The sequence below is a fragment of the Chamaea fasciata genome, unplaced genomic scaffold (assembly GCF_029207755.1).
Source record: "Chamaea fasciata isolate MVZ Bird 193981 ecotype frontalis unplaced genomic scaffold, bChaFas1.0.hap1 SCAF_44, whole genome shotgun sequence".
In the NCBI taxonomy this organism is placed as follows: domain Eukaryota; kingdom Metazoa; phylum Chordata; class Aves; order Passeriformes; family Sylviidae; genus Chamaea; species Chamaea fasciata.
This window is the reverse complement of record NW_027094129.1, coordinates 825,231-896,099: the sequence shown is the minus strand read 5'-3', so window position 1 is coordinate 896,099 and position 70,869 is coordinate 825,231. Positions and strand designations below refer to the sequence as shown.

Sequence of the window (70,869 nt, the reverse complement as noted above, 5' to 3'; positions counted from 1 at the left end):
CTAAACACGGCAGCTCAAAGCCCATTTTCCAGCTGTCACTGGCTGAGGGGAATGGCTAGGTCTGGCAGGACTGCAGCACTCAGCATCCTCAGCCACCGACAGCAAGAGCTAGCTGCTCAGAAACTTGCAGCTCTGCCTCGCACTAAAGACAGCACCCTCCAGAAGAGGCACTTACTGGCTGGGAAAGTTCCGGCTGTGGTGTGACCACAGCTGGAGCCTTGTGGTCATTTGGCTCCTCTTCGGCTTCTTGTCCAGGAGCAGAGGAAACCGGAGGGGAGTCTGTTCTTCCTTCAGTGATCTGTGGACAGACAGGAGCGTGAGACACAGGCTCATTTAGAACCTTCCTTCTCTTCAGCTCTAGAACCAGCTCTACTAAGCACAAATCATCAACTTGGAGAGCAAGGGGATTCTAAGTCACTCAGACTAAATTCTAATGGGCTGATTCAACTGGGCACTGCAAATTGCTCTGAATTAGACAATCCCCCCTGGCTACTATCAGGAAGCAACGTTCTCTCAGCAAAACTGGGCTTTTAGTTCTTTTAAAGCTCTGGAATGGAAAATTAGGAAATAGGCAGTGATGCCTCTGCTCTTGCTGCTGTAGACATGGAAATGGATTTTCTTGCAGCCTACTCAGCTGGCCCTCTACACTCTACTGCCACAGGCCAAGCTCACAGCTTGCTGCACGATTCTTAAACACCAGGAACATCAAATGTTCTTTCCTTACTCACCTCGGGATCAGCACCTCTGAATACCCGGCTCAGGTGACCTGCAGTGGGCAAGGGAAAATGAAGCAGATGCTTTGAGAAAACTGGAGACAACCACAGCATTTTTAGAAGATTTTCCAAGAAGGCCTCCCAGTCTACATTTTCAAAGTTGTCCTGCTTGACCCAGCAAATAGAGTAAATGACAGACTCTGCTGACACAGACTCTCCCACGGAGGGAACGCAACCCCTGCAGGTTCCCTTGCAAATGCTGCCCGCACAGCCCTGGCTACACACAGCCCCTTTTGAGCTGAACGTGTTGACAGCACCTTTACCCAAGTGGCATCCAAAAGGTCTTTCTGTTTCCAAATTAACTCAGTCCCCAAGAAAGAGCAGGAAGACATACAAAAGGCAGGTTAGGTGACACTCAGGGAAAACCTCTACTTACCTGCCAGGTGAGTCAGGAAATAGCAGGAATAAGTAACTCCATAAACAGTGAAAACTGCAGCGGCGAGTTGCCCAATCATTGTGGCAACTGCTGTGCAAGTTTGCCAACTGTTCTCTAACACTATCAAAAAGCAAGTCTCCTGTCAGTGTGCACGTGCCCACTGACAGACGCCTCAAGGTGCAGGACGCTCCTGCACTGAGCAAGCTCAAGAGCTGCTCTGACACCCCTGAGGCCTTCCGGGCACCAAGGCAACCTTGCGATGTCACCATGACCACGTGGCAACCGTGCCCTGACATCACAAAGCAAACGCTCTGCCTTGATCTGTGAGTTGATACAGATGGAGAGACTGATGTTTGTGTAGGCCTAGGCTGCATTTTTACCTTTTCCCCCCCTCAGCTGCCTGTTTCAGCTCTTGTTTCTCCCCCTGTGCCCCCTGTGTCCCCTGTGGCTGTGCTGGGTCCGAGCTGGCGGCCGGGCCGGGCGGAGCAGCAGTTCCAGCCCCGGCTGTCCCTGGAGCGCTGGGAGCTGCCGGTGGCCCCAGGCACTGTCCCCTGAGCCAGTGCCATCTGCTGTCCTTGTCCAGGGGTGCTGCTCTGCAGGGGAGGAAGCAAGAACAGAGTGAAAGGCTTTGAAGATGGGGCGTTGGGAATCCCTCTGCTTAGATTTTTGTTTAAAGATATACGGACTGTAGCATAGAGAGGAATAATTACATGGATATTTAGATATGCGGGTTGCTTATTGTATAGGAATATATCTGTATATATCTTGGTATATTTATAAATGTATTCTCCCTATATATGTGTCTGTATATATGCATATATCTTTGTAATAACACATGTATATGTGGATGTAAGTATATGTATATGTAAGTATGCTGTTCGATGTGTGTTTTAATTCTATTTCCTATGAATACAGTTGTGTAGGTATTTCTGTTTATGCAGTTGGAGTTATATGGCTCTTTAAATAGGTATATTGGTATTCCTAGATGTAAATATATCTAGTTTTCTATTTACATCTGTGTATTGATTTCTGTTTTTTGAGGTGGCTGTATCTGGGTGTATCTTTCTATTTAAACATGTATGGAGATGTATAGTTGTGTCATTGTATCGATTGAGATCTTTGTAGACGACTGTTTAGATAGAAATACTGATATTTTTGTATTCCTAGATGGGCTTTAGGCTTGCAGTAATATGTAATAAATTAAGTTGCTAAACACCTAATTGATCTTTATGTCTAGTGAGTGGTTGTAGATGTTGGCAATAAATTAAGTTTTCTTAACTGAAGTGGATATTTCTATATTTTTACATAGCATTGTTGTAAAAATCTAATTAATTCCTTTTTTAAGACTCAAATTGACATCAACATAGTTCTGTATTGTCAGCGCAGGTGTAGCAATTTGTAATAAATGACATTTTCCATGTGAAATCAGTTCTAGTGTATTTGTTGATCAGCAGCGCAGCTGTAGGAATCTGCAAGAAATTACATTTGTCAACTGCGATGGGTGTTTTGTGATTTGTGCTGTCCAGAGCAATGAGCAGTTTTATATACTGGAGGATTTTGGCCATGGAAATCTCCATCCATGCCCAGCACATGCCCCACTTGCACTCAGGCTGGGCAAGGCAGGTGCAGATTTGGGATGGCAGCAGAGCCACACCTTGGCTGAGAACTCGCTACAAAGGCTGCTGAGAAAACTCCGGGATTCCACGGAGCATCCAGCTCCAACCAGAGGAACCCAGGGAGGACAAATCCACCTGCCATGCCACGGGCAGCTCTTCAGGAAGTGCTCCAAGTGTCCCTCTGAAAGTCATCCTGGAGCCCAGGAGCCAACAGGGATCCTGAGCCAGCTCCGCTGCCTTTGGCAGCACTTTGCAAATGAGCTGCAGCAAGGGGGAGGCCGCAGGGGCTGTGAGTGCTGCAGGCTGGGGATGAAGGAAGGGCCATGGACACCTGTGCTGACATGACCCAGAATCCACAAGGATTCTGGGGGAGAACTGGCAAGCAACAAGTTCCCACAGCCACGACAGTGATGGAAGCCCTTGCTGTGAAGTTCCCTGGAGGAACTCCCAGGGGAGTTGCTGCTATAAGAACTAGTACCAGAAGGCACAAATGTAGGAACACTAGGAGATGGCCTCTAGGACCCACAGGCAATAGCTTAGGAAAAGATCAACTCTATATTTGATATATTCTGTTGATTATAGCATACAAAAATATATAATATGCAGCATTATATGTTATAAATTACATGTATGATACATATAAATACGTACCGTTGAGTGCAATTTCATAAATATTTTCATTTCATATAGATTTGATATATTCTTCCCACTTGGGGGAGTGAAGATGTACTGCTGTTGAGAACCTTCTGCCCACACAGCAGCCAGCCCACAGGGCTGTGCGTGCACACCCACCCACCGTCCTTGTTCTTCTCGGCATCTTGGGGCTGCTGTTGGCACAGAACTGGCATGAACTGAACTCGACACACCTGTCCATGTCCAGCCTGTCATCAACGCTGATGTGGCAGGGCACAACACACAGCTCTCAAATCACTCACATTATCATACATGCTTTCATTCCTGCTGGGGAATGGGGAACTTAGAAACATCAAAGACACAGAAAAGAGGTGGAAAAAGTTGGGATCATTGGTACACTGCTGGTATCCTCATGGAGGAATATTTGTTGGGTTTTTTAAGGTGATAACTTTCCAAAACCTAGCAAAGCTGCTCAGCATCGGTCACCCAGTTGTGAATGGTTTTCTTGGCTTGGCAAAACTGCAGTGTTAACTGCGGACTCCGTCCTTGGTTCAAACCACCTGCCCTGACCTGCAGACAAAAGCACCAGCACCAGCAGAAGCTACATCAGCCACTTTTCTCAAAAAGCTCTCTTCAATATGCCAGAGGAAAGGAAAACATGTCAGACACTGTGGACTAATGACAAGACTCTGAGCAACAGTTAAAAAGCCAAGGGCCGCAGCATTCTGGGACACCCCTCGTGCTCCAAGGCAGCCAGGCCGCCCTGGCTGCCCAGGACCCTGCGCTCCACGGGCTCTGCAGAGCTGCACAGCGGGGAGGCAGCCTCGGGCACCTCAGGCCCTGGGCACCAGTGGCCTTCTTGGTCTGGACGGCTGCCTCTGGGCAAATGCAGCCTGCTGGCCCTCTGCTCTTGGCCCTAGCCCGGCCTTGCAGGGCTAATCCTGCTCCCGCTCTGAAACGTGCTCAAGAGGGACTCATTTGTTTCCAGCTTTCCAGGGCATTGATTTGCACCACAAAATACTGAAGGACTAAGGCCTGAACAACAGGCCCTGAGCTAAATCTGCCCTCTGGATGACCCTTCCAACCAAACTTTCAATGGATCTGCTCCTTAACCAAGTGTTACTATCATTAGGATCTATGCATTCATTCATTGGTGAAACACGTCTTTACCTTTCAGCATGAAGAAACCAGACAAGGCCACATCTGGCCTTGCTTCCTCCTTGAGCCCTGGACAGGCTCAGGGAGAAAACCAAGAGGAGAAGGAAATCAGATCTCCTGCCCCAGAAGGTCTGTCAGATTGCTCGTTCACCACTGTCAAAGCTGGGCTACTCTCACAGTGCAGTCAGAAGCCTGGTGGCCAAGAAAGGGGGAGGCAGTGTAGGATTTCCTAGTTCCTCGCAGGGACTTTCCAGAGCTTTGCTGGGACAGCTTTCCCCACCTGATGAGTGGATCTGGATAAAGGATAAAGTAAAAAGGGTGTCTGCTGATGTATCATTCTTAACCACTAGACGCAACCTTTTGTACCAGTGATAAGGTGCATTGCTTACCTTCTTCTTTTCTGATTTGTCTTTGCACTCCTGCATGATAGTAAATGACACTGTTGCTTCAGCTGGTGTCTGTGTCTGTGTCTGTGACTCTCCCTGTTGCAGACAGGTAAAAAATGTTATTAAAGAAAGGTCTTATGGAATATGGATGAGGCCATGCTACTTTAGCTAAGCAGCTAGCAATAGCCTGCAAGCTCCCAGTTGAAAACTGTTTAGAGAAAGAGAAGTTTGTTCACACAACAGCCTATTCTTAGGGAGAAAAACAAGTGCATCTGCATAAATATTAGCTCTGTTCCATCAGAACCCACCAAGGAAAAATGGAAACAACCTGAAACTTAGCATATACACACAAATGACCTTCTGACCAATAAATGAGGCAGTAAGGAAACTACCCGCCAACGGGTGTGGTGCATGAGGTCCCTGAAAACTGGACAAAAGAAGCGATGTGAATAAAGAATTGGCTTTATCTGCATGAAGGATATGGAGTCTCGGCTGATTCATTACAACATCTCCCCACCACCAAAACAAACACACAGCCAGTTGAGCACAAGACCTGCCTCTCTGCCAGCCCATTTCTTGGAAAACACCCCTGATTGCCATCTCTGCAAGTGCAATCCCCACTTTCCAACTACCTTTTCTGCAGCCAGGCGAGAAAAGTAGTCGCTGTCAGCTCCGGACACCTCCAGACACCAACTGCTTTCAGCAGTCACAAGCCTGAAATATCAACTTCCTTACTGAACCAGCCCACTGGGAGCTCACACAGGGAGGCCTTTTGTCCAAGGATACCCACACTAGAGCTCAAGGCTGGAGCAGTTTGAAATGCAACACCTCCAGAGTTTAAACCTCCCTTTATCAAATGAGAACATACCAACCTGCCCCAAAGGGAAAGGAAAGAGAAGCTCTTCTCCCACAACAGCAAGCTCTGTGCTTCCTTTGGTTCCAGTGGAGAGTGGAGGCCATGGGCTACTCCTCACTTTGGGAAGGAACCTTGGGAAATGGCCTGACCTGGGAGACCAGCAGAGGGAAGTTCCCCAAAAGGTATGGAAAAGGATCTCTGCAGGGAAAAAGAAAAAAAAAAAAAAAAAAAAGGTCAATTGAAACTTTTCAAAAAGTTCTCAGACAGAAATTTCTGCCCCAACATGACAACCCCAAAGTCTCTGTGGTTTTTCAGGACACATCATTTTTGTCAGTCCCCCCAAGCACAATCAGCTCCCCAACAAGACTTCAAGACTAAAGGACAAACCTTTGCCCCTCACCTCTCCACACCAGCTCTAGGGAGTCTCTGTCTACTGCAAGATCTCCTTGGTCAGTCTGCATTGGCAAGAGCTGGCTGCAGGAGGCATTTGCATTGGAAATCTCCCCAGATGGGGGGAAAAACAGAAGAAGCGATTCCTGAGGAAAGAAAATGGCAACGTCATTTGGGAAAACACCGGCATGAGCTCCCTACAAGTGAAGGCCTTTCATCCCTTGCATAAAGCAACATCCATCCATGGGGCAGCACTAGCGTTTTGATGACAATGCTGACAAAATCACTGCCCCTTCCTGCTGCTGTTGCTGACAGCGAATCATGAGAAATGTTCCAACTCTGCAAAAAACAGGCAGAGATGGCGAGAATAAAACAGTTAGTCTGCTGAAAAGGTGGCCAAAAGAATGCTTTCTAATGTCCCCTTTTCATCCTTTCCCCAGCCAAGACAAAGCAATGGCCTTTTCCTCCGTCACCGACGGTGACCCAGGCACAGGATGCAGCGTGGGGACAGAGTCCACCACAGCTCCCAGAGCCCACCCTGCCCAGGGGCTTCCCGTGCCGAGCCGAACCGAGCCGAGCCGAGCCGAACCGAGCCGAACCGAGCCGAGCCGAGCCGAACCGAGCCGAGCCGAGCCGAGCCGAGCCGAGCTGAGCCGAGCCGAGCCGAGCCGAACCGAGCCGAGCCGAGCCGAGCTGAGCCGAGCCGCGGCCGTTGGTCTCTGGTCGTTGTGGCCACAGTTGGCGATGGACGCCATGCCGGAGCTGCCGCTGCCCGCCGGGCTCAGCGCCGGCACCTTCCCCGCCAAGCTGTGGCGCCTGGCAAACAGCCCCCGCGTCCGCTCCGTGCGCTGGGACAGCCAGGCGCGGGGGCTGCTCATCGACCGCTCCCTCTTGGAGCGGGAGCTGCTCGGCCCGGGCGGCTCCCAGGGGCCGGCCCCGCACACCTTCCGGGCCACGCAGTTTCGCAGCTTCCTGCGCCAGCTGAACCGCTACGGCTTCCGCAAGGGGCCGGGCTGGGTTGGCGCAGCCGCGCCGGGCGATGCCGGCGCCTGGCTCCACTACAGGAACCCCTGGTTTCACCGCGACCGCCCCGACCTCCTGCTCCGCATCAGGCGCCGGAGCGCGGCCAACAGGCAGCGGCCGGCGGCGGGGCGGGAGGGGCGCAGGCGCCCGCCCTGCGGCTTCAAGCCGCTGCCCAGGGAGCGGCCGCCGCTGCCGCCCGGGCGCCCGCCCCGCGGCTTCCTTCTGCTGCACAGGGAGCGGGTGCTGCCGGACGGCCGGGAGCTGCGCTGTCCCCGGCCCGGCCGCTTCCAGCAGCCGCCCAGGGAACGGCCGCCGCTCGCCTGGCGCCCGCCCTGCGGCTTCCACCTGCTGCCCAGGGAGCGGCCGGGGCCGGCCCGGCGGGAGGGGCCGAGCCGCTTCCAGGAGCTCTATGGGCAGCGGCCACTGCCCGCCCCGCGGGAGGTGCTGCGGATCCCGCCCTGCCACTTCCTCGGCTTCCACGGGGAGTGGCTGTGGCTGCACGGACAGGAAGGGGCCCCCAGCCGCTTCCTGGAGCTCTACGGGGGGCAGCTGCCCCCGCTCGACCGGGAGGTGCTCAGGATCCAGCCCTGCAGCTTCCAGCAGCTCCCCAGGGAGCAGCAGCCCCCAGCCTCCAACCCGCCAGGTAAGAAAAGAACTTTTGGCTGTTAGTGCCTCTTTGGTATTTGGTTGTTTTGTTTTCATGGTTTTCTCCTCTGTGCAGATCTTCAGGGCCGTGCTGAGGATCCCGTCTGAGCAGGGATGACATCACAAAGCCTTTTCCACCTGCCGCCATCACCTGGCCGTGGTCTCCCTGTTCCTCAGCACGGTCATGTTTGCTCACCTGAAGCCCCCCCAATCTCCTCCCCATCCCCGGATCTGGCCCTGTCAGTTCTGTTCTCGCTGGTGCCTCCAGCCGTGAACCTCCTCATCTACAGCCTGAGGAAGCAGGAGCTCGAGGCTGCAGTGTGGAAGACTGATGGCTGGATGGTTTCACAAACATTAAACTGCTGGCCAGTTTCTCAAAATCACTTGTCATAAAAGTCATTTTTGATACCTCTTGTTGCTTTACTTTGGAGGTTCTTTTCCTTTGTTCTACTTTTGTAATATTGTCCACAAAGCCGTGTCACTGTTTGTGCCATTTCTCATTTTGTTTGTCTCCACCTTCCCTGTGGCCACAGACTGTGTCAATGAGGGGCTGCACTCTTGGTGGCTTTAAAGGAACCCAAGGATCTGGCAGGCAAGTTTTCTGCAGAGATCCCCCTTTGGTTCTCTTCTCTGGATGAGAGCTGGGGGCAGATCAGTGCTGGCACAGCAGCTGTGCCCAGGAGCAGCAGCCCTTGGTGTTGGCAGCGCTGCTCCCGTGGCCCTGCCCCGCTGCCCTCCTGGCCCTGGTGTTGCTGTAGGGCCGGAGTGCTCTCGGCGCCGGGCACAGGGCTGGGGCTGGCAGTGCCGGGGCTGCAGCAGGGACAGGCCATGGGCTCCGCTGGGGCAGCGCTGACGCCTCAGGGCAGGGCCTCGCTGCTCCAGGCTCCTTGCCCAGGCTCTCTCCAGAACACGCCCAGGCCCAATGCTGTGCACGGAAAAGCCCCGTGAGCAGCCCCAGGGTGGCCGTGGGCAGGCTGGGGGCAAACAGCACGGCTGGGGCTCTGCAGGGTCCCTGGGGGAGACGGGAAGGAGCAGCAGAGCAGGGGCTGATCCATCCCCACTGTGCTGGACACCCCCGGGCAGCGTCCCAGAGCATCCTCATGCACCTGCCAACAACATCCCCCCTCTGCAGCCCTGGCCTCTCTCCCAGCTCACACGGGGGCCGCATCCTTGCAGGCACAGACACGGCAGCTCTGGCTCAGGAGCCCCTGTTTGCAGTGCCCAGAGCAGGCCTGAGCACCCCCATGGTGTTGGTGTGGGGAGATGAACCTGAGGGAGCACAAATGCCATCAGCCCCTGGGGCCAGGAAGGGCTGGGGGACAGGAGGGAAACCACTCAGTTCTGTCCTGGACTCTGAAGTCAGCCAGAAAGTTTGTTCCCATCAGCTGGGAGTTTCCTGTGCCACTGCAGATGTTGTTGCTCAGAGCCAAGCGCTGCCTGGCAGCCATCCCCAAATTGCCCTGAGCATTTCCTTTGCTTCACCCTGGCTTTCTTTTCCTGGTACAAATTTCTCCCTATTGCCCATCCCTGCTCTCTCCCCAGCAAACAGCCCATCCCTGGTTGCCCTTTCCTCTCTGGGCCCACTCCCCATTTCACTTCCTGAGTTGGCATCATGGGAACATCCCTTGGGGTGCAGGATCATCCTCCAAGTGCTTCAGGAATTGTCTGCAGGCTCCTGCAGTGCCTTGTGCTGCTCCCTTGCCAGAGGCACCACAGGCCAGGGGGGCACGTGTGGGCTGGTGTGTCTGGCTGTGGGGCTCCCTGTTCTGGGCCATGAGGAGGAGCTGCAGAGGCTCTGCAGGACTGACAGGATGGGCTCTGGGGCTGTGAGGAGAAGCTGAGGGACCTGGGCTGCTGCACCTTCTGGAGAGGAGGCCCAGGCCTCATCCTGCAACTGCTGCAAGGGTGGTTTCAGAGAATCACGGGATCCGCAAGGTTGGAAAAGACCTTGGACATCATCAAGTCCAACCTGTGCCCTGACACCACCTTGTCTCCCCTGAGCCTCGTCTTCTCCAGGATGAACAGCCCCAGATCCCTCAGCTGCTCCTCACAGGACTTGTGCTCCAGACCCCTCAGCACCCTTGTTGCCCTTCTCTGGACACGCTCCAGCCCCTCCATGTCCTTCCTAAATTGGGGGGCCCAGAACTGGGCGCAGCACTCGAGGTGCTGCCCAACCAGTGCCGAGCACAGGGGAAGAATCACTGCCCTGCTCCTGCTGGCCACACCATTCCTGATCCGTAGGAGTGCCAGGGGCTGGGTGAGGGAAATGGTGGGGAGGGGGTGGGACAAAGTCGGATTGATTGTGAGCCATGAAGGGTCTTGATTTTTCATATCTATTCAGACTGCATTAGAATGTGTTGGGGGTCAATATCATTTGGCCATTGCTGATATCAGTCTACAAACAGGATCATGAAACAGGTCAAAACAGTTCTCTCTGCCTTGTTTTCTATACATTATATTCACTTTGAATACACTTCTGAAATCTCTATAATTGACCACAGAAGAATTGAAAGCTTAAAATATTTCCAGGGGCTTTTCTTGTTTGAGCGTTTTGAACAAATATTGATGAGCCTTTCTCACTGAATTCCTGAACTGAAGAGCTCACGAAAGAAGAGGCCCCTGCAGTAGTAAAATTCATCATCAACCTGCAAGGGGCTGAAGATCCATCCTCATCAGAGCAGGAATGAACAGAAATGGGCACAGCTTTCTGGCTGCCCCAGCTTGGGGATGGGCCCTGGGCCTGGAGCAGGAGCAGCTCTGCAGGGCCCCAAGGCTGGCGCTGTTGTGCTGGCCTGGGCAGATGGGATGGCAGCAGGGGCTGCAGAGCTCTCAGGACCTCAGGGACAGGGGAGCAGGGCACACAGGAAGCCTCTTCTGCCTTGGCCCAGCACCTTCCCCATGGCTGGGGCTGAGTCCTCTCTGAGCTGCAGCTGCTGCTGTGCCCTTGCGAGGGGCTGAGGCCGTGGGGCCCCTGCCCAGAGCCGCCTGCCCTGAGCAGAGCTGTGGGGCCAGAGGTGGCTGGGCTGTGCTGGGGAGAGACCCCTGGTGCTGCAGAGAGCTCAGGGCAGCTGGCAGAGCTTGCAGGGAGCTGGGCTGGGCTGAGAGAGCCTGACCCAGAAACCATCAGTGTCCATCTCAGCCTGTGTGAGCGTGCAGGGGCAGGACTGAGGCCAGCCCTTGTGGGGCAGGGCCAGCGCCTGTGGAAGGCATTGAAAACAGGCAAGTGCCCCACAGAGGAGGCTGCTCTGTGCCCTTGGTGGCACGGACAGAGCAGGGAGGGGCCAGGACATTTGTCACCCATGCCAGCCTCTGTCCCCAGGCATTGCCAGCCCCGGCTGCTCAGCCCAGGTTTGCGGGGCAGTTTGGCTCTGGCCCAGCTCCATCCTCCCGTGGGGCTCAGGGCCTGTTCCTGGCCACGGCCAGCCCTGCCCGGCCTCTCTGCTGGCCCAGAGCCCGGCAGAGCCTGGGGCAGGGCTGTCTGTGCGGGCCCACAGGGGCCACGGGCTGTGCAGGAGCTGGCAGAGGCTGCCCAGCAGGGAGGCCATGGGGCACAGAGCCCCAAGGCTGCTGTGGGCACCACGGCACAGGGGCCGTTCCCCCCCGCAGTGCTCCTGTCCCGCGCGGGGGCTGTGGCACCGTGGCTGGCCCAGGGCGGCACAAAGGGGCCACGCGGCCGCTGCCGGGGCTGACAGCAAGGCCAGGCACACGCGAGGAATTGCTGGGCATCGCCTGCGCTGGGCAGGGCTGACTGTGCCAAAGGCCAGCTGCCCTTGGTGGCTGCAGGAAAAGTCCAGAGCCCAAAGAGCCTCCATGGCTGTGCTGGAGACCAGGGCTTGGGGAGGGAAAGGCAGGGCTGCTGCGGGATGGGCAGGGGATTGAATTCCAGCACTCATCCTGTTCTCTGATGATCCTGGCACCATGCTGGTCCCTGTTGCAGCCTGGAGCAGAGCAGATGTTTATGGGACAGGAGCCCTCTGGGGCTCTCCGGGACATGCACCTTGCAAGGTGCGCTGCTCCCGCTACAGCTGTTCTCTGAGAGATGCCAATCCCAGCTCGGCACCTCGGGGCACAAGTGGCACCGCCTGTTCATGCACACACAGCTGATGTCTGCCTGGAAAGGGGCACAGGTTTTTGTACTTGTGCATTTCATAATATACAAGCATATTTTTATTATCTGGGTCGTTTGAGTAGTTGAGGAAATGGCAAAGTTTTCCCGCCAGAAATTTCCTGGATCTACTATATTCTTCTACTGATGGCATAACAAGAAATACTGCTCTTCTCTAGTTGTGTCAAAAAGATTCCGTTTATTATTTTCTTCACCTATTCCTTCTGGTGTTTCTAGCTCTCCTGTTTCAATTGCCATGACTAAGGACATTTCTTTACTAGACCAGCTGGATCTATGTCCTTCCCGAGTCTCCCTGATTTCCTCCTCCAGACACTCTCTGGTCATTCAAGTGCCTCTCAACTGACTGGTTTCATGCTTTGATCTTCAGGGAGTTACCCAATCTCTCTGAAGTTCACAGAAGTATCGTATCAGTCAACATCTTAAGTGTGTTTGTATCTATCACAGAATTTCCTTTTCGTATGTCTTTGTCGAAAACTCTTCCTGCATGGAAAGCCCTTGGGGATGGTGGACATGTCAGATGCTGCTGGGACATCACAGAGAGCTGAGGGAAGAGCTGGGATGCTTATTAAACTGTATGGTGTTCAACTTCTGTTTGTTGGCAAGAAACCTTTCTGTGCCTCTGAGTCTCACCAGTCCCGGAGCCCCAAAGGACACAAACCTGGTGAGTTGTGGTTCCCACTCCGGTGGCACTTGCACCTTGGCTCTGCACAGGAGAGCTCTTCATCCACTTGTTCTCTTTTCCTTCCTCTAGGCATGGAGGGAGCTCCTGTCTTCAGCGTGTGCAAAAAACAAATCTGGCCAGAATCGGGGCAGGGAGGCTTTGGGGAGACCTTGGGATCTGTGCTGGGCACAGGAGGTCTTTTCCATTGGTCTGAGAGTGTCTGCTGTGGAAAGTGGATGTTAATACCCAGCAGAGAAATGACTTTTGCATTTTACGCAGCTGTGCCTTCCCCTGGGTTTGTGTGCTGACAAGAAATGAACATCCCTCTGTGTCTCAGGCAGCTCCTCCAAGGAAAGCAGGTGGGAATTGGAGCCAAGGAGCTGAAAGCTGCAGGTGCAGCCTGGGGTGGAAGGAGCTCAGATTTGCACAAGGCTGCTCTGAGTCCCAGGGCTTGGATGGGGGAAATGGTGGGGTGGGGGTAGGGACAGAGTCTGATTGATTGTCAGTCAGGAAGGGCCTTGATTTTCATAGCTATTCAAAGTGAATTAGAAGGTACTTGTGATTTATTAAAAAAATATGAATATCGAGCTAATACTGATATCCAACTGAGGGGGACAAAAACTTTCTAACAGTTTAAAGTTAGAAAGTGTATGTCTGTTGCAGCACCTGGCGGCATGCGGGGTGGCTCCCAAATACACACCGCAATTTACAGACAATCACAGAGTCCTTTTATTTACAAAGATGTTGAATACCCAAAACACAAATGCGTACTCAGAGCCCCCCCCCCCCCATCCCATTCTCCGCTTAGTATGGTAACTAGCCAAAAAACAATTAAGCATGCTAGTTTGGCCTTGGAAATGGGTCGGTGCTCCTTTTCAAGGGGAGGGGGGCTTAAAATAAGAAAGTAAGATGAGTCGTCCTTGCTCTGAACTTTCTACCTTTTCAATGCAAATGTGACAAATGAGCTCTGGTAGGACTCCCATTTCTCCAGGTGCATGACTTTCAATGGGTTTCTGAATAGGGAGTTTCTGTAATCGTCTTGTGCTCCTAAATCTATTTATCAGGTTCCCTGTTCTTCATTACAAACCCAGCTAAGCAAAACATAAAGTTGACAAGCAACCAGTTATTGAGGCCTGGGAAAGTTAATTCAAATCTGGTTTCCCTTAACTAACCACAAACTTTTAATTTTTAGCAAACTTTAATTAATTCCTACAAAGCTTATCTCTAACTAAAATCTTAACCTCTCTAAAATCCTTAATCCTTTAAAGTCTATGTCTCACTTGGATTCAATGCCAATTGGAGATTGCACATATCAGTGTATTAATAGGGAATAAAACCTCTAAACAGGACCATAAAAATCTTTTCTCAGTGTCCTTTAAAATATTATACATTCACTTGGAGGACAGTTCTAAAATCTGTCCAATTAACCAGAAAAATTTGAAAACTTAAATCAAATTATTCCCCGAGGCTTGGCCTGTTAACGTGTTCTGAATGTTGATGGAGCCCTGGGCCACTGAATTCCTGAACTGAAGAGCTGAAGGCTGAACAAGCCTCTGGAGAAGTCCAACCCAGCAGCAGCCTCCAAGTGTCTGAGGGAGGGTGTCACAGCTCCCACTGAGGCCACCCCTGCCCAGAGACCCTGGGGGAATGGGCAGACAAGGAGAGCGTCCCTGGGGCTGGGCAAGCAGAACTCAGAGGCACCAGCGGGTCCAGGTGGGAAACGGAGTGTGGGATGTGGCTGTGAAAGCCCTGCCTGGGCTGTGCCAAGCAGGACAGAGAAGCCCTGAGCCCCAACCCCCAAACAACTCTCTCCGTGAGACATTGCAAAGGAATTACAATTGTTTGTGTACTCTGAGTTGGAAACAATGGAGAAGTACCGACAAGAGATTCTCAGAAGCTTAAAACAACAAAACAGCCTTTACTGGCAGCTTTAGAAAATCAGAGAAACTTGAGCAAAAGCTTTACTATGACATTCAGTCAACAAAAAAACACTGCTCAAAGCGTTAACTTGGCCCATTCAACTTCACAAACTGGAAGCCTGCTCAATTTTAAGTTAAGCAAAATTTGCAAGAAGAGGGAATTAGAAGAGGAAGACACAGAAAGAGAGAAAGACAAATAAAATATAGAGAGATAGAGAGAAGAACACACCCTGCTACCAGCTCCTGGATTCCAGCAGTGTTCAGACAGAAATTCCAAGAGGAGCTAGGGTCAACGTGTGTGCTTGCCTTGTGGTCAGCCTAAAATACCCCTTGGTCTTCCTGGGCCACTCCCCCAGATGGGACTTTGGGTCATCTGGTCACTCAGGAGCTGGGCTGGGGGCTGCAGAGGTGGGTGTGGAGCATTGCCTTTGGTGTGCCAGGGATTGGCAGACACTGCTGGGCTGGGATAGAGGCTCTGGGGGATTTGGGTTACAGGGTCAAGTCAATGCTTTGAGAAGTGCTGGGGTTCAGGGCAGGGTAAGGCTGGCTCTGCCCCTTCCTCCCCCTCGCACGAAATGTTTCCAGCCAACAATCTCCTCCAGTCTCTCACAAGAGGCAATGTTGGAGGTGGAATCCCAGTTCTGGCCGTGGGCACCTGGACAAGAAGGACAGTTCTTTTCCGTAGGAAGGAAAGTACAGAGCCCCAGGGTTTGGAAGGCAGGTGAGAGCCTCACCTGGCCAAGGTCACCCAGACTTGTCATTAATGGCAGATTTTGTCTGGGAGCAGGCTTTGGATAGAGGGAATTTTTGGAGGTGGAATCCCAATCTCAGCCATGGGCACCTGGAGAAGCAGGACAGGGTTTTTTTCCCATTGGAAGGAAAGCACAAAGCCTTCCCTAGAGTTTTGGGGACAGATGGGAAGTGACCCTTGTGAAACCACTGCCAGCCAGACTTGTCCTGACAATATTCCTATGGGAACTATCCCTGGATATAAGGAAGTTTAGCAGTGAAATCTGAATTCTGGCCGTGGCTGGTGCATTTGCCAGCATTGCCATGGGTTAGCACAGGAGGGGGAGATTTCCCCTTTGAGAGAAGCTCGTATTTCAGTTTTTGCATTCAGGCAGCTCCAGATCCCTCAGCTTTGGTTGCACGGCAGCTGGAAATGCAAGCGCAGGAGCTCTCTTTGGGCCCAGCCACAGCAGGTGACAGCAAGGACAGGGCCCTGGCAGTGTGACATGTGCAGAGAGCGCCTTCAGCAAACGCTGGGGGCTGGAACTCTGTGCAGAAAAGGCCCCGGGGGGTCTCTGCACCCAGGCTAAAGGAACAAAGTTCCATTTCTGGCCTGGCTGGGGAGCACCACAATGGTGCCTTTTCAGGGCAAGCTTCCATTGCCGGCTGTTCTCTGAGCCCCAGAGGGGATTCCGGGGGGCCAAGGGGCTGAGAGAGGGACTGTGCAGGAGCTGGGAACAGTGAGAGAGCCCAGGCTCTGGATTTGTGTTTATTTTAGAACTTCCCGTGTGTCTAAAACATTCCTTGCATGGTTCTGCCTTGGGAAAGGGGAACTTCCTTGGTGGCACCTTGGGCTTGGCACACACCTGAGGATGGTATAAATGATCAGAGGCAATTTCCAAAATCAAAGATTTATTTAACAAATTTGAAAAGCAATTTCGGGAAACGCCACGATAAATCAGGACAACATCGATCGAATGTTGGGTGGACAACCCGGGAGCAGCAAAGGGTGCTTCTCCGGAGTACTGCCCACAAATTCGGGGTCTCAGGGGAGGTGTTTTATACCATTTTTCTACCCTGAGGCGAAAACAAGACGGTAACAAAGAACCCGAAGAACATGACATCATGTACATAACATAATCATTGAAATGTCTGGTGTCCGCAAGGGATATCTGAAAGAGTTTCCTGAGAAATTGAGAAGACGTCTGAATGAAAAGTCTCCGAATCTTCTGTCAGAAGGTTTCTGCCCAGATTGGTATCGGATCTCCTGATGAGCTGTGAAGATGTGGTCAGCCCATGCTTAATGGGCCGTTTCCCGGTTACCTCTCTGGCAGATGTCGAGGTAACACCTTTGGACTGTGAAAAGACTGCGGTATGCGAAGAGATGCCCTGGAACTCTTTCCAGGAATTCAGGGGTTTTTTACATTCCACTGCAAAGTTTTAATACACACAATTTTAATCCACGAATTTAATACTATGTATCCATTACAAGGAGATTGTCTGTTTTCCATGGGGAAGCTCAGGGGTTTTAGATTGCTAAACTAAAAGAAAGGAAACCCCTCGTTGCCTGAGTGCACCCAGTTCTCCGAGCAAAGCAGGTCCCACGTGAGCGAGGAGAGGCAGGATGGAGCTGGGGAATGTGGAGCAAGGTTGTCCACTGGGTCAGAGCTCAAGGCACAGCTTCTCTGAGCAGGCCAGACCTGCCTGCTTAGGAGAGTCCCTGGGTCAATATGAGTCACTGAATGCTGCAATCACCTCTGCTCTCAAGAGAAAAATACACCCTTGAAAACAGGAATGTGCGTTTATTAGAAGCCCTTTGAAATATTTCTCCGTAACTCTAGGAAAAAAGATCTCCCAATGAATTGCAACAGACCACGGGGAAATCAAGGGAGAGCTGAGAGATGAATTTCAAAGGAGGTAAGGATTTGAGAAAAGTTCATGTTTTAGCTAAAGATAAGCTTTGCCAGAATTAGTTAAAGTAGGTAGATAGATAAGCTGTGCTGGAAAGAATTAGAAGTTAATGGTTAGATGAAAGGATTGCGATCAAGGATAACGATCCTGGATCTAAATAACTAATTGCTTGTCATTTTTGTGTTTGTTTAGCTGTGTTTATAATGAGAAACAGAAGAAACTGATAAATAGATTTAGGAACACAGACCATTGTAAATCCTCGAGCATCCTAAAACCCATTCAACAGTCACGGAGAAAGGAAACAGGAGTTTGACCAGTTATCATTTATCTTGATATCCATTGAAAAGGTTGAAAGTTTACAATGAGGAAGACTCCACTTACTTCCTTTTTTTACGCCCCCTCCCCATATAAAGGACCACTGACCCAATTCAAAGAACAAACTACACACGCTTAATAGCTTTTTAGCTAATTATAATATGAAGCAGAGAATGAGAGGTTTTAGTGCTATAAATATGTATTGGTATTTTGGATATTCAACACTTTTGAAAAGAAAGAGATTTTGTAACTTGGCAGTGCATTTTAGGGAGTGATCGCACACAACTGCCTGGCGTTGCATTAAACATATACTTTCTAACTCTGAACTGTTAGAGAGTCTTCTGTCTGTCACAGTTGGGTATCGATAGTAGATCAATATCCATATTTTAATAAGTCAGCAGTGGCACAGGAAACTCCCAGCTGATGGGAACAAACTTTCTGGCTGACTTCAGAGGCCTCAACAAAGTTCAGTGGTTTTCTCTCCTGTCCCCCAGCCCTTCCTGGCCCCAGGGGCTGATGGCATTTGTGCTCCCTCAGGTTCATCTCCCCACACCAACACCATGGGGGTGCTCAGGCCTGCTCTGGGCACTGCAAACAGGGGCTCCTGAGCCAGAGCTGCCGTGTCTGTCCCTGCAAGGATGCGGCCCCCGTGTGAGCTGGGAGAGAGGCCAGGGCTGCAGAGGGGGGATGTTGTTGGCAGGTGCATGAGGACGCTCTGGGACGCTGCCCGGGGGTGTCCAGCACAGTGGGGATGGATCAGCCCCTGCTCTGCTGCTCCTTCCCGTCTCCCCCAGGGACCCTGCAGAGCCCCAGCCGGGCTGTTTGCCCCCAGCCTGCCCACGGCCACCCTGGGGCTGCTCACGGGGCTTTTCCGTGCACAGCATTGGGCCTGGGCGTGTTCTGGAGAGAGCCTGGGCAAGGAGCCTGGAGCAGCGAGGCCCTGCCCTGAGGCGTCAGCGCTGCCCCAGCGGAGCCCATGGCCTGTCCCTGCTGCAGCCCCGGCACTGCCAGCCCCAGCCCTGTGCCCGGCGCCGAGAGCACTCCGGCCCTACAGCAACACCAGGGCCAGGAGGGCAGCGGGGCAGGGCCACGGGAGCAGCGCTGCCAACACCAAGGGCTGCTGCTCCTGGGCACAGCTGCTGTGCCAGCACTGATCTGCCCCCAGCTCTCATCCAGAGAAGAGAACCAAAGGGGGATCTCTGCAGAAAACTTGCCTGCCAGATCCTTGGGTTCCTTTAAAGCCACCAGGAGTGCAGCCCCTCATTGACACAGTCTGTGGCCACAGGGAAGGTGGAGAGAAACAAAATGAGAAATGGCACAAACAGTGACACTGCTTTGTGGACAATATTACAAAAGTAAAACAAAGGAAAAGAACCTCCAAAGTAAAGCAACAAGAGGTATCAAAAATGACTTTTATGACAAGTGATTTTGAGAAACTGGCCAGCAGTTTAATGTTTGTGAAACCATCCAGCCATCAGTCTTCCACACTGCAGCCTCGAGCTCCTGCTTCCTCAGGCTGTAGATGAGGGGGTTCACGGCTGGAGGCACCAGCGAGAACAGAACTGACAGGGCCAGATCCAGGGATGGGGAGGAGATTGGGGGGGGCTTCCGATAGGCAAACATGGCAGTGCTGAGGAACAGGGAGAGCACGGCCCAGTAAGGGAGGCAGGTGGAGAAGGCTTTGTGCCGTCCCTGCTCAGAGGGGATCCTCAGCACAGCCCTGATGATCTGCACATAGGAGAAAACAATGAACACAAAACAACGTAATCCTAAAGAGTTGGGAAAACCAATGAACCCAAACTCCTTGAAGCAGTAGTTGGACTAGGAGAGCTTGAGGATCTGGTGAACCTCGTGGAAGAACTGGCCCAGGGCATTGCCATGGCACAGGGGCAGGGAAAATGCATTGGCCGTGTGCATGAGAGCATTGAGAAAGGCACTGGCCCAGGCAGATGCTGCCATGTGGGCACAAGCTCTGCTGCCCAGGAGGGTCCCGTAGTGCAGGGGTCTGCAGATGGACACAGAGCGGTCATAGCACATGTTGGTCAGGAGCAAATACTCTGCTGACATGAAGAACAGAAAGAAAAAGAGCTGTGCAGCACCTCCCGTGTAGGAGATGGTCCTGGTGTCCCAGAGGGAATTGTGCATGGCTTTGGGGACAGTGGTGCAGGCCGCTGAGGGCCAAGTTGAGCAGGAAGAAGAACATGGGGCTGTGCAGGTGGTGGCCGCAAGCTATGGCACTGATGACGAGGCCGTTGCCCCGGAGGGCAGCCAGGGAGATGCCCAGGAAGAGGCAGAAGTGCAGGAGCTGCAGCTGCCGCGTGTCTGCCAATGCCAGCAGGAGGGAAGCGGCTGATGGAGCTGCTGTTGGACATTTGCTGTGGCTGCACATGGGGACGTGTTCACGGATAAAGGATAGTGACAAGTCAGGACAGGCTGCTTTGAGCCAAACATGGGTCATTCCCTGTGGACTGTCCCACTGTGATTCACCCACCCTTGTTCCTGCTCTGGGAAAACCTTCACCCAGGTCCCTGCCTGAGCTCCAGTTGTGCTGTCTGAGTGTGCCAGGAGCAGCCAGGCCTGTGCATGGGGGCTCTCCAGGAGCTGTCCCTGCCCCGCTGCCCTGGGTTTTTGGCCATGTGGCAGAGGGACAAGCCTGGATATTCAGGATTTGTCAGTGGAATCACTCCTAATGCAGAAAGGCTTGTTGCCATCTTCACTCCCACTTCTAAAGGGCATGGAGAACAGGAAGGAATTATAGGCATTATTTTCCTGCCTACACATCATTCCTGGTATACTGAGGTCAGAAATCCCCAGCATTTCTGCTGCACCAGACCTTGCCCAGAGCAGAGGGATCCCTGAATGTCTCACCCTCTCCAAAGGTCTCTGGGCAAGGTCCTCAGCACCCCCTTCTGCCAAGGACACTCACAGCTCCCTTGGCAAACCCAACAGCATTTCCTCAGCTGTGGCATCTCTGCACTTCCCCGTGGCACTTTCAGGGAACTGCCAGAGGCTCTGGCACAGATCTGCAGGCAGGAGGGCAGCTCAGAGCTTGGAAGGACGCAGCAAGGAGATCCCCGGGTGTGCCCATGATGGGATCTCAGGGAGGGGGCTCAGCTCATTCCCCTTTCCCATGGACTGCTTTGCCCGCAGCCACACAGGTCACAGGGAAGCTCGGACACCCCATTCCCATGGACACAGCTGCCTGGCAAGAATCCCAAGGGCAGTGCCTGGCTCAGCTGCTGCAAATGCCAGAGCCTCCCTGAGAGCACCAGATGACAGTGACAGTATCAGGGGAGGGCAGAACCAAGAGAAGATGTTGTGGGGCTGTGCCTGGGAGGGCAGGGCAGACACAGCCAGGCACTCAGGACAGTGTTCCCGTGCCCAGCTGTGCACAGCACCTCCCACACACCCACAGTGCCCTCCTGCCCCCAGCACTGCTCTGTTCAGCCCCCTCTCCTTCCCTGAGCCTCTCCCTGGGCCTGGACATTTCCCTCCTGAGAGGAGCCTTGTCCCTGCCAGTGCTCACAGAGCCCATGCCACCCTCTGCGCCCTGGGCCCAGCCCTACAGAAACCTGCCTGTCTGCAGGGCCCGGCCTGGGGCAGGGTCTGTCTGCAGCTGGGCAAGGGCAGCTCAGGAGAGCCCTGCTGGGCCCTGCAAAGGGGATGCTGCTGCTGCTGCTGAGGGCTGAGGAGTGGCTGAAGGCCCTTTAGGAGGCTCCCAGCAGAGAGACTGACCACCCAAAGTTACAAACCAGGAGTCTCTGTAAATGATTAAACATGACTCTGATGATCCTAGGTGTCCCTTTCAACTCAGAATGTTCTGTGCTTCTGTGATTACAATTCCTGTTCTGCTTCACTCATCCTCTTTTGCCTATAATCAGAAGAGAAAAAAACCCCTTGCAACAGCGTTACAACAGTGAAGTAAAAACCAGACCTTTCTTGGAAACTTCCAGGTGTCTCAGTGGGAATGAGGAACACCCAGCCCCTGATTTCAACAATTGATTAGAGGTTGATTAATTAGGATATTTAACAGAAACATCGAATAGGAAATTCAGTATCCACAGCTACAAACCCCTGGGTCAACCCATTGGAGTAGGTCCAAGGGCTTCTTTGTGCCACTTTTTTTTCTGACTGCTCACACTCTGGTTTAAAAACAAAATGTTCATCTTGTAGGTCCACTTCCTGACAATAAGACTGGGCAGTATTTCAGGAATATATTTTGAAGCTTATTGTTCTAAAATCTAAGATAAAGGGTAGGAAATGTTGTAGAGTTAATGAAAGATTATAGTAATACAAGTATATAAAAGTAGTTGAATAGAGTCATAGTAGTTGAATAGAGTTGATTAAAGATAATAGTTTTATAACTACATAATAGTAGTTGACAGAGCTACGAATAAATGAAAAATGCATCAAAAGCAAAAATGTTTTTGTCATCACCCCAACTTTCCCATCCTTCTCCAAGCAGGAAATTGAAAACACTCTCAGGAAAGCTCCTGGTCTTTGCAGCAATACCAGGCTTAGCTTCCTTTGGCAAGTGTCCTCCGGAGCTGTGCCCAGGCTGGTCTGGAGCTGGAAGCAGCCCTGCCCCACACAGCCCCTCTCAGCAGCAGCACCTGCCCTGCTCAGGGTGGCTCCTTCCCCCCACAGCTTCTCCCCAGCGCTGGCAGCAGCTCCCCGGGCCAGCTGAGAGCTGTCCCTGGCAGGCAGCAGAGTCCCTGGCCCAGCGCAGCGCCCTGGGCTGCAGGACCCTGCTCTGCTCGACAGCCCTGGGCACCCCTGGCTGCAGCCCCGGCTGCTCAGCCCTGCAGCAGAGCCCGGCAACAGGGAGCTGCCCTGTGCTGTGCCTCGGGTGCTGCAGCAGGGACACCCAGCCCTGCCCTGGGGCCACATGCCTGCTCTGCAGCCACGCTGAGAGTCCTCCTGGAAGGGCCTTAAAGCTGTGGGATGTGCCAGCTTCAGGAGATCCCTGCAGGAGCTGCAGCTTCTCTTCCCCCAGCCTGGGAGTGACTCTTCCTAACGCTGCGAGGATTTGTCCCCCAGTGAGCCCTCAGTGAGCTCTGCTCTGTGCTGCCAGCCCAGGCTGAGTTGAAGCCCTCTGTGCCTGTGTGCTGTGCCCGGGGTGGCTGCAGGCAGTGCCCCAGCCCTGCTGGGCTGGGCACAGGAGCTGCTCCTGGGCAGAGCTGTCTCTCTGCAGCGCTGCCCTTGCCAGGAGCTGCCTCTGTGCCAGGAGCCCGGCCCAGCTCAGCAGCACAGACACGGCACAAGGGCTTGAGTGACCCTCTCCAGGCTTGTGCTGAGGCCCTGAACATCAGTCCCTGAGAGGGAGCTGGAGAAACCTCTCAAGAATTCAAAGTCAGAATCCAGCTCCAAAGTTTCTTGAAGTTTTACTGGGTCCCGCTGAGGGACACGACAGAGAAAGTGTCCCCAGGCCCCAGCCAGAGCAGAGAAGTGCAGGCAGTGATGACACGTGGGGACAAAGAGGAGCCAAGTCTTGGTGCCCTGGGCCACAGCAGCCTCTGTGCCACCAAGGGCCGTGAGGAGTCACCTTGTCCTGAGGCCCTGGGGCCTCCTGGCACAGCCCCGGCAAGGCTGGGCACTGTCAGCCCCTTGTCCTGCCCTCGGCATCCCCCTCCCATCCCAGTGGCCTCAAGGATGTGCTGGAAGGAGTCCCTGGGGAGCCTTGGTCAGGAATGGCCCTGGGGGCTCCTTAATGCTCCCAGGGACTGCAGGCTTTTCAAAGGACTTAGGGCTTTGCTTTTGCCTTGGAGTCTCAGAGAGGTTTGTGCAATCACGGCCTCCAGTTATCTGCTTTAATTAGTCCCTTGAGAGGCTTTGTCAGTAATGACACTCAGTGCACTCATTAATGCTTCAAAGCACTTCAGGTTTTTAAAGGTACTTGATGCTTCCCTTTTAAAACTGACTTTGTGAAAGGTTTGTGCCATTGTTGCCCAAATTATCTACTTTAACAAGTCCTTTGAGATTCTCAATCAGTAAAAGCACTCAGTGGGGCTCATCAGTAATTCCGGCTACTCAAGGTTTATTCAAGGACTTTTTTTTGACACTGAGTCTGAGAGGTTTGTGCACTCGTGGCCTCCAATTATTTGCTCTAATCAGTCCCTTGAGATTTTTACTCAGTAACAACACTCGGTGGAGCTCATTCATGCTTCAAGGTAATCGGGGTCATTTAAGCACTTCTTTTTGCCACTGAGTCTCTGAGAGGTTTGTGCAATCATGGCCCCAATTATCTGCTTTAAGGAGTCCCTTGAGAGCTGTGCATTGACACTCAGTGGGGCTCATTAATGCTTTGAGATACTCAGGGTGTTTAAGGTACTTTGGGTTTTTCCTTCCCACACTGAGTCTCTGAGAGGTTTTGGTGCAATCCTGGCCTCCAGTTCTCTCCTCCAAGGACTCCATGAGGAACCTGTGTTGGGGATGGACCACAGGGTGACCCTTTAATGCTTCCAGACACTTTGGGTTTTTCCTCTGACTTTGACTCCTGGAAAGGTTTGTGCAATCTCTTCTCAGGCCCTGAGGTTCCAGGGCTCAGCACCAAATGCATCACTGGGCTCATTAGGAGAAAGCAAGTCCTGACAAACCACGGCTGTGCCTTGATTTCCTTCTGGCCTGGTGCAGTTCCTTAGGAAGTCTTTTTTCCTAGAGTTATGGAGAAATATTTCAAAGAGCGTTGAAGGAATCAACACTCTTCTTTTCAAAGGGGGTATTTTTCTCTTGAGAGCAGAGGTCATTGCAGCATTCAAGTGACTGATACTGATCCAGGGTCTCTCCTAAGGAAGTCTGGCCTGGTCAGAGGAGCTGTGCCTTGAGGTCTGATCCACTTTGGACAACCATGCTCCACATTCCCTAACCCCATCCTGCCTCTCCTCACTCACCTGGGACCTGCTTTGCTCAGAGAACTGGGTTCACTCAGACAAAGAGAGGTTTTCTTCCTTTCTTAGCAATCAAAACCTCCTAAGTTCCAAACAATCTCCTCAATTTGTGGCAAGCCCAAGGTGTCACCAAGGAGGTTCCCCTTCCCCAAGGCAGAACCATGCAAGGAATGTTTTAGACACCAACGAAGATGTACGATAAACAAAAATTTAGAGTCGGCTGGAGGCAGAATTAGACCAACTCCTCAAGGACAGACAAGCTTTGAACTCCTTGCAAGTCAAAGCTCCAGGTGGGTTGTTGGGAGGTGTGTGAGTGAGGCAAGAGTGAGGGCAAGGGAAATGCAGAGAGCCCTGGAAGTGCTTCTGTGCACACAGGCTGTGGGGAAGGGCGCTGCAGCCCAGGCCTGGGCCAGGAGGGAGGCTGGATCATCATCCCAAGCTGCCCGGGGCCATGGCAAGGGGCTGTGGCCACGGACACTGGCCTGAGCCCAGTGCCTGGGCCCCTTGCCCAGGGCTGGTGTCAGTGGCCAGAGCCAGAGGGGATCCCTTGCTGGGGGCTGTGCCACGGCCACCTGCCCTGTGCCGCGCCGGCTGCTCAGGCGCCGCGGAACCAGCAGCAAACGCCGCTGCCAGGGCCAAAGGCAGCTCAGCCAGGCAGAAAGGGGCAGTGCTGGGCACTGGTTCCATGGCAACCCTCACTGGGACAGCACACCTGGGTCACCTGTCCCGGCAACTGCCACGGAAACCTGGCTCATTGGGAATGCAATGGTGGACAAAGGTTTTAGGAGGGCCTGTCCCAATAGGACAAAGGGTGCTGGTTTTAAACTGAAGGAAGGGAGGTTCAGATGCAGAGAGATAAGGAAGAAATTTTTGAGCATGAGGCTGGTGATCCACCAGGACAGGCTTTCCCAGAGAGCTGGTCAATGCCCCCTCCCTGGAAACATTCAGGTCCAGCTGGGACAGGGCTCTGAACAACCCGATCTGGTGAAAGATGTCCCTGCTCATCGCAGGCGTTTGGATGAGATGAGCACTGCAGAGCTCTTCCCATCCCAACCATTCCAGGATTGCATGGGGAGAAGGGGCTGCTGGCTGGACTCCATCCACTCCCTTGACTCCTCCTTGTCTCTGCTGGAGCCCACATCCAGCAGCCAAAGCCAGCCCCTTCTCTGGCCTTTCCCCCCCTGCCCCAGGGGCTGCCAGAGCCAGGGAGGCGCAGGTGACCTTGAGGCTTTGCAGGGCTCAGGCACAGCGGCTGTGCCAGAGTCAGGGCTGAGGTGTCACTCTGCGGGCTGGGGCAGAGCCCGGGCAGAAATGAGCCCTGAAGCAGCAGCTGTGCAGTGGGGGCCAGCAGACCGGGCTGCCAAGGGAGGCTTCTGGCCATGGCCTGGAAGCAGCTGCTGCTGCCAAGGTGCCTTTGGTGCCTCAGGCTCTCCCTGGCACAGCTCCCAGCACGGCACTCTGCACTTGTGCCCGAGCCCTTCGTTGTGTTGGCTTGGCCTGGGGCTTTTCCTGCAGCGGGACCTGCCCTGGTCATGGCACAGGAAAGGCAGTTCCTCATGGAGCAGGAGGCTCTGCCTGGAATGGGCTCAAACAAGTCCAACAAGGCCCTGTTTACTTCAAAATTGCTTCCTAGAGCACTATATTCTATATAATTGTTACAGCTCCTATACTGTGGAGTAAATAACTCTCTTTTCTCTATTTGCTCTGTTGTGTAAATAAATCTTTCTGTCTAATCCTGATCAGAATCAATCATAGCTGCATTTATGGAAATATATCTGGTATTGGATCGGTAATCCTGGGGGACAAATTGCATTGCAGTTCAATTCCACCTGTCCAGTCTTTTACACGTAAACCTTTGACAAAGTCTGGGACTAGGATTGGATCCAGCCACTCCCAGTCTCCTCTCTTAGATGGAATTTGAAAAGTCAGGCATCCTGGAGGGGTTTGAGGATCCATGGTGTCTGTTGGGTGTCATTTCTCCACCTCATGACTCAGCAGGAGTTTCTCCAGTGAAGAAATGAAGCTTTTGCCTGAAGCTCCCACTCTGCCCATGACAGGAAGCTGTCAGAGTCTGTCCAAGGATGTGATATGCCTCACGACTGTCTCCAATGATTGAGAACTGAGACCCCAGGCTCTGAAAGCAGCCCCTGGCCTGGCTGAGGTGGAACGCTTGCCAAGTCTCGGAGGACTGGTATGCATCTCCATGAGAACGGAGTGCAAGAACAATGGAACTGGTCACAGTGGACTGAGCCAAGGCTGCCTGTCCAAACTGGGCTGTCCGTACTGGAGGTACGGTTTGCAGCTTGTTCCTGAGCACTCAGCCTTTACACAGCTGGTTCCTGCTTTGGCTCTGTGCCCCTTGCTTTGCTTCCCGCCTTGACCAACCTATAGAACCTCTGGAGACCCCCGCTCACTTTTGTGATCACCCCACTGGAGAAGATCGCGTCTATAGGCATCGTTAGGCGTCGAAGACTCGACCCTCCACGTTCATAGCTATAATCCCCTTCCCCTCTTTCTCTCTCTTTCTTACTATTTTTTATTTCTCTCCCCACTATGGCATTTGTTGGCACTAAATAAAGGTGCATTTTTGATGGAGTAAACTGAGTTGTTCCCTGCTGTGTCTTTTGCGCTCTGAGATCCCTAAAACAAGCCATCAGGTTCCCTGCGTATATTTGTGGACCCTGACATGAAATGGGCGTCACGGTCAGGATCTTGATGGACAGAGGGGTTGCGGGTTTTGTATAGCTTGTAACAGGGGAAGGACCCTCGTCTCAGCCGCACCTAGCACGCCACTTGGGTGAGCGCTGTTAGAAAGCAAGGGGGGCGAGGGAAAATTCCCGCAAACTGTATACACCCAGGCGTATAGCACTCCCTGTCATCAGGATTTCACAAAAGGATCTCATTGTGCAAAAGATGGGACTGTAGTTAGTTTTTGTGTGTTTTGGGCTGCTTGGTGTAGTTGAGGAGACAACTCTTTGGAACTAAGGTGAACCTCCCAGGCAGTTTTGGTCTCCTCGCCCATTCCAGGGAAGCAAAGGGAAACACAGTTTTAGCTGTGCCTTTGGTGTAACTTGAAGCGTACCTCCCTGAGAGTGGTTTTGGTCCCTGCCCAAAATGAGTGAAAAAGATAAGAATGCATTTTATGCTTTGCTAGCCAAACATGGTGCTAGACCTTCTCCAGACGGAGAAAGGTGGGCACAGAATAATTGGTTTAACTTTGAAAAGATTGTAGATAGAATATATTCTTTGCAACATGATGCTAGATACAAACTGGGCAGAAATAAAACCATTCTTTGCTCAGTTTTGGGGGCCTGTCTTTCGGCAGCCATAGAAACCCGTTTTGAACGGGTGAGTGAAGAAAAAGCAGTCATAGAATCCCTGCAGAATTTGGTGGAAGCTTTGCAAAAACAATTAGAACAGGAAAGAAATCAGAATTATTTGCTGCAGATTTCTCTTGCAGAAGAGCGAAGCAAAAATTTAAAATCTGCAGATTTACCCACAGAAATAGAAGGAAAGGAGACATACAAAATGAAACAAATATACCCTCAGAAAGAATTAGTCCACATGCAAAATTGTGGGGAGCACTGTTATTCCAACTTGAGACCTCTCATTAAAACAGAATATAATTATATAAATGAAGAGGATCATGATCCCCACATAACCACCAAAGAAATACCATACACAGCCACTGAATTAGCTAAATTAAAGAAAGAATACTCCCGCCTCCCTAGTGAATCGGAGATGGAGTATGTCTTCAGAGTTTCCCTCACAGGGGGCGACCAAATTAAATTAAGTGAACAGGAAGCAAGTGGCTACTGGGGACATGGAGTTTTCTTAACAACAGGAAACACACATGCTCCATGGTCCCTGACACAGCGTGCAGCTCACTGGGCAGGGGGGTTAAATCCCCTAGAGACGGGCGACCCTCTGGCAATAGTCGGTACCTCAGACCAACTCCTAGAAAACATACACAAAGCTGCATGCTTGCAAATGATACAGGAAAGAAAATTAATCTCTGGCTATGAGTCACCAATGCAACAGCCTGTCAAACCTGAGATTATGACCCCCTTCATTCGAGGTTTGCCAGAGTCTCTTAAACCAACAGCAATTTTTCTTCAAAAAACAATAGCATCTATCTCCTCGGTAGATAGACTTGAAAGATTTCTCGGACACACAAGAGATCAAACTGGTTCCACTGACTCCACTGACTCCTCACCTTTTACAACTCCTAGCACACAATCTAACAGCAGTTATAAACTTTGGACATGGAGTGAGGTAGCAGAGGAGTTAGTAAATTACAGTAGAAAATATGGACCAGTGAAGTACTCAGAGGACAAACCAGAAAAACCCAGAGGAGTCAGGCACATTGCTTCTCCTAATGAAAAACCAGAAAAGGGAAAACAAATTTCCAGCCGGCAGCAGCTGTGGTTGCTAGGGCTGAAAAGGGGAGTTCCACGAGAAGTGATGGATAAATTGCCGTATGATAAATTGGCTAAAATAATTTCCAATTGGCCCTGTCCCAAACCTATTGTGTGGGAATCATCCAACCAACAACCCAGTGCACCTCCTCTTCCACAAGCCTTGGGCAACCAGCCACAACATTCCCCAACACAGGTTTTAAGCAATGAGACACAGCATGCTCTCTCCCCGCTTCAGGGAAGTGAAACACACCAACCTCCTTTAAACTAGAAACTCCGTTTCTCGATAGTGAGCGAAGAAACGGAGACTGGATGTTTTTGAGGAAGCTCACAAAGGACCCGAGAACAGGGGACATATTGATTACAGCAATAGTTGGCCCCAAACAAATATTAATAACTTTTGTTGTGGACACAGGGGCCCAAATCAGTGCATTGAAAATCACACACGCCCAAAAGTGTGGGCTTGTTCCCAGCAAAAAACGATGTTGTGTTTTAAATGCCCTAGGAACTACAGAGTCTATGAGTATGGCTCTAGTAAAACTCACACTGCCCGGAGAAGACAACCCAATAGCTGTCCAAATGGTCATCGGAAACATTCCTGACAGTTTGTTAGGGATGGATATACTTGCTGGGAGACAATGGGAAGACTCAGAAGGCTTTCTCTGGTCTTTCGGAGCTCCCAGCCTTAACATCAGGCTGCTACAAACAGCTCCTTCCCTACCGTTCAGCAAAATCCCTTCTGTGAAACAATATCCTTTACCCTCTGGTGCTAAAGATGGCATCAAGCCAGTCATTCAGGAATTGAAAGATCAAGGAGTAATTGTTAACACTCACAGCCCTTTTAACTCACCAATCTGGCCAGTTAAAAAACCCAATGGAAAGTGGAGACTGACAGTTGATTACAGACGGCTTAATGCCAACAGAGACCCTCTTACAGCAGCGGTCCCAAATACAGCTGAATTAATAATATCAATTCAGGAGAAAAGCTCACTCTATTACGGCAACAATAGATGTTAAAGACATGTTTTTCATGATACCCATACAACAAGAAGATATGGACCGTTTTGCCTTTACATGGGAGGGACAGCAATATACCTTCACACATCTACCCCAAGGGTAGCGACACTCCCCCACTTTAGCCCACCATGCTTTAGCCCAAGAATTAGAAGAACTATCTAAACCTGACACTGTAGCTGTTTACCAATCCATAGATGATATTTTAGTGGGAGGGGAAGAAAAAGAAGTAGTGGAGGATGTCCAACAGAAAATAATTTCCCACTTAGAAAGCCTTGGTTTGCAGATCCCCTCAGAAAAATACAAAAACCTTCTCAAGAAGTGAAATTTTGAGGCATCTGGTGGAAAGGAGGTATGACATGCATCCCACCAGACACCCTAACTTCTTTAGATCAAATCAAGATGCCTGAACCTAGAAAAGAACTCCAACAAGCTCTAGGACTATTGGTATTTTGGAGAAAACACATTCCAGATTTTTCAATTATTGCCAGACCTCTTGATGATTTGTTGAGAAAGGGAGTAAAATGGGACTGGAGCCCTTCTCAGGAAGAAGCATTACAATTGTTGATTTTTGAAGCCACAGCTCATCAGGCCCTAGGCCCTATCCACCCAGCAGATCCTTTTCAGGTAGAATGGGGATTTGCTACCTCAGGATTGTCAGTACGTATATGGCAAAGGGGTCCTGAAGGCCCAATCAGACCTGTTAGCTTCTACTCCCGTGGCTTGAAAGATGCTGAAAAAAGATTTACAACTTGGGAGAAAGGCTTATTTGTTGTTACCCAAGCTCTCATAGAAGTAGAAAAGATCACAAGAAAACAACCAATTGTGTTGAGAGGTCCCTTTAGAGTCATTAAAATAGTGATCACAGGGACTCCACCTCCTGAAGGGGTAGCACAACGAGCCTCAGTAAGGAAATGGTATGCACAAATAGAGCATTCTAATAACATCTTTTCAATTACTGAAGGCGCTGTGAAAAATTTACCAATACAAGACACAGAGAATCTGAACAGCAGCCAAGACAAACCTGCCTCAGTTCTTAAAATAGCCCCTCCCTTCTCCCCTGAGCAAACAGCACATTCATGGTTTACTGAGGCCTCAGCTAAGCGTGAAGGAAAAGTGTGGAAATACAGAGCTGTAGCTTTGCACACTTCTTCTGCAGAGCGGATCATTACAGAAGGGGAAGGCAGTGCCCGAATTGGGGAACTTAGAGCTGTTTGGAGTGTTTTCCAGAGGGAGGCACAAAACACCTCTCTTGTCTGTATTTACACTGACTCCTATGCTGTATATAAGGGCTGCACTGAATGGCTGCCTTTCTGGCAACAGAATGATTGGGAAGTTAACAGAATTCCAGTGTGGCAGAAAGAAAAGTGGCAAGAAATTTTACAAATTGCAAGTCAAGGGAATTTTGCTGTAGGGTGGGTAGCCTCTCACCAGACAGATGATAATCCAGCAGGAGAATGGAATACAGAGCTGATGAATTAGCAAAATTAAGTCCTCTGAAAAAGGATGAAATCACTGAAGATTGGGAGCACTTATTAGAATGGCTGCATGTAAAACGACAACACACAGGTACAAAAGATTTATCCAAGGAAGCTCATGCCCGGGCTTGGCCCGTTACCAGAGAAATGTGTAACACCTGCATTTCAGCCTGTGAGCAGCGTCGCAAACGGCTAGAAAGACATCCTTTAGAGGATGACCCACTACACTTGAGGACAGGTAAAGGCTTATGGGATGCATGGCAGGTAGATTACATGGGTCCCTTTAAGCAATCAGGAGGTAAACATTTTGTGTTAGTGGGGGTTGAGATTACATCTGGATCAGTTCAAGCCGAGGCATTTAAAAGGGCTACAGGGGAAAACACTGTTAAAGCATTGCAGATATGGTTCGGGACTTTCCCAAAACCACAGGAAATTCAATCTGATAATGGGTCACACTTTACTGCTAAAGTAGTACAGGAATGGGCAAAAGGTGAAGGGATAAAATGGACTTTTCACACTCCTTATTACCCTCAAGCTAACGGAATTGTAGAAAGGACTAACGGTCTTTTAAAACGACTTCTGAAACCACAAGAGGGAGGCTGGGATGACCGGTTGCATAAAGCTGTGCAAAGTGAAAATGAAAGATGGGGGGTAAATGGGTGCCCCAAAATTACTGCTTTTTGCCCAAATCCTCTGAGCTTAATCTCCTCACAAAGAGGACCAAATGATCCCGAAACTCCAGTTCATGACCCGGGACACCCTGTTTTGGTAGACCTCCCTACGGTGGGAGAAGTACCACTTGTGTTGAAAACTTCTCTGAATAAAGTTGCGTGGATAGCATCTGATGCCTTAGGAAAAGAACATCGGATAAATACCCGCTGGATAATTCCATCGTTTTAATGTTCTGCCCTTAGGTGGCAGATTTTTCTGTGTTTTGCTATTGCAGGAGAACTCCGAGGGGACCCTTCAAGTGACATGAAAACAAAATAACCATGTTAACATTATTAATACTTCTCTGTATCCTGCCACACTCCCATGGCCAGGAGCCAGCTGAGTGGCCGTGGTCTGAAGCCACTGTTAGATATCCCAGTACTCAAGAATCACATCCCAGAAGTCGTCACCTGAACCTGGCAACCTCAGGGTATCATGGTGGTCCACGTGAGTGGGGATGGGATAAGAATGAACGGGTTACAACTCTAAATGGTACAGTTGGTTTGGGGATATTTTTGTGGGCGGATGTTGGGATCGGGATTGTGTGGGGCTGGGTGGGTGGGATGTGGTTTGATAGTAAATCAGACTTGGAGAGTTCTTGATCACATGGACTGGGATCACATGGACTGGGATTTCACAGGCTGGACCATCTGGATCAGAACCATAGAGACTGGGATCATCTGGACCGGGGTGGCCGCCTCGGAACGATGCGAACCGAGGCGGTCCCGCCCGGCCCAGGGCAACCTCCCCGTCCCTCCCAGTCCCGCCCGGCGGCGCGGCCAAAACTCCCCAGAACGAACGCGGCGGTCCCGGAGCGATCCTGGAGCCGATCCCGGAGCGATTCCGGGTCCGATCCCGGTCCCTGTTTCAGCCTCGGTCTCAGTCTCGGTCCCGGAGCGCTCCCGGTGCTGATTCCGGTCGCGGTGCCGATCTCGATCCCGGAGCGGTGCCAGTCTCGGTGCCAGTGCCGGTTCCACTTTCAGTCCTGGTCTCAGTCTCGGTGTCGGAGCGCTGCCGGTGCCGTTTTTGGTCCCGGAGTGCTCCCAGTGCCAATCCCAGTCTTGGGCCCGGAGCGGTGCCAGTCTCGGTGCTGGTTCCGGTGCCGGTCTCGGTCTCGGTCCCGGAGCGCTCCCGGTCTGGGTTCTGGCCGCAGTCCTGGAGCAGTCCTGGTGCCGGTGCCGGTTCCGAAGCGCTCCCGGCGCCGGTCCCAGTGTCGGTGTCGGTCTCAGTCTTGGTTCCGGTACCAGTTCTGGTGCCGGTTTCGGTGTCGGTCCCACAGTGCGGGTCCCGAAGCGGTGCCGGTCTCGGTTCCGGTGTCGGTCTCGGTCTCGGTGCCGGAGATTTTAGGGTCTTTTGGGTGATTTTAAGCCAAACCGGGCCCTTTTAGGACCGCGCGTTCCCTTGACCCCGCCCATTCCCCCTCAGAATTCCCGCCATTTCCTTGACCCCGCCCCTTTCCCCTCCCAGTTCCCGCCCCGTCTCTGACTCCGCCTCGTTCCATTCGTTCCCCGCCCTTTCATTGACCACGCCCCTTTTTCCATTGGGCCCCGCCTATCTGCTGGCGCGTTCCATCCAGCGCATGCGCAGATGACGCAGAAGTGGCTCTCCCGGGCGCCGCCATCTTTGTTCCCGGTCCCCCGAGCCGGCTCCGGCGTGTCCGAGACCTACGGTGGGGCAATGGGGGATCTATAGGGGATCTAGAGGGGATCTATAGGGGTCTGAGAGGACCTGGAAGTCTCCTTAGAGGATTTGGTGGGGGATCTGCAGGAGATTTGGGGCGGTCTGTAGGGGCTTTGGGGCGGTCTGGGGATCCCTAAAGGGGGCTGGGCGGGTCTCGGGGCTCTATCGGGGTCTGGGGCTCTGTAGAGGGTCCAGCGGGGTCCGTAAAGGGGCTCCGGGCGTCCCTAAATGGGGTCTGGGTGTCTGTGGGGGATTTGGGGGGTCTCTGTGGCGTTCTGGGGGGTTGGGGGGTCTGTAGGGGATCTCTAGGGGTCAGCGGGAGCCTGTAGCGGGTCCGGAGAGGTCTGGGGGTGTCTGTGGGTCCCTGTGGGGGATTTGGGGGGTCTGGGGGGGTCTGGAGGTCCCCAGGGGGGTCTGAGGGGATATGTAGGGGCTCGATAGAGGGTCCGGGGGCGCCTGGGGGACCCTATAGGGGATCTGGGGTTCTCTGCATGGGATGTGAGGGGGTCTGGGGGAGTCTTGGCATCTCCATAGTGGAGTTTTGGGGCCCATAAAGGAATTTTTGTGAATTTTTGGCTCTGTACAACTAATTCTTGGAAATTTGGGGTCCAAATTGGGCAATTTTGGGCGCTCTGTTGGGATTTTTATTTTGAATTTTGGGGCCTCTGTTAGGAATTTTGGGGAATTTTGGAGGAATTTTGGGTCCAAACGTAGGAACTTGTGGAATTTCCTGTCCAAGCGTGGGAATTTTGGGTAATTTTGGGTCCTAACTTGGGAATTTGGGGAATTCTTTTTCCTAGATATCCTCTTCAAGTTCTCGGTGAGTGGCAGCACGGCACGGGCAAGTCCTGCCTGCTGCACAACTTCATTGAGAGCAAGTGTAGGAATTTCTGTGAATTTTCAAGGATTTGGGCAGTTCTGGGGGGTCGTGGGATTTTTGGGAATTTTGGAGGGATTTTTTTTCATTTTGGGGGACGTCTTGTGTATTTTGAGGGGATTTTTGAGGTATTTTTAGGACTTTTGGGGTGGTGTTTTTGCATTTTTAGAGTGTTTTCTGTTGCTGTTTGCGGGCTTTGGGGAATATGTTGGGAATTTTGAGAAATCTGAGGAGTTGGGGGATTTTTAGATAATTTTGGAGAATTTTTGGGGAGTTTGGGGGGTTTTTAAAATATTTCTGGACATTTTTAGGATTTGGATTTTTTGGTTTTTTTCTTTTATCTTCTGGGTGATTTTTGTTGGTGTTTAGGGAAATTTTTGGACTTTTTTGGGAATTTGGGAAATTCTGGGTAGTCTGGGAAATTTTGGGAATATTACTGGAATTTTTGCAGGCATTTTCTGGGTTTTTTTCTTTTTTGAGCTATTTTGAGGCTTTTTTCAGTTTGTTTTTTTCTATAGTTTTCCTTTTGTATGCAATTTTGGGGGGATTTTTTTTTTTTCATTTTTTGGGAATTCTGTGTCTCCGGGCGCTCCCCCATCCTGCGGCATTTTGGGCAATTTTCTGTCACTCTTGGGTCATTTTTGGTCACGCTTTGGGTCATTTTTAGCCGTATTTTGTAATTTCAGTGGCGTTTCTAGTCAGTTTGGGGTCATTTGGGGGCCATTTTGTGGCCATGTTCTGTCACTTTTCGGGCATTTTTGGTCTCTTCAGGGGCGTTTCTGGTGCCGTTCGAGCCATTTTTTGCCGGTCTCAGTCCCGGTCTCCGGGCGGTGCCGGTCCCGGTGCCGGTCCCGGTGCCGCTCTTGGTCCCGGAGCGCTCCCGGCGCCAATCTCGTTCTCAGTCCCCGTCCCTGGGCGGTGCCAGTCTCGGGGCTGGTTCCGCTGCCGCTCTCGGTCCCGCTCTCGGTCCCAGTCCCGGAGATTTTAGGCGGGTTTGGGTAATTTTAGGCCAAACTGGGCAGGTTTAGGGTGGATTTTCGGCCCCTTTGGATGATTTTAGGCCAAATCTGGTGGGGTTTAGGGTGGGCTTTAGGTACATTTCATTGATTTTAAGCCAAACCAGGTCTTTTCAGGGTTGATTTTACGCCCTTTTTAGGAGTTTTAAGGGGATTTTTTGCCATTTTGTGTGGATTTAAACCAGTCTGGGCAATTTTAGACGACATTGGTTGGTTTTAGACCCCTTTAGATGATTTTATCCCCAACGGGCTGATTTTAGACCGAACCCTGTGGCTATAGGGTGGCTTTTAGTGCCCTTTGGGTGATTTTAGGCCACTTTGTGGGGATTGCAGGCCTCTTAGGGTGATTTGAGGCCAGACCTGATCCGTGTGAGGGTGGATTTTAGGCCCTTTTGGAGAAATTTAGGCGCATTTTGGTGATTTTAAGCGAACCCGGGTGGTTTTAGGACCGCGCGTCGCCTTCGCCCCGACTCTTTCCCCTCACGATTCCCGCCCTGTCCCTGACCCCGCCCCTTTCCCGTCCCAGTTCCCGCCCTTTCCTTGGCCCCGCCCTCCCAGGCCGGGCCCGGGCCCGGGGGAGGAGGAGGAGGGAGGGAGGAAGAGGCGCAGCGGCGGCAGGAGCGGGAGGAGAAGACGAGCGGAGGGAGCGGCGGCTCCAGCGCTCCCTGAACTGGCGGCACCGCCGGGATCATCGCCCCCATCCCGCAGGGGGCCGGGGAGGGGGAGCTCGCCCCAAATATCCCGGGGGTCCCTGGGTTTGGGGTTTGTTGGGGGGATGTTTGGAGCTCGCGGGGATCCAAAGCCGAGCAGCAGATGCCCCTCGGGGGGACATCGGGCACTCCCCGGGAGGTGTTTTTGGGGTGTCCCGGTGTCGGCAGAGCCCCGGCGGTGGCGGGGGGACACGGGGTTTGGGGAGCCCGGGAGAGCCGCCGCTTCCCTGAGCGGGAGCCCAGAGAGAGGAGAGCCCAGAACCGCAAAGCGGGGACCCTGAGAGGGGGGGGACCCCTGGGATTGCCGGGACCCCGTTAGGGGCTGGAGGGGCGGGATGGCCGGGAAGAGGGTTCAGGAGTCGCGGTGCTGGAAGTGGCTGCTCCCGGTGTAAGCCCAGTCACTCCCAGTATCCGTAGGTGGGGAGACAGAAGAGGGGGGAGCTTTAAGGGTTCCTGGGACTCGCCGCAGCCCGGGGAGGGCAGGCACCGAGCAGACGGCGGATCTCCTTCCCCTTCCCTGTGACACGGAGGCAAATCCCATCCTGTCCTTGTCCTTCCTCCCCCAGACAAGGAGCCGAGCATGGAGAGCAGGGAGGACAAATCCCCGCGGCAGAAGCTCGTGGCAGAGGCCGTTTTGAGCGGCTCCACGGTGCAGGAATGCAACGGAGAGGAAAAGGGCCGAAGGTCCCTGAGGAGGAGGGGCTGCAAACGCAGCTGGCGAGGATGTGAGGAGGAAAGAGCCAGGCCGGGCTGGGAAGGCGGCCGGAGATGGAGCCAGAGCTCAGAGCTGGTGGTCCATGAGCAGCTTCGTGATGGGGAGAAGCCCCACAAGTGCTCCGAGTGTGGGAAGAGCTTCAGCCAGGCCAACAGCCTGATCTGCCACCAAAGCATTCACACAGGTGAACGGCCCTACGAGTGTGGGGAATGTGGGAAGAGCTTCAGACAGAGAATCAACCTGATCCAGCACCAGAACATCCACACAGGGGAAAGGCCGTACAAGTGTGGGGAGTGTGGGAAGGGCTTCAGGGGCAGAGCCAACCTGAACTTCCACCAAAGGATCCACACTGGGGAGAAGCCCTACGAGTGTGGGGAATGTGGGATGAGCTTCAGCCAGAGGTCCAGCCTACTCCGCCACCAGATGTTCCACACAGGGGAACGACCCTACGAGTGTGGGGAATGTGGGAAGAGCTTCACAGAGAGAGCCACCCTGACTGAGCATCAGAACATCCACACTGGGGAAAGGCCGTACACGTGTGGGGAATGTGGGAAGGGCTTCAGGCAGAGAGCCAACCTGAGGCTACACCAAAAGATCCACACTGGGGAGAGGCCCTATGAGTGTAGGGAATGTGGGAAGAGTTTCATCCAGAGTTCAAGTCTGATCAGCCACCAAAGCATCCACACCGGAGAGAGACCCTATGAGTGTGGGGAATGTGGGAAGAGCTTCAGTCTGAGGTCCAGGCTGATCTTTCACCATAGAATCCACACTGGGAAAAGGCCCTACAAGTGTGGGGAATGTGGGATGAGCTTCAGGCGGAGCTCCCACCTGATCCTCCACCAAAGGACCCACACCGGGGAACGGCCCTACGAGTGTGGGGAATGTGGGAAGAGCTTCAGCCAGAAAATCAACCTGATCCAGCACCAGAACATCCACACTGGGGAAAGGCCGTACAAGTGTGGGGAATGTGGGAAGGGCTTCAGCCACAGAGCCAGCCTGAGCTTGCACCTAAAAATCCACACTGGGGAGAGGCCCTACAAGTGTTGCCAGTGTGGAAAGGGGTTTCGGGTCAGCAGCAAGCTCCTTGAACACCAGCAGACACACACAGAGGAGAGGCCCTTCCGCTGCCCTGACTGCGGGAAGGGCTTCAGGCACAACCCCAACCTCATCATCCACCGGCGCATCCACACTGGGGAGAGGCCCCAAGAGTGTCCCCAGTGTGGGAAGAGCTTCTCACAGAGCTCAGCCTTGACCCAACACCAACCAAGGCAGCATCAGGAAAGCCCTGCCAGTGCCCCCGGTGCAGAAAGAGCTTCGAGCTCTGCTCCAGCTCCAGCCCCCACTGGAGGAGCCACATTGGGCAGAGCCCCGGTGACCCACATTCCCTGTGTTCCGTGTTGGGAAGTCACCTTGCCGATTATCCTTTTGATTAGACCTTAATTATTTTCTCTTCTCCCTCTCTTTGTACTGCAAAAGCCAAGAGAGATTGTAGCCCTGCTTTCGTGCCTGAGATCTTTTGGTTTTGTGAAATTCTTTTCTCAGGGAATTTTCTGTAAACAAGAGGAGTGTTTTTCTAAAAAGCTGTAGCATTGTTTTTCATTCCTTTTCCTAAGAGAGACTTCTTCTTGATGTCCCTCTGGTCTGACCAGTGTGATTGATGAGGTTTGTCTTTTTGTCACCAATCAGATTGGTCTGTGTAAAATACTAAGGGAGACACATTCGAAAAACTAAAGGAGTCATTTTCAGCCTTGGGAAGCTCCGAGTCTCCCAGCTCGGTCCCGCCCAGTCCCGCCCGGAGGCGCGGCCAAAACTCCCCGGAGCGAGCGCGGCGGTCTCGGAGCGATTCCGGGTCCGATCCCCGTCCCGGTTTCGGGCTCGGTCTCAGTCTCGGTCTCGGATCAGCGCCAGTGTCGGTGCTGGTTCCGGTGCCGGTTTCGGTCTGTCCCGGAGCGCTGCCGGTCTCGGTTCTGGCCGCGGTCCTGGAGCCTTCCCGGTGCCGGTTCCGAAGCGCTCCCGGTGCCGGTCGCAGTGTCGGTCGTGGTCTCAGTCTTGGTTGGTCCCGGTACCAGTTCTGGTGCCGGTTTTGGTCTCGGTCTCGATGTCGGTCCCAGTGCCGGTGCCTGTGCGGGGCCGGTCTCAGTTGCGGTGACGGTCTCAGCCTTGGTGTTGCTGCGGGTTCCGGTGCTGATCTTGTCTCGGTCTTGGTCCCATTCCCGGAGATTTTTGGCCCATTTGGATGATTTGAAGCTAAACCTGGTGGATTTACGGTGGATTTTCGGCACAATTGGCGATTTTAGGCGAAACCGGGCGGTTTTAGGACCGCGCGTTCCCTTGACCCCGCCCCTTTCCCGTCCCAGTTCCCGCCCTTTCCTTGGCCCCGCCCTCACAGGCCGGGCCCGGGCCCGGGGGAGGAGGAGGAGGGAGGGAGGAAGAGGCGCAGCGGCGGCAGGAGCGGGAGGAGAAGACGAGCGGAGGGAGCGGCGGCTCCAGCGCTCCCTGAACTGGCGGCACCGCCGGGATCATCGCCCCCATCCCGCAGGGGGCCGGGGAGGGGGAGCTCGCCCCAAATATCCCGGGGGGTCCCTGGGTTTGGGGTTTGTTGGGGGGATGTTTGGAGCTCGCGGGGATCCAAAGCCGAGCAGCAGATGCCCCTCGGGGGGACATCGGGCGCTCCCCGGGAGGTATTTTTGGGGGGTCCCGGTGCCGGCAGTGGCTGCTCCCAGTATGAGCCCGGTCAGTCCCAGTATGAGCCCAGTCTGTGAAAAACAATGTTCACTTTCTATGTAAATTTTCAGAAACAGGTTTAATAGAAAATGAGTCAGTTAGGAGATTAAAAAAAAGCTAAGTACGTTTGGCCGGTTGGCTTGGCATTTAGCCAAGTCCACACTCTGCTGTATCAGAGTCATTCTTTAAATACCATTTCCATTGTATCAACCTGTTGAATGTTCATATTTTTCCATAAACTAGTTTCCATATTCCGGGAACTGTTTTGCATGGTCCCTCCTTGGGTCCGCTGTTTTAGGGCATGCGTGTTTCTTGGCTGTGTCTTCATTATCACCTCCAGCTTGGGCCTTGGTCCATACTTTCTTCAGATGGTAGATGCTGATAGTTGGTATCTCAATAGCAGAGTCTCCTTCACATGTTCACTAGATGTTATCCCGACCAAACAGACAGTTTAAGCATACTATATCATCTAGTACCTCTATGCCTAATTTTCTTTACTAATAGCAGAACTAAAAAAAACTTATATCATTACACAATATTCTTAACCATATAGAACACATCTTGCAAAAAGCCAAGTTTATAATATGCATTTATAACACCGGTCAGTCCCAGTATGAGCCCAGTGACTCCCAGTACCTGTAAGTGGGGAGACAGAAGAGGGGGGAGCTTTTTGGGTTCCTGGGACTCCCAGCAGCCCGGGGAGGGTGGGGACTGAATAGATGAGGGACCCCAATAAAAGTGTGACCCCCCAACAGCTGGGACAGGGGGGAACCAATTTGGGCCTTGGAGCTGCAGGTGGACACAGGCAGCTGCTTCTGCTCCCTCTGTGTCCCCGTGTTCAGCAGTGCTGCTCCATCAGTCTGTGCCCAGCAACGGGGAAAAGCCTCAGCCCTGCAGGGCCAGCGGGAAGGGAGCTGCTCCATACAGGAACAGGAAACAAAGGAAACACATTCTTTAGGATGTGTTTTCTGTTAAAAAAAAAAAAAAAAAAAAAAGAAAGAAAAAAAAAAAAGAAAAGAGAAAACCGGAAAAATTACAAAAGATAAAAACTGCCCAAAAACCGTGTAGTTAAAAGTCTTCCATAAGTGTGGATTAAAAAGGTGTAAGTGATGTTTTGAAATGAGAACTCAGTTGCTTTGTAAATGTGCTCGTGGCAAGGATTCATCAGCTGCATTCTTTTGCAGATTTTGGAATTATTTTCTAATATGAAGTAAATTTAAACTTAAAGCAATAGGAAATTGAAAGATGGATTGTGTACGACTGCATCTTGAGTGTAAAAATTTGGCAGTTTGAAACTTGGAGCAAAAGTGTTGCAAATGAAAGTTTTAAATCCCATTGGATTGTGTGACAGCAGTTTTTCCTATACTATGCGTAGCAGCCCAAGGATTTCATCAGTGGGGTGGTGGGTGCTTTTAGCTTTGTCCTGTGCCACTCTGGGATGTCATGAAACAGGACTTCACCTGCCACCAGCCCGCGTTTCCCTCTGCCACCCCAGCTCCGTGGACCTTGTGTCCCCCAAAGCAGACACAAAGTTTTCCTGCTGCTCTCCCTTTGCACAAATCCACAGAGAGCTGGGATTGTTCCAAGTCTTGTCTCTCCATTGTGCCATATTCCTAAAGAACCAGCAGCCCATCCCGATGAATACAGCGAGTTACACTGATGGTTGTCAGCTCCATTTCCTGCCTAGAAATCCTGAAACTGCTTCTAAATGCTGCTCTCCTCAGCTCTTAGACACCTACTCACACAAAGCTGGGAAAAAATCCCCTGGCTTCCGGCTTACAAGTGAGCCAAAGTTAGAGCTCTGTGGAAAATCTCTATCCATCCCTATCCTTTTAATACATCTGTATGTGGGGTGTGCATGGATGTGTCTTGTATAGAAAGGAAGGAGTGCACAAGCACCGTGCCTGACACTTTCCCTCTCTGTGTTCATTCCATACCCATGGGTACAAAGACATTATGGAAACCCTGGCGCAGACAGAGCCTTCTGTGCATGGATACAGAGACATCCAAGAGCCCCTTGGTCATCCTGCTGGAAGGACGACAAAAAGGGAGTGGGAACTCAGCAGTGAGGAGAGCTGAGGGCTGGAGAGCAGCTCTGAATGACACTAAAATGTCTCTGGGCCTCTGAGACATTACTACTCTTCAGCCAGTGACAGTCCCTAAGCCTGGGACTCAGTCTTCCTCATGCTGAGGGGCACCAAGGAAGGCAACAGTGTGATGGAGACTGGCATGGGCTGGGAACTCATTGGGGAAAAATAGAGAGCATTGTGAAGGAAAAGGCAGGTGGAGGACAGAACTGTTCAGAGAAGAGCTGAGCTACAGCTTGAGCAAGCTTAAAAATGTCATTTGGGGCCATCCCAGATTGATTTCATTTCAGAAGGTATTGAAGAAGTTTATTTTTTGGGCGGTATCATGTTTTCTCTTGGAGATGTACACTCTGCAAACTTGAGCCGCATTGCCAAAATGCTCAAGGCAAGTCTCTGCTGCAGGGCACACCATTTCTTCTTTGGCTGATCCCGGCCCAGTGCTGAGCCCAGCAGAGCCCTGGCAGAGCCCAGAGCAGCCTCAGCACCCGCAGAGCCCGGCTGCAAGGACAGAAACCAGAAACCGCCCGTCAGCTGAAGGCTCCTGTGCCCTTGTCCCAGCCGCCCGCGGTGCCCAGGCCACGCTGGCCGTGCTCAGGGCTGGGCCCAAAGCTGCCCATCATTGCTGGCAGGACGTGTGCCCAGCCTGCAGCCAGCCACGGCGCATCCAGCCCTCAGCAGCTGCCCAGAGCAAGATGCTCCTGTGCTGGCTGCCATCTCCCAAAAGCGCTTACCCCACCCGTGCCAAGAAGACGGGGACCCACCTCACGCCATCCGCCGCTGGAAGAAAAGCTGCTCCCAAACCACGTCCTCAGCCTTCTCCAAGGGCGCGGCCCATCCACGCCACAGCCGGTCCCAAGCACTTCCCAATCCAAACTGGACACCACCTAGAACACTTCCTTTAGAAAAACAAACAACCAATTAACAGACAATAAGGGGAAACAAGGGAAAAGGTAAAAGATGTGATCTCTGTCAGGGGCTTGAGGAAGGGCCAATTCTGACATGCTTGGGAAAAACCCACCCACCAGTGAGGGAAGCCCATGCTTTCACTCTTCCCCCCTACACTGCCCCCCAAAATAATGGTGATCCCAAAGCAAACAAGGGCAGTGGAGCAGCCCACGCCCTTCCTTGCCTGCCAAGCAAAGCAGCCCATGGACAGGCTCTGGAGTCCCACCTCTGCTCCCACCTTGGGGGTTTGTTTGTGTCGGGCTGGCTGCCCCAGCCCCAGCCCAGGGCACGGTGGGTGGTGGGGGCTGTTGGCAGGGCCAGGAGCCAACTCCCATTTCGTAACCACCCCAGCCTGTGCCCCCAGCCCTGCCAAAAAGCAGCTTGGCAGCCCACTGAACAATCAGTTGGACCTGCCCCAGCAAAGGGAGGAACCTGTGGTTCCTGGACAGGCCGTGCAATGCCCAAATCTGGGAGCATCCCCCTGTGCGTGGACTCATCTGCAAATTGGCTGTGGAGCCTGGCTTTGAAGAAGGTGCCAGAATCGAAGTCAGTCATCTTCACCTTTGTGGTGGCAAGGTCCCAGAAGAGGTTTTCATCCTTGATGTTGTCCTCGCTGTCTCCAGCAGCAGCAGCCGCACCTTGTCCAGCTTCTCCAGGGGCTCCTTCTCGTTCCCTGGGGGTGAGACCAGGCTCTCAGGGCTCTGCCCAGGGCCCCAGCTGTCAGTGAACCAGGACAAGCAAAACCAGCCTGGATGGCAGCCACCAGTGCTGGGCAGAGCAGCTCGGCTCCAGCACGAGGGCTGCCTGTGCCCATCCCATGAGCCCTGTGCAGTGACACAGGCAGGACAAAAAGTCTGGCTTGCTCTGCTTCTGATCGCCAAGGCATGTGTGCAGCTGGAACTTACCAGGGCCCTGCATCAAAGTGTGCCTGTGGCTCTCTCCCTTCTTCTATGGCAGATGAGTATCCTGCATCCAAGGATCACAGAACAGGTCTTCTAATGAGGGCCTGTCCAAGGAGTGCACTGATAAACACCACCTGATCAGATCTTGGCAATCTGGGGAGAGAAACCAGAAGCCGCCAGTCAGTTGGAGAAAGCTCCTGTCCCACTATTCCCATGCCCAGGCCATGCTGCATGTGCTCAGAGCTGGGCCTAAACTTTCCCACCAATTCCCTGTTTTGGAGGAGATCAGGAGAGCAGGACATGTGCCACCTCCTCAGCAGCTGCCAAAGCAGGATGCTCACAAGCCAACTGCTGTTTCCCAGCACTGGTATTCCCCCTGTGCCCAGAGATGAGCATCCACCTTGAGAGAGCCGTTGTGGCAGGGAGAGCTGATGGTCCCAGCTGATCTTCTGACCCCTCCTGAAAGGGTGTTCTCCACAGACCATCTGGTGCAGCAGGATGCCCAGGGACCAGATGGTAGCTGGCTCGCCATAGTACCAGCCACAGTGGGTCCATTCCGGGGGGCTGTAGGATGGTGTTCCTATGGAATACAGATGGAGTTCATCAGGGGGATGCTGCTGCTCCCAGAGCCTGGCCCCAGCATCCCTGGGCATGCGGGGGCTGCACCAGTGGCACGTGGGGTGACCTGCTGCTCTCTCACCAGCACCAGTGACTTGTTTACAAACTCAGGGTTGGAAAAAAAGCTACTAGTGTCAGAAGGGGGCAGCGGAAGCCGTGGCAAGGCCTGACCATGACATCCAAAGGAAAAACCCACTCGGCGCCAGGGAAAAACCATGCCCTCATCCTCCCTGCCTGCATTGCCCCAAAAAACATTATGAATCCAGGGCAAATAAGGCAGGCAGAGCAGCCCAAGCCCATTCTTGCCTGCACACCAAACTGGCTGCTGCACTGCTTCTAGCCCCCGCTTCTCTGCTACTCTCACCCACAGGTGTTTTTGTCGAGCTGCCTGCCCCAACCCCAGCGCCAGTCCTGGGCAGAGTGGCTGGCAAAGGCTGCCAGCAGGGCTGGAAGCTGGCCCCCCACGCACCCTTGCTCAAAAGCCACTTGGCTGAAGACTCAGTGCCGTGTCTGGCAGCAAAAGGGAGAGTCCCTGCTGCCACACCCAGGCTGGGCCATGAGATGCTGGGACCGGGAGCACACTCCTGCGTGGGCTCACCTGCAAATTGAGTGTATGCTGTCTTTTGCAGGTAGGTGCCACAGCCAAAGTCAATCAATTTGGCCTGCCCGGTAGCCAGGTCAACCAAGATGTTCTGGGGTTTGATGTCCCTGTGCAGGACCCCGCAGCTGGTGCAGTGCCGCACAGCTTCCAGGACCTGGCGGAACAGCTCCCGCGCCACCTCCTCGGACAGGAACCTCCGTGCCCGAATGAAATGCTGGAGGTCCTGACACCGCTCCGGGCGCTCCAGCACCATCACGATGTTGTTGGAGAGCTCCACCCACTCCAGCAGCTGGACCACACCAGGGAAGCCAGTGGAGACCCTGTCCAGCAGCACGATCTCCAGCGGTGCGCTGGTGCCGTTGGGCTGTGGGAGGACCACGATGCCGTCAGTGGGGCTGAGGCCCTGCCAGGGGTGGGGAAGCGCTCACCCTGCCCGGGATGTTCTGCACCCTCCAGTGGCCGCACGCCCGCTCTCCCTTGAGGCGTCCTGGCGGATTCCACCCTGCCGGGCCTCGGCTCGTCCCCGCCCGGCACGCCCCGGCTTCTCCCGCTGGCCCCCGCTCACTCACCAGCTCTCCCCAGTGCCGGACGCGGTTCCGTGGCACCCTTTTGATGGCCACCTGCAAGGCAAGGGGAGCAGCGGGCTGAGCTCACCGCCCGCCCTGCCCAGCCCCATCCTCCTCCTCCTCCTCCGCCCTTCTCCTCCTCCTCCTGCACCCCCTCCTCCTGCGCCCGCCGCTCACCGGGGCGCCATCCGAAAGCCGCGTCGCCGCGAAGACAGTTCCGAAGCCGCCGCGCCCCAGCAGCGAACCCAGCCGGTACTGCTCCTGGAGGCCCCGCTGCGCCTTCCCTGCCGGAGAGACGCGGCTGTCAGCGCTCGGCCTGGGGCCAGGAACGGCCCCTGAGCGCCCCTCAACCACCCCAGGCCGGGCATCCCCAGGCGTTCGCTCCTGGGAAGGCGACACTGGCGGCTCGGGGCCGGCGGCCGCGCTGGCCAGCGGCGGAGCTCGGGCCGGGGAAGGCGCAGCGCAGGCGGCGGGAGCGGCCGCGCCGCGTGTGTCCGCGGGGCCCGGGAGGGGCCGGGGCCGGGCTCGGAACAGGCGGAGGCAAAGCGCGGCGATACTGTCCCTGGCCCAGGCACCGATCCCCGCCCAGCACCGCCATCGCCAGGACAGCCAGAGGCGGGCGGAGGCCAGAGCGCGGTGGGAGGCCCGGGGGCGGGGACGGGGCAGCCCCGCCCGGGGCCGGGGGCGGGCCGGGGGCATGGCCCGGCCCTGCAGGGGAGAGGGACACTGGGAGAGGAGGGGGACACCGGGACAGGGAGACTGGGAGCGGGTGTGGGACTGCAGGAGAGGGAGAGGAGAAGCAGGAGGGAGTCGCAAGAGGAGCTTTTTTTTTTGCTGCTGCTGCTGCTGCTGCTGCTGCCACTGCTGCCGCTGCTGCCGCTGCTGCCGCTGCAACTGAAGCCCCGGGGCCGTTTTTCCCCGGGGCCGTTTGTCCGTCGCCCGCTCAGCGCCACGCCGAGCCCCGTGCGCCCCGGGGGCAGCCCCTGAGCCTTCCAAACACGGGAACTTTGCCCCGTTGAGCCAAGACCCAGAGCCTTGACTCCTGCACTGTGGCAGAGCAATCCCCTTGGCTGCTGCTATGCATTGTCCCTGCTGAGGGTCACACACTGTCAGAGAACATTCCTTGAATGCAGAATTCGTACCTGGCCCAAGCACTGCACTTGCGTCTCCAGCATTGCTTTCCAAGAAAAACGGGGGTAGGCAAATTGTGTGTAGCTCATGGTATTTTACAGCGTCTAAAACTTGCCAAGTCATGGATCTTAGAGGTGAGATCCATTTGTAGTTAATGAGATGGAGAAGTAGTGCAAAATGGAAAAGGGGAGCATAGAAATAAATAGAGAAAACCATCTTGGATTGGTTCTTTCCATTTTTGTTTCATTTTTTAAAAGCTGTTTCAGCTTTCCCAGAATCTTCTCCACAGTCCTGTCTGCTCTTTCCAAGAACCCTTCCTGGAGAACAAGCTGCAGCTTCTGTCACTAAATGTCCTACCAACGGCAGCAAGTTTGTGAAGGAAAATAAAAAATGGTTTTACAAATATATTAACGGCAAAAGGAAGGCTGAAAACCGACCTTTGTTCTCTGCTGGATGTGGGAGGGAACTTAGGAAGTGCAGATGAGGAGATGGCAGAAGTGCTTAACGCCTTCTTTGCCTCAGTCTTTAGTGGGAATATGGCTTGTCCTCAGGACAGCTGCCCTCCTGGGCTGGTAGATGGTGTCAGGGAATAGAATGGTGCCCCTGTTATCCAGGAGGAGGCAGCCAGAGAACTGCTGAGCCAAATGGATGTTCACAGATCTGTGGGCCCAAGTGGGATCCACCACAGGGTGATGAGGGAGCTGGCAGATGAGCTTGTGAAGCCGCTCTCTGTCATTTACCAACAGTCCTGGCTCACTGGTGAGGATCCGGAGGACCGGAAACTGGCCAATGTGACAGCCATTCACACAAAGGGTGGGAAGGAGGAACTGGTAATTAGAGGCCAGTTAGCCTGACCTCAGTACCCGGTAAGGTCACGGAGCAGTTTATATTGAGTGTCATCATGCAGCACCTACAGGACGGCCCGGGGATCAGAGCCAGCCAGCACGGGTTTAGGAGGGGCAGGTGTTGTTTGACCAACCTGCCTCTTCTATGAACAGGTGACCTGCGTGGTGGATGTGGGAGAGGCTTTGGATGTTGTCTGTTTGGACTTCAGCAAGGCCTTTGACACTGTCTCCCACAGCACACTCCTGGGAAAGCCGGCGGCCCACGGCTTGGACAGGAGCACTCTTTGCTGGGGAGGCAAAGGCAGAGGGTGGTGGGGAATGGCGCCGCATCCAGCTGGCAGCCGGTCACCAGTGGTGTTCCTCAGGGGTCTGTTCCTCGGGGCTCCTGGACTCAGCCCCAAATCCACCGGATAAAAAACCACCAAAATCCCTGCGGAGCTCTTGGTCTTCCTTCAGTTGTCTTCAAGTCTCCATGGCTTGTGCAGCTGCTTGGAATCAGTTCGGAATTCTCTTAAGGAGGAAGATATCAAAGCGCACCTCGTGATTTTTGGTTTTTTAATTGCAGGAGTATTTTTTTTATTTTTCATTTCATTGAAGAGTTGACTGAAGCGTTCTTTAGGTGATCTTGGTGCTGAATGTCTCCTTAGGAGTTCTGAGCACAGCGAAGAATGAGCCCCTTGCAGGCTGACCCTGTTTGGACAACCTGCTTCTCACCCAACCTCACCACGTGTGACATCACCCACCTTGGACTGCGCTCCCAAAACATAAAAGAAAATTCAGCATTTTTTAATAAAAAGAAACATGTAAATAATAAAATTAGAAATTTATTTTTCAGTTTTATAATAACATTTTTCTATATTTTATTAGCTAATTTTTATATTGACATTAAAAAATCAATATATTTTTAGCAACGAAGAAAGTTATTGGTCATTGGTTCTAAGTAACACACTTCCCTTCATGAATTGATTGACCACTACTGGCTATTGATTTCTTCTTCTTCATGCTGATTTGCTCTATTTTTAGTCCTTTTGTCATCTTCTTTAGCATTTTCTCAGACAGGGTAAAAGGGGCAACTTTGGGGTTCCTGGAGACATTTCTGGGGCACATTTGGGGCAGGGAATTTGGAGAGAACTTGAGGGTCTGGAGGACACATTTGGGAAGCGGGTGGACACTTGGAGGGGCACTTAGGGATTCTGTCGGACAATTCGGGGTCCAGGGGGGCACTTGGAGGTCAGGGAGGGGAATCCGGGGCCCTTCGGGGTCCGGGCGGGCACCTGGGGGGCTCTGAGGGGACTCTCTGGGGCGCGGGGGATGATGGGAGTTGTAGGCGCGGGTAGAACAGGGTTGAACGGCGCCGCGGAGCATCACGGGAGGTGGAGGCGCAGCTCCAGTGGCTGTCGGCGGGGCGCGGGGCATGATGGGAGATGGAGTCACGGCTGGAGTAGCGCTCCGAGTGCGCCGCGGAGCATGCTGGGAGCTGTAGTCCCGGAAGTGGCTCGAACGGGGCGTCTGGGGCTCCGGGAAGGCGCTTTGGGGACACTTTTGTGTCCGAGCCGCGGTTTGAGGTCCTCGGGGGGAACGTGTACGGCTCGGGAGCACTTGCGGGGAGCTTGGGGAGCTGTAACCGAGCTCTCTAGGGCGCGGGGCGGGGCAGGAGTTTTTAGGCGCAGAACCGTGTTCCGAGGGGCTCCGAGGCCAGGGGGGATGATTGGAGATGAATTCCCTGAAGTCGCTCTAAGGGGAATCTGTGGGGTCGGAGCGTTCAAGGGATCCGGGGACGCTTTGGGGGCGGGCGAATGGGCGCTGAGGGAACAGTTAGGGATCCTGGAGGGGCTGGGGGACACTTGTTTAGTTCAACGTGGTTTTTTTCTCATGAAACGTACGTATTGTATTTAAAACTTAATATTCCATAGGTATGGGTTCTATAGGCATAGATATCAATTAGCCTAAGTGCAAAACCTAATATTCCATGTAAGAATGATGTTCTCTACTGTTAAAAGCAAAATTAACCAAAGCAAACAAAAAGGAAGAGAGTTAACAATTAATGAGAAAGGAACAGAAAAGGTTGTTATGCCACTGTAAACTTTCACTCTGAGTCTACATTTCAAATAATACAGGTGACCCATCTGAAGGAGGATTTCTCCTCAGGGGAAATGTCTTTCTAAAAGTTTCCTTTGTTGCCAGGAGCTGCCTCTGTGCCAGGAGCCCGGCCCAGCTCAGCAGCACAGAAACAGCACAAGGACTTGAATGACCCTCCCGTGGATTTGGTGTTTCCATTCAACTCTGTCCCTGAAAGAGTGTTCCAAAAACTTCTCAAGAGCTCAAAGGTAAATTAAAACACTGAAGTTTTTTGCAGTTTTAATGGGACACACAGAGAGACCCAATGGAGAAAGTGTCCCCAGGTTCCATCACTGCAGGCACTGGTGACAGGTGGGGACAGACAAGGCAAAGGTGTCTCTGGTGCTGAGCAAACCTGGATGTGTTCCATGAATCCAAAAGGCCAAGGCCTGAGCCCCGGCCCCTGGCAAGGCAGGGATCTGTGGGGCAGGGATCTGTGGGGTAGGGATCTGTGGGTCAGGGCACAGCCGTGGGTCAGGGCTCTATGGGTCAGGGCTCTGTGGGTCACAGATCTATGGGTCAGGGCTCAGCCGTGGGTCACAGATCCGTGGGTCAGGGCTTTGTGGGGCAGGGCTCTGTGGGTCAGGGCTCTGTGGGGCAGGGCTCAGCCGTGGGTCACAGATCCGTGGGTCAGGGCTCTGTGGGTCAGGGCTCAGCCGTGGGTCACAGATCCGTGGGTCAGGGCTCTGTGGGTCAGGGCTCAGCCGTGGGTCAGGGCTCTGTGGGTCAGGGCTCTGTGGGTCAGGGCTCAGCCGTGGGTCAGGGCTCTGTGGGTCAGGGCTCTGTGGGTCAGGGCTCAGCCGTGGGTCAGGGCTCTGTGGGTCAGGGCTCTGTGGGTCAGGGCTCAGCCGTGGGTCAGGGCTCTGTGGGGCAGGGCTCAGCCGTGGGTCACAGATCCGTGGGTCAGGGCTCAGCCGTGGGGCTCACCGTGGCAGGGGTTGCTCAGGAGGTCACTCGGGGGGCGCCGGATCCTGTGGGGCGGCTCCAGCGGCTCCTGTGGGGCAGAGACGGGGGCGGGACAATCTGTGGGGCAGGAGCCATCTGGGGGGCGGGGATGGGATCTGTGGGGCGGGGTTTGGGATTCGGGATCTATGGGGCAGAGCGGGGATCCCTCAAAATTCCCACAAAAATCCCCAAATTTCCCAAAAACTCCAAATTTCCCCCCCCAAAAATTCCAATTTTTTTCCTCGAAAAAATTCCCAAAATTTTCCCCCATTTTTCCCAATTTTTCCCCATTTTTCCCCATTTTTCCCAATTTTTCCCCAATTTTTCCCCATTTTTCCCAATTTTTCCCCATTTTTCTCAATTTTTCCCAATTTTTTATAATATTCTGAAAGTTTCCCACAGAATCCTCAAAAAATTCCCCCAAAATTCCCCAAAATTTTCCACAAAAATTCCCAAATCTTTCAAATCCCCCCAAATGTTCCCATTTTTCCCCCCAATTTTCCCAAATTTTGGGGGCTTTCCCCCAAATTTTCCCCAAAAATCCCCTTAAAAACGACCCCAAACCATCAAAAAATCCCAAAATTTTCCCAATTTTCCCCCAAAATCACCTAAAAATTCCCCCCAAAATCCCCAAATTCCCAATTTTCACCCCAAATCTCCCAAAATTTCCCCAAAATTCTCCCAGATTTTCCAAATCCTCCATTTTCCCCCCAGAATTCCCCTAAAAACGACCCCAAAAATCCCAAATTTCCCCCAAATTCTCAAATTTTCACCCCAAATTTCGGGTTTTTCCCCCAAAACTTTCCAACCTCGAGGGCCACCAGTGGGCGCTCTGCAGGGAGAGAATTTGGCGGATTTTGGGAAAATTTGGGGGAATTTTGGAGAGTTTTGTAGGAATTTTGGGAGAATTTTGATGATTTGGAGTCATTTTGGGGCAAATTTGGGGGAATTTTTTGGGAAATTTGGGAGAATTTGGGGGAAAATTTGGGTAATTTGGAAAAAATTGGGGGGATTTTGGGAAAACTCAGGGGATTTGGGGGGAAATTTTGGGGGATTTTGGGAGGAATTTGGGAAAAAATTTGGGACTTTTGGGGGGAAATTTGGGGTTTTTTCCAGAAATTTCGGGGTTATTTGGGGGAATTTTGGGAAAATTTGGGAATTTTAGGGGGAAATCCGGGGGATTCGGAGGAATTCAAAGAAGGAATGGTGAAATCCTGGGAATTTTTGGACCATTTTGGGTCATATCAGGGGAAATTTTGGGTGATTTGGGAGGGAAATTTTGGGAATTTTGGGGGATTTTTGTGATTTTTGAAGAAATTTTGGGATTTTTTTTAGATTTTGGTGAAATTTGGGAGAATTTGGAGGATTTTTGAAAAATTTTTGAGAATTTTGGGGAATTTGAGGGGATTTTTGACAAAATTTTGGGAAATTTTTTTGGATTTTGGTAAAATTTGGGGAATTTTTGAGGAAATTTTGGGAATTTTTGTGGGCTGTTTTTGGGGGGAATTTCGGGAGAATTTTGGTTGATTTTGGGGGGATTTGGGGACAATTTTGGGGGAGATATTTGTGGAATTTTGAAGAATTTTGGGGGATTTTTGAAGAAATTTTGGGAATTTTTGGGGGGATTTTGGTAAAATTTGGGGATTTTTTGGGACTTTTGAGGAAATTTTGGGAATTTTTTTATATTTTGGGGAAATTTGAGGGGAATTTTGGGGATTTTTGGGGAAATTTGGGGCGGATTTTTTGGGGGGGAAATTCGGGACAATTTTGGGGTCTTTTGGGGCCTCGGTGTATCCCGTCATGCCCCACGCCGCTTTGCGCCTCGGTGTATCCCGTCATTCCCCGTGGTGCCCCTTTGCGCCTCGGTGTATCCCGTCATGCCCTGCGGCGCCACTTTGCGCCTCAGTGTATCCCGTCATTCCCCGCGCTGCTTTGCGCCTCGGTGTATCCCGTTGTGCCCCGCGGTGCCGCTTTGCGCCTCGGTGTATCCCGTCATGCCCTGCGGTGCCGCTTTGCGCCTCGGTGTATCCCGTCATGCCCCGCGCCGAATTACACCTCGGTGTATCCCGTCGTGCCCTGCGGTGCCGCTCTGCGCCTCGGTGTATCCCGTCCTGCCCTGCGGCGCTCTGTGCCTCGGTTTATCCCATCATTCCCCCGGCGCCGCTTTGCTCCTCGGCGTACAAATGACGTCACCCGCATTTATTTCGCCTCTCATTTGCATAAATTTACATAAGGCTGGCGCATCAGTGAGGTGGGCGGGGTCAGAGCCACGCCCAGGCCCCTCCCAGTACAAACCAGCAACTCCCAGTCCCTGTGGTAAGTGATGTCATTCGCATTTATTTGTGCTCTCATTTACATAAATTTGCATCTCGGCGCGGTGGGCAGGGTCAGAGCCGCGTTGGCCCCTCCCACTCCCTCCCAGTACAACCCAGTAACCCCCAGGCCCCGCCCAGTTTGTCCCGCCCTTATCGCTCCATATAAGGGAAGGGGGCATGGCCTGACAAAGGGCGTGGTCGGTTCACCTGTGGGGGGAGGGGCAAAGGTTAAACCACACCCAGAAACCCCAAAACCAGTTTAAACCAGAATAAACCAGTAACCCCCAAACCCACTCCCAGTCCATCCCAGTATAAACCAGTGACCCCAAACCCACTCCCAGTCCATCCCAGTATAAACCAGTGACCCCCAGTCCCCGTCCCAGTGCCCTCACCTGTCCGTACTGGTTTGAACTGGGATCTCTCGACGCTCGGCGGCCTTCAGGGAGCGGCTCAGGGCCAGGGCCCGGCGCTGGGGGATACTGGGAGTTACTGGTTTATACTGGTTTGTACTGGTTTGTACTGGGTTATACTGGTTTGTACTGGTTTGGGGGTTTTCCTTACTGGTTTGTACTGGGACAGGGTTTAGGGGTCACTGGGATGAAGTGGGATGAACTGGGAAGGGATTTGAGGTGACTGGTTTGTACTGGTTTATACTGGTTTGGGGTTTTTCTTTACTGGTTTGTACTGGGAGGGGGTTTGGGGGTTTTTTGGGATTTTTGGGGAGAATTTTGGGGATTTTGGGGCATCAAAAATCCCAATTTTCAGTCGGAATTTTGGGTGAATTTGGGGGATTTGGGGGCTTTAAAAATCCAAATTTTTAGTGGGAATTTTTGGGTGAATTTTGGGGATTTTGGGGCTCCTAAAAATTCCAATTTTTAGTGGGAATTTTGGGGTCATTTTTGGGGATTTGGGGCCTCCAAAAATCTCAATTTTAGTGAGAATTTTGGGGGATTTTGGGTGGGAATTTTGGGGTGAATTTGGGTAATTTTAGGGCTTCAAAAATCCCATTTTTCAATCAGAACTTTGGGGTAATTTTTGGGGATTTTGGGGCTCTGAAATCCTGATTTTTGGGGCGAATTTTTAGGTCAATTTTTGGGATTTTGGGGCTCTGAAATCCCGATTTTTAATGGGAATTTTTGGGGTAATTTTTGGGACATTTTGGGTGAATTTTGGGGGATTTTGGGGCTCTAAAAGTTCCAATTTTTAGTGGGAATTTTGGGGTGAATTTAGGGGATTTTGGGTGGAAATTTTGGGGTGAATTTAGGGGATTTGGGGACTTTAAAAATTCCAATTTTTGGGTGAATTTTTGGGATTTTGGGGGCTCTAAAAATCCCAATTTTTAGTGGGAATTTTGGGGTTTTTTGAGGGATTTTAGGTGGGAATTTTGGGGGGAATTTTGGGGATTTTGGGGCTTTAAAAATTCCCACTTTCAGCAGGAAATTTTGGGGTGATTTTTGGGGATTTTTGGGCTCTAAAAAATCTCAATTTTAGTGGGAATTTTGGGTGGGAATTTTGGGGTGATTTTGAGGGATTTTGGGGCTTAAAAAATCTCAGTTTTCAGTCGGGATTTTGGGGTCATTGTTTGGGATTTTGGGGCTCTGAAATCTCGATTTTTAGTGGGAATTTTTGGGGGTCATTTTTGGGGCATTTTGGGTGAATTTTGGGGGATTTTGGGGCTCTAAAAGTTTCTATTTTCTATTCCTATTCCTATTCCTCTTGGGTCTCACACTGCCGTCTTCGGCTCGTCTGCCGTGCCCTCAGCGCTACAACAACGCTGCTACCTAGAGCCGCCGCTTTGCCTGACTTAACGTCTGTGCTGCGGCAGTCCCTTGGGGTGTTGGATTAACATTTTCGGCTGCAGCAGTCTCATTGCAGTTTGGGTCTTTTCTGGACGGTAGCAACAGACTCCCTTGCACTCCTGTGCAGGGCTCGTTGCTGTACCTTCTAGACAGATCTGTAATGCATACATGTTGAAGAAACACACTGTCTTCCGTATGAAGTGCCAGGAGTTAAAATGAGTCTAGATCCGTGAAAGATGGAAACCTTTAGAATTCACTAACTCAATTTCTCAAAGCATTTGTGACCATGTTGGGCTTTGCGTGGTGACCACGAGCACATGAAAGTGTATAGCAGTTTCAGAACATCATGTATACTTGCCTAATTTTTGTTCTACAGACTGAACCATCCCAATGTGGTGGCTGCCCGCGATGTCCCTGAAGGGATGCAGAAGTTCGCACCAAATGACTTGCCATTGTTGGCCATGGAGTACTGCCAAGGTGGAGACCTCCGCAAGGTGGGGTCCCTAGGATGGTAACCTAGGAATGGATCACCTTCTGATCTGATCCTAGGTTTTCTACTGAAGTTTTCCCTTCAAACCTTTGCTTTCATACCCTGATGTTTCCTATTTCTAGTCATGGCATCAACAAGTGTTGGTGGCTTGGTCCTTGGTATTATGTTCAGCTTTTGAAGACTTAAGTGCTTTGTATTTTTTTAGGTGCAAGTGACACTGTGAGGAGTTTGCACACAGAGAATGAGGGCAAGTGTAGGGGACGTGCAACAGTATTTGAGTATGGCCAAGACCATTGTGGGGTAGGTGCATCTGTAGGCTGTACCCTTCCTGAAAGTGATGAACTCTTGTCTGTCATAGGAAGAGATAACACATGGTAGTTCTAATCCTAAGGCTTTTCTGACCTTTGCTATAATCTGCCCATAGCTGAAACACAGACCTTAGGCCTCAGATGGGAGTTGATACTGTTAGGCAAAGAGGGATGGAACAAATAGGAGGATGAAAACAGGATGACAGTGACTTCTTTCATCTTCTTTCCCATGCAATTAAACCAAGGCACAAAGCTGTAATTGCTGCTACCGCAGGTCACAGTCCATAGAGTTTTGTGCTTCTGGAGAATTTAATTGCTCTTGCTGAAACTTCTTGCATCCCTGAGAATTTGTGGAACTCTGGAGTTCACTCGGGATAGAGAAGGGAAAGACTACATTCTGTGTTCCTTACTTGCAGTACCTGAACCAGCTGGAGAATTGCTGTGGCTTGCAGGAAGAAGCTATTCTTATCTTGTTATCTGACATTGGTAAGTGGTGGCAGTACCTTCAGTTGTCTGAACTATGGAAACCCTTTTAGTCCTGAGTCCACTCTCCAAATATACAGTAGTGACCTTAGTGACTCCATTTCAGACTGACCTTTTATGATCTTGATCATCTCCCAAAAGTGTTGGGAGTCTGGGGAGGTTCTTGCCTACTGGAAGCTAGCCAGCATTACTACAGTTTACAGGAAGGATGTGAGGGAACATCCAGAGAGAGAACTCAATTTGTGTCCAGAGTTCTGTGGTGCTGACTTTACCCCTTACACTCAGTGTTTCATTGTATGTTTGATTGTACAAGGTCTGATGTGAAAGCCATGCTTATTACTAGAGTAGATGAATCCTTACTGAGCTCATGCTAGGTACTGTTACTTAGCTCTAACAACTGGCTTTTTCTGTCTCAGCTTCTGCTCTCAGATACCTTCATGAGAACAGGATCATCCATAGAGACTTGAAGCCAGAGAACATTGTGCTGCAGCAAGGAGAGCAAAGGGTAAGCAGGAAGCAGTCGTCTCTACCTGCACAGACAAGTAAACTTACAAGGAACCTGCATGTGCTTCATGCAGTTACATGGTCCCTCTGCAAGAGCACTCAGCCCAGGATAACACCTGTCTCAGGTCACTGTCACATAGTATTCTGTGTGCAGCTGAGGTGAGACATTGTATTAGACGTCTGTTAACACCTGACATTTTGACTTTCAACCATTAAGGAAAGAAGCAGACTGTACTGATTGACCAAAGATCGGAAGGAGCTAGAGGCGTAACTGCTAAGTGTGCTACAACACCTTCAAATTCTTTGTGGTTTTAGAAATCTACAGTAGCCTCCCATTTCTGCTTCTATCTCTTCACTGGCACCTTTCCTGCATAGCTTTGAAGAGCCAGACCTTTTCTTTCTGCTGTATGATGTGCTTTTAACAGGACTTCAGTCTGGCATTCTTCTTCTCTGTTGTGTGTTTCAGTTAATACACAAAATCATTGACCTTGGTTATGCTAAGGAGTTGGATCAGGGGAGCCTGTGCACATCCTTTGTTGGGACTCTGCAGTACTTGGTAAGAAAGGAATTCATCTAGAAGGGCAGCCACTGCTTTCTAGTGGGATAGAATTACCTGTTACCAAGCTTTGGGCTGGGATTAGGTACTTGCACGGTATGGGGTGCGTTTGTGGTGCTGAAGCTAGCAAAGGTGACTGCTTTTTTGCTGACGCTGGGTTTTGCTGAGACTGGGTTTTGTGCTACCTGCATCTGTTATAAATAAGCAGGAGTGCCAGTAACCTATGCTACTCACTCCAGGAGGGTCTTAAAGCCCGTGAGAGGCAGCGTTCAGTAATGTCTTTAATTATTTGTACAAATGTTAATGAGATGTTAAGGGACGGAGAAAGCTGAGAGCTTTCTGGCCAAAGCCATCTGGCTTTGTCTCATGCGTGTAAACTGTATCAGGCTCCAGAGCTGCTGGAACAGCAGAAGTATAGGGTGACAGTGGATTCCTGGAGCTTTGGCACGCTTGCCTTTGAGTGCATTACAGGCTTCCGACCATTCCTACCCAACTGGCAGCCAGTGCAATGGTGAGTGAACCGTGGCTGGGTGATAAGTGGGCATGATGTGACTTTCCTGTTTACAGGAAGCAGAAGTGTGGTCCCTTGATTCTGAGGATAATATCCCTATGTTTCTTGCCCTTTTGGAAAGTGACCCCTTTCACAGGGGCTTGACTCACCTGAGCAAGTTCAGCATTCCTGATACTTGCTCTATGGGATAAGGGCTGACTCCCGCAGGGCAGGTAACAGAAACCAAAGTGGCATCTGTATTATATGTCAAGAGTAGCTTTTAAGAGCCTACTAGCATGCAGGCTGGGAAAGGCGGGCAATTTTTTCACCATTGTACTCGCTTACATTAGGCATACAAAAGTGCGTCAGAAGAGTGAGCTGGATATTGTTGTTTCAGAAGACTTATCCGGAGAAGTCAAGTTTTCTAGCAGTTTGCCCTGCCCCAACAATCTAAACAGGTGAGTACTAAAAATTGCTGTGCTGAGATAAACTGATTCTTCTGCAAAAGGACCAAGTTTGTGTTGTATGCCTTACTGTGTTAATCTGTGAATACACTGAGTGCGTGACACAGGCAGTACTACTGTCGCTTGTCAGACTTGTGTAGTCTTGGTTTCTGCCTTCTAAACACTGCGTTTGTGATGGGGAGAGGTGGAGTGCTGGAGGGAGAAGGAGGGGGGCAGTTTTGTCAGTCCTCCCACACAGAACAGGCCGTATCGTTACTGCCAATGAACTTTTACCTTTTCTGATCTCCTGGTTTTTGTTGCTCAGTGTTTTGTCTGGGAGGCTGGAGAAATGGCCGCAACTCATGTTAATGTGGCACCCACGTCAGAGAGGTACAGATCCTACCTATGGACCCAATGGGTATTTCAAAGCATTGGATGACATTTTGAACTTGAAGGTAAGCAATATGTCTGTATTAGCCTAAAAAGTTTTCCAGAGAGCAGTTTCCTGAGCCTCTGAATCCTAGACTTAGGAGGAAGAGTGAGGCAGAAACTCATAGAACTGTCTCCTGACCGTTAGTGACAGGTGCTTTCCTCTTGCTTCTTTGAGGACAAATACTCCCTGAGCTTGTTGGAAGTAGTGAAGAGCTTCTGTGCATGCTTGGTTCCATATTCTGAGAGAGGATTCTACAGGTATTTGACTGCCATGTGGCCTCTCTTCCCCTTGATGGAGGACAAGAACTTTGCCATAATGCTAGGAAGTAGCTGATTCTGCCAAGTGCTTTGAAGAGTTTCTTGGTGGTCATTTTTTCGGTCCCTCAATCTCTGCTCTAAGATGACCAATGTATCTTCAGCCTTTCTCATGCCATGCTACTCTTCTGGTAGTTGCTTCACGTTTTGGACATGGTTACGGGAACTGTGCACACCTACCCTGTGACAGAGGAAGAGACTCTGCAGAGTGTGAAGGCCAGGATTCAGTCAGATACAGGAATTCCAGAACAGGACCAGGAACTACTGCAGGAAGCAGGACTTGAATTGTTTTCTCAGAAGTTAGTCACTAAACATACAGCTGATGGCAAGGTGAGTCTCGGTATTCCCTTTCTTAAGTTTGAGTGAATCAGAAGTCACTGCACTCGCTTTGGGATCACAGCACTCCCTGCTGTTGTGGCATGCTTTTGTCATGGTAACCTCACAGACCTAACAGCCACTGTAGCGTAGGCAGCCTGTTGCCTTTGGTGCTCTGTGTTTGGTTGAGGAGGACTCTTCTGTTTGTGGTGTTGCCAAGGCTTGCTCTTCCCAAGAAAACCTGGTTGGGTCGTTTGTCTTCTGCAGGTGAATGATACTGCAGCAGCAGACACAGACCTTCTCTTCCTCTTTGATAACAAGAAAGTTTCCTGAGGCTCAGGTGGCCTTGCGTCCTCATCCAGAAAGTGTTGGCTGCATCCGTAAGGACTCCTCTGGCATGAATATGAAGGGCGGGGCGGGGTCAGTGTTGAGAGGGGTGTCTGTGTTTTGTGGTCTGTATCGTGCACAAAGAGTAGAGGGAGCTTTTGCATATTGGGACTGAAGAAGCAGTAAAATGGACTGTCATTCATTCAGTTTATCAGAATAACTAAAAAAGGGAGGGGTTTGATTTTGACATGCTAGGGGAGCTGCACAGGGGTTATCCTGCTCTAGGCTTTGCAGGCAGTAACATGCCCCTCAAAGGAGCAATGTTTTGGTCTGTTTTGTGATAACACAGTATTCCTGCTTCACGCTGGTATGTCCATTTCCCTTTCTCCCACCTCCTCTGTTTTCAGTTCAGGATCCAAAGAAGAATCTCCACTTTTTCCAGTTGCGGAAAGTGTGGGGTCAGATCTGGCAGACGATGCGGATGCTGAAAGAGGACTGTAATCGGCTTCAGCAGGGGCAGCGAGCAGCCATGTACGGTGGCCGTTTCTCCACAATACTTATCTCTGTCTTTGTGCGCTGGTGGAAGGGAAGACAGAAATGGGACCCTGTTGGAATGGGGAAGCCCGTGATTGGAGCTGTATGCAATTCATGAAAAGTGGAGAGTTAGCCCTTTGGCACAACTGCATTTGTCCTCACCGCTATCTCAAGTATCTGTTTTGGATGTAAATGAAAGCCTGGTGGATTTCTACTTTCAGAGGCTAATAGGACCTTCTTGTCCTTGCAGGATGAATCTGTTGCGTTACAATAGTGCCCTCTGGAAGATGAAGAATTCTATGGCCTCCCTTTCTCAGCAGCTGGAAGCAAAGCTGGACTTCTTTAAAACAAGCATCCAAATTGACCTGGAAAAGTATAAAGAGCAGATTGAGTCTGGAATTAGTGAGTATAGCATCTGGCAAACGGGTCTTTTCATGACTCTTCTCCTCACAAAAACACCTGCCTCCTTCTCTGTGAACCTGAGAAAGCCAGTCACTCTTCTTTGATTCCTCTAGCTTCTGAGAAGCTGCTGTTTGCCTGGAAAGAGATGGAGCAAGCTGTGGAACTTTGTGGGCGGGTATGTTTCTAAATCTAACTGCTAGTCATAAAGAGGTTTGTTTTTGTTATCTCTCCCCTCCTCCCCCTTTAGCTTCATTGTCCCTGCCTTAAATAGAAGCCCCTTGTATCTGCACTGATGTCAGATTTCACATTGCCTCGGTTTGTGTGGCACAATTTTTGTCCATTATTAGTACTACATGAAGCTCATTCTGTTGTAAGGCTTAGGGGGAAACGGGAGATCTTGGCGAAGCCCCAGAAACGTCTTGGAATTTCCTTGAATTGAAACGACTCGTTTGTCTTTGGCCAAGGCTGCTGTTTGCATCTTGTTGGTTTGTTTAGAAATAAGAATGAGAAAGGAAGAACCAGTGTGAGTGTGAGTGGTAGTGTCTCTAGGTATGAGACTGTTGTGTTGCTTATGTTCTACCCTGCTTTCAGGAAGATGATGTGGAGCAGGTAGTGAAGAGGATGATGGCCCTGCAGACAGACATCGTGGACCTGCAGAGAAGCCCGCTAGGTCGTAAACAAGGAGGAACACTGGAGGATTTGTGAGTTGAACTACCTTGAGCTTCAGATGCAGGAGTGTTTCTGGCTAAGCTTACTCACTAGAGGACAGTGAAAGGGCTGTTTCTTCCACCCAAATTGTGGGGGACTGGGAGCACTTTAACACTAAAGATGTTTTTTGACTCATCTGTCATTGTTCTGAAATGGCAGACAGGTATAGAAAAGATTTGAGTTCTCAAACTATTTGTTCCATGTTTTGGTTCTTTGGAAATCCTTTTCTTTCCTGCTTTTTACTTCTAGAGAAGAACATGCCAGAGAACTGTACTGAAGACTCAGAGAGAAGCCAAGAGGTAAAAGATGCTTTAGCTCGAGGTCAGCTTGCTTTGTGTGTAACTTTGGAGGTGTAGTAACGATCATTGAGAAAACTAGCTGACTTCTAGGCCTGCCCAGACACTAGCAGCACATGGGCTCTCCTGGATTGCCTTTTCTCGAGAGGGAAGTCAGGGAGTCAGTTCCACACTAGGCCAGCCTTCCTTTCTTGGTGCTTTGTGAGCTGTTCTCGAAACTCCTCTGGAGCTCTTCTCAGAGCAGGCTGTTGCCACAAGCAACAACCAACCTTTCTGGGTAGAAAGGATGAAAGACACGACTGTTCCTTTGATCCAGTCCCAACTCTCCTTTTCAAGTTCTTTAAATTTTGAAGAAGGTGGCTAAAATTCAGTGTAATTCATCCCACTCAAACTCGCATATCCTGAACTTTGGCTGTTTCAGGATTAAAGCAGTAGTGGAAATGAGCCGCTAAGAATCTTCTCACTCTGTCCTATAAACCGACCTTTCTGTGTAATATTGGCTCTCATTCCAGATCAGAGGAGAGGCCGTGACAGCCAGGAAATAGTACGACTGCTTCTACAGGCAATCCAGACCTTTGAAAAAAAAGTTTGAGTCATTTATGCTCAGCTCAGGTGAGCTTTGTTCATTTTGTTCATAGTTGAGAGAAGGTATTTTCTCTTCCAGCAAGAGAAGGTTTAAAACTCATTGCATACGGCTCTTGAGATCTTGCAGTGTTAACAGAAAATCATTAACTTCAGAACTGTTCTCCTACTGCAGTGGCCCATGTGTGATCTGATTAGTTTTTATTTTTTTAATAGTAAAACTGTAGTTTGCAAACAGAAGGCATTGGAATTGTTCCCCAGAGTGGAGAAAGTGATGAATCTGATGAGTGAAGATGAGGAAACAGTTGTTAGGCTTCAGGAGAAACGACAGAAAGAACTGTGGAACTTGCTGAAAATTGCTTGTGTAAGTAAAATAAGAACTCCCCTTTAACCTGAGAATATGGTTTGTAGCACAGGCTACTGAAACAATAGTAAATTGAGTGTATCCTATGGTTCTTTTCTTTCTTTTGAATCAGTATGAAAGCCAAGTTCCAGGTTGTCTCATATTCCCGGCTGCTGAAAACTAGTGGGAACAATTGCACTCTGAATATTCTGTGTTTTCTTCAGAGTAAAGTGCGTGGTCCTGTTACTGGCAGTCCAGAGAGCGTGAACACATCCCGTCTTGGTAGCTCAGGTCAACTGCTGCTGCAAGTCCCTTCTGGAACATTCAATTTATCAGAATCTGTAAGAAAAAGGTGAGGCAAAGTCTGGAGTTCTTCGGCTGCTAATGCCACCACTACAAAGCTAGTCTTCGTGCTTTGTGAAATAATGGCACACAGGGTTTCTCATATTTTACACTTTGTGTTCAGCTTGCGTTGTCAGCAGCCTTAGTTTACTTGGTAGTTAAGACTTGCTGGGGCTTTCAGATCTTCCATATGAAAATCTGGTATCATGTATGGCTTCACTTCCCCCAGCCTCAGTAACAAAAGTGGTTTTTTGGTTTTCTTCCTTTAATCTGAGATGGTTGGGCTCACTTGGAAGTACACTGCCAGCAAGAACTGTTGAAGTATTGTCATGTAAGGTCACAGTAGCTGAGCTGTGTCATTGAGACTGCTGCATGCGTAGTTCCGGCTTGCTTAAATGAACTGGGTTACCACTTGGAATGAAAGACCTTGGTTTGTTTCTTTGCCTGTTGCCTCATCCTTAAGTTTATAGGCTTCTCAGCTTTTCCTCTAGCAACAGTGGTTCCACCTAATAAGAGCCCAGATCCATCTTGGAATACATTTCCTTTCCCCCATTTGGTAAATCAGGGGCTGCCACCAACTTTTCAAGTTGCAGTATGAATGACAAGCCTATGACCTGACTAACTTCAGTGTTCTGCAGCGTATCTGCCAGAAGTATTTCTTAATGATAGAGGCAGCATCTCTTTAAACTGCCACAGAAATTAATAGTGTAATAATTGCCCCTTTCAGTGAGGAGCTGCTGCTGGAATCTCGGGAACTTTGTAGCCAACTAGAAAATGTGATGCATGACACAATGAAGGATCAAGAGCAGAGTTTCTTGGTAATGTATTCACTCTTCTGTAAATGGACTAAGGAAGTGCCTGGCTTTGAAGTTCTGAATGTGCAACTTTGCCACCACTAACACAGCTAAATGAAATCTGCATTTTACTCATGGCCAAGGGGGAGAGTAGGAGATGCACAGAGATAGGAAGCACCGGTTCCCTCATAATCTGCCGCCTGACTTACTCTGCTTGCCAAAACTGGGGGCCACATGCTGGGAACTTGCTGCGCTAAACAGTAAGGGATGGGGCAAAGCACTTGGCTGTTGTACAAAACTACTGCAAAACTGCACACAAATTTGGGATGAGCGGGTGTCAGGGATCCTTAATTTAACAATGCAGAATATTGAAGAGAGAGTAAAATACTGGAGAGTGCAAGTAGGTTGTTTCCTTGACAGCAGTCACGTGGCTCATCATGAAATTGACCAACTTGTTCCCAGTAAATTTTTTATAACTCTTAACACACTTTACCTTTATTTTAGAAAAAGCTCACCTGTAGCCTGGTGTTGAATTTCATTTATTCTTTCGGCTCTAGACTGGAGCTGGCTGCAGCTTCAGGTAGAAGAAACAAACAATCCAGAACAAACCCAGATGTAGAATCACTCTGGTTGCCTCTGAAGCCATGCTGCTTTGGGAAGCCAACTGTGAAAAGCTGCTGCCTCTGAGAAGGGAATATCAACTGCCTTCTACTGTCACCAGCTGCTTATGTGATACATATGGCTTAGCTTTTAGTATCCACTTCTCAGACACTTTCACAAAGATACATTAGGGAATGCCTGTTCTAACTGCTTGGAGAATGTTCTTAATTGTGCCTTAAGACAGCAGATCTCTGTCCTGATACGTCTTCCCTTGGGCATCGCCTGTGGCTGTTTTGCTGCATTTTGGGCTTTCTAATGAACAATGGACAAGGTATACCCAGTCACTGGTAGATGTCACCTTCCTAATGAACTGTGAACTTAATTGCTTAACTTTGCTGATTTGCACTTTTTTTCTTTAAGTGTAATGGTTGTACTTACCTAATACTTGTTTCCTGTATGGGAACAAAATTATCTAAAACATGTAAACTTTTGGTTTGCTCTTTTTGATGCGCTCAATAACACTATAATGGAAAAAGCTGCTTTCACTGTGCAGGTCTCTAAAACGTGAGAGGTGTAAGAATGTTAGCCTAGAAACCAAAGAAGGAAATCTTCAGTGTACAGGTATCGTGTAACAAAGCATTTGCAGATTATCTATTAACCATGCTTAAAGTTGCATGAAAAGATGAAAAAAAGGCCAAAAAACCCAGCTGGGTGGAACCTTGGTGAGAGTCAACACACACCAACCTTGTGTTCTGACTGTGACCAATTTATTTCCTTCTGTTCTAACCCCAAATTTCCACTACAACACAGAGACCTCCTTTTATAAAAGGCTGTGAAGTATAGGACATGCAAAATGCAATACAATAATGGGGAGAGGTTGGATTTTCTTTTGGTTTTTTTGGAACAGATTTAAAATACAGGAAACTGAAATGTGGCACAAACATCACAACTTCCATGCATGCCTTCAAGTGTCTTCCTTTGTTGTGCTGGCACACTCTGGACTTCAGCATTGGGTTAAAGTCATTCTTGGGCAGAGTAGAAAGTTCACACTTCTTCAAATTTCCGAGTAATATTAAGGCTGAAATGCACCGGGTACACTTTTCCTTCATCTTCCAGAGCACCACCAGTTGTTTTACTTAAAGCTATGTTAGGCTTCCAGCTCAAATCCCAGCCCAATTTTGTGACCTCCAGCACTGAAATTCTTGCCATCAATCAAGCCTGAGAGGGTCAGCTTTACACCTACAAAAGCAAGTCACGAGAACCATCATGCACTGACATCCCAGTACAGTGCTCTTCCTCAGGTCCTTGACCTCACTAATGTGGCTTAGTTGCCACAGGAACTTGCATACACAGATATCCTTTAGTTCTCTGAGTCTGCGTAGACTTCTAGCTCCTTTGTTCATCTAGTCTGTTCTTAAGATGACAGTGAATTAAACCATAGTGTAGTACTTAACACCATTTGCTGCCACCAGTGAGAACTGCGTACCAGGTCGAAGGGCATGAGTGTAACCAATTCCAATGAGGCTGGCATTGTTCACTTTAGCCTATAGGAAAAAAAAAATCACAGTATTTATAAACTGTGTAAGTATTCATACAGAAGTTTCCCAGTCCCCTGAGAAGGTGGCCTATGCATTAACACTCTTGAGCTACTTGGAGACCAACCGCTCTTAGAAGCATGTTCCAATCTTTTCCTTTTCTCAGGAGTTTTCAGCTTAAGCAAATGGTGCAAATTCTGCCTTCACAGAATGCCATGCTGTTTTTCACTGCCTCCTCTATTATGTCTTTATATCTTTTAAAGAGCTACTTACTGCAGTCCCTCAGAGCCTGTCTTGTTCACATCACTCAGGAGTGATTTTCTTTTTTCTTCTAATGAGCAAGAAATACATGAATATGCAATCCCCTTTTTGCATTACTAAGTTTTGAGCTCTTAACAACAGTATTTCTCATTTTCAATTTTGGTTCGGTGGTCCTGGAACTAATGGTTGTTTTGAAACATAAATGCTTGCTACTTCAGTTCTTGGTATGAAAGCTAACTTTCAACGGTTAACTTACTGTTAGGAGAAGGCTGTAAGCTCAGGTAAACTTCCACCATTGTAATTATAATATGGTTTTACATTATGGATTTAAGAATTAAAAGGACACTTTCATTGTCTTTTAAAAGACATTTTTCAGCACAGTAGCATGCTATTCCAAGCACACTAGTCAGACTATTTCACTATGGACAAAATTATATTTAAGATTTCTTTTCCTCCATAAGTTCACAAGTACGATGTGTGAGGTCCCAATTTAAATTTGAACCACAACAGAAGCCACAGTTCGCAATCTACCATACTTCCTCAGTAACTAGTTCAAGCAACTGCTTCATTACAAATTTTCAGTATTTAGGGGAGCTTGAAATACTCATTTCTGTAACAAAATTCTTACCACAACGGAAGTCTTCTCATCCATTTGGTACTTTCCAGCAATACCAAAACGTGTGTTGTTACTGCCAGCAGTCCATGCAAGATTGACTGATGTCTCAACCTTATTAGTAACCTTCTGATAAACAGACCCACCAAACTCAGTGCCGTCATTCCTGTTTGTAATAGATGCAAGTGTGTCAGGCCTTGCTTTGTTTAGTAACTCTTTAGATTAACCCTTCCCCACAATGATTTGACATTATCTCCTAAAATGAACCAAGAGATCCAATACTTCCCTGAACCCAGGCTCACTACTTCCTAGCTGGAGCTGGCAGACTCCTGCTCCTATTTTTTTTTTGCACAAAGCATGTTTTGCTTGCAGAACGGAACAAGACTTGCCAGAGACCTACAGTTTAAGGTTCTGACAAAAAAAACCAAACCAAACAAACCAAAAACAAAACCAACCCACCCAGATAACCTGGTTGCTTGTCTCAAGTAAGCCAGTGTGCAGTAACACATAAAGGAGACTTCAGTTATGAGAATAAGACTGAAAACAATGTTGTTGCGTTATAATCATTTAAATACACCATCTTCAGAGCATCTCAGGCCACCTGAATGCCACGATTAGGGCTACGCAGCGATGACAGCTGGAAACAAACACAAAGCATCGCATGCCTTTCTCCTTCATCGTGGGCATTTCTGAGGGAGAAAGTTTCTGTGTGGAGAGTGTGATTGATAACTGGCTAGCTGCAAAAGGTCACGTAGACATGAGGGAGCTTTGCTGAGCACACAGGCACTCTCATGAGAACCAGCAAGGCAGCAAGCTTCGTATGTCCTTGAGCACAGCTGCTATACAATAACAAGACCTTGTAGCTGAAAGATATGAGGGAGAAGCACGGTAAAACAAAAACTTACTCAAACTGTGTAACCACAAAGAAATGTAGAAAGAGGCGTAGCTGACTTTTAGTCTGAGCACCAATCCTGAGCTTAACTTTTGAAATATGCATGAGCTTATTAGTGTTATTATAAAAGCATTGTGTGAATTATCAATAAATGAGATTTGCCGATCACTCATATTGAGTGCTATATTTCTCCCGCCGCGGATTTCCCACAAGAACAGACTTTCCAGTTCTTAAAATCTTCTTAGTAGGAGGTGTGATGGTGCACTTTGACTAAATTGTGGTCAATTCTGTCTCCTAATAACTGGCATCTTCAGATTCTACTGGCGGTGTTGTGAATGTCTTTTCAAGAGTTGAGAAGGAAAGTGTCTTTTAAGGATTCTGATCTTCCAGTGTGATGCGTAGATACCAGTCAACATGTAGACTGATGACAGGCACAGACAGTATTCTTGGCAATTGCTTAGAAAATAAACAAAACATCAGGCAGTAGAATAATCCTGTCAACAAGGAGGATAACAGTAACTTTTCCAAGGGACAAATGTCAATGTCACTTTCAGTTACATTGCAGGAAAAAATGGTAAAAGAAATGGGTGTGACCCAGAATTCCCACAGCCAAGAGGATATGTGAGTACCAGTTTGGCTGAAATGACTGTTGCTTGTCATTCCCCAGTGACAGTTTGGAGAAGTCATCACAGGCTCTTTTAATTGATGAATACTGATGTGTATAAGTCAGGTGTCGGTATATGTATTTTCACATCCTTTTTTTTGCTTTTTCCATTGTGCAGCAGGTAATCTCAGAACAGCAGTGGCTGTGCTGAAGCAATATAAATAGTAATCTCTGATATTTTCCAATGATGTTTGATTGCCAAGTGATATCCTCAGCAAAGTTGGTCAGACCCTCTCAGTCCTACTCCTTGTAGCTTCTGAGTACTGAGATTGTAGAAGGCCTTACTGAAGCTGACAGAAGTAATTTTCATTGCCTTCAGTGACTTTTCAATTGGGCTGAAAGTGCTGGTTGGTCTCAAAAATACTTTGTGAGCTTTGATCTAATGAGTGGAGACCAGTGGTAAATCAAAATGGAAGGAAGAGCTTTGTGGGCAAAATGCAGTACAGGTTAATTTGCTTTTTCAAATTCTAACTTATTTAAATTTTACATCAGAAGTTGTGGAGGTCTAAATCCCTACTACCACCTTAAGGTATCTCTGCCTCATCATTGCTTAAGACACTGACTGAATGCACATAGTTTAATTTAAAGTTGATTGCATTTAACAACAGAGTTTTTTAAAGCCTTTAGTCATGTAATAATGGTAGATAGCGCTTCATTTAGTCAAGAATGACCCGATACAGTTATCTATCATTTACATTAGCAATGTTGAACCGACAGTAAATTCAATTAATTCTTCAATTTTATGCTCTTAACATTTAAAAACCTAAATCCACTTTAAAATCAATTTGCATTATTTTGAGGATGGGATTCTTAATGTTAAGCTCCTATTAAATCCGCATTTTCTCTACTCTAAGGTTGCTTTGAATTTTTTTGTCATGTTTTTGTGGAATGTTGGTCTTAAGCAGTTTTTGTGGGTTTGTCTGTGACTTAAGGAGCTCTCTATTGGATACTGATCTATGCAGTTGAAATAGAACACTGGAAAAGCATGATTTATAACAAGTGTTCTCATAGCAGACCAGGAGGTTGGGTTGATATTTCTTCTTCTTCCATCCAGGAACACCCATGGCTGTGGGCTATAATTTATAACAACAGTGCTGCTTTGACCGGTTTTGGTTACTGTGGGCTTGTTTTCAGGAATGATGAGTATGTAGTTATCCCATCTTGAAAGAAATACATAGCACATGTGCTTATTTGGATTAATTAGTATGGTTTTATATCACAGTTGGTAGAAAGCTGGAAGAAAAGCCCAAGAGTAAAGGAATAAAGGAGGCAAACCAAACAACTGAGGGTTGTGACTGTGGTTAAAGTCCCTTATGAATTCTGAGTGCTCCAGCAGCGGTTTTCTGTGAGTCACTCTTTGAAGCTGCCTTATCATTTTGTTATATATATTCCAATATATGTCAGTCCTGTCAGACCCTAGAGAGAACACTTGCAGTGAGTAGTTTCAGGTCTGAGTGCCACAAGCAGGCTGCTGAGAAAGCTGGCCCAGCCTTTTTTTTTCTTGGTGTTTCTGATGGTTTGAGCTGCAAGTTCACTCAGTTGAGCTGCTCTGTGCTCCAGCTCTGTTTCTTTAGTGATGCTGCAATACTTGCTGCACGGCAACTCAATTAGAAAACAAAGAAATTAATGATACAGACAGAAGATCTGTTCCCAAAGCAGGGTGAAATTCTGGTGGAAGGGCTTCTGCTGCTTGAATTTTAAACACTGTGCTGTGAAACCTCTGACGTCATCTGTGGGTTAGTGGTTGTATCAACCGGGATAGTCCATCCAGGCCCTGTTGATGCAAACGTGCTTTTCGCTGGTGCTGCTCCCTGTTTTGGAGAATATCTGAAAATAAGGTGTGAGCAAGTACTGAAAATTTCAATTTTTGCTCCTATTTACCCACTTGCCTGCTGTTTTAATTTTGAAATAGGGTGTCAGATAGAATCTGTCTAATGGCAGTGGTGTAAATAGCATGCCTTCAGTTCCAAACTGAAACCCCTTGCAATCAGCAGATGTCCCAGCTCAAGGAAAATGGGTTGCAAGCCCAAAACATTCACTTTCCCTGCCTCATTTCTAATGGTCTTACCAAGGAAATAGCAAGACTTGGATTGTGCTTACTCTTTGCAATGAAGAAGTTGTTAATGCTGCGTTTTCATGCTCCCATCGTCGTTGTACTCCAAATGTCTGTTCTGTGGAATGGGCAGGATTAGGCTGTTTAAGACAAAGCCACTCCACATTTACAGTGCCTGTAAGGTCCATAGTAAGAGCCCTAAATAGAAGTATCATTTTCAAGATGCCTTCTATTTTACAAGCAGCCAAACAGAAAATGAAACCCTGGGTTGAATTGTAGTCTTCCTGAAGGAAGTGTCAAAGCCTAACAAGGGAGCTTGACCCAGCTTTGTACTTGGTGTTGAGTGAAATAAACTTTAATTGTTAATGAATCCAAACACTGTTAATGAATCCAATACTACTACTTTACTGAGAAAAGCTGTAATTACTGGACAATCCCCTGATTTTCAGCTGCTGTAAATCACTCTATCTTCACAGAATGGAGAGGGGCACTTCATTTAACAACACTGAAGAATTAAGACAGGGAAATGGCATAAAAATCAGAAAGGATCTTAGAATTATAATCAGGGGAAACAGAGTAAAGAAAAACATGTAAAGTTGGGCGTTGCTTCTGTGAAAAGAGAAGTTGTACATCCGTGTACATGTAGCTGCATTAAGGAAAAGCATTAGTATTCAAGCCAAATGATGTCATGCAAAAACCGTTTTGTTTTTTTAGAGCATGCAAAACTTCTGCCAGTTGAAAGGGGATAAGAACAGCATATTAATCAATTTGCCTCCTTACCTGTTGTTTTGTGAAGTAGTTAGGATTGCTGGCATTTTCCATCTGGAATTTTATGCCAGTGGCAGATCCCTGACTGTGATGGTAGGAGGGTAAGGACCTCATCCAAATGCATCAACAGGAATAGTGTTTCACTGTGAAACTGCCAAGTATTTCAGACCGGTGCCTAATAAGGCTAAAACTTGTTGCAA

At 50.3% G+C, this 70,869-nt stretch overlaps 1 pseudogene; it reads left to right on the top strand.

Moving 5' to 3' along the window:
* Positions 1 to 19,138: 19,138 nt before the first annotated feature.
* Positions 19,139 to 63,995, top strand: LOC136303938 (inhibitor of nuclear factor kappa-B kinase subunit beta-like; annotated as a pseudogene).
* The last annotated feature ends 6,874 nt before the right edge of the window (positions 63,996 to 70,869 follow it).